This window comes from Coloeus monedula (assembly GCF_965178545.1).
Source record: "Coloeus monedula genome assembly, chromosome: 13".
Taxonomy (NCBI): Eukaryota; Metazoa; Chordata; class Aves; order Passeriformes; family Corvidae; genus Coloeus; species Coloeus monedula.
In genome coordinates, this window is record NC_138793.1 from 5,063,365 (window position 1) to 5,135,453 (window position 72,089).

Genomic DNA, 72,089 nt, shown 5'->3' on the forward strand with positions numbered 1-72,089 from the left:
ACCCATGGCTATCTCCTGGGGATTTCGAGGAGGAGGCTCTCTGGAGCCCAGAATCCCCTCTATGCAAGAACATGATGTATGGCTTACATCCCATCAATTACATTAATCCCTAATTAATGTTGGTGACAAACTCCCCCAAGCCCTCTTTAGACCAGTCCTACACATGGGCAGTTTTATCTCGAGCTCTGCACATCCTGCAACTCCTGTCACAAGAGTCACACATCAAGACATCCTACTGCACTTACAGCCCTTGAAATGTGCTTCTTCACTCCCAAAGAATGCACCTTTCTGTTCATTAAAAACACTTAACTTGAGCTACAGTGTGGAAACAAGCAGGTCCCTCTTGGTTAAAGCATTTAATACATGCATTTATTATCTACCTATATATAAAATACACTTAATAAATAAAGACATAAATAATATTTAAATGGATATACTGCCTCAGTGTACTGACCTTACTGGAGTTAACATGCACTGGGTGATGACTGGTAAAAATCATGGCTGATACCTTTAGCTTCTAACAAAGGAAGCCCAGCGAGCTGTTAAAACACAAAGGTGATTCCAAAAGTCAGTGCTATACACAATATAATGAGCTTGAGAAGCCAAAACTTCCTCATGAAAAATATTTTGCTTTCCTCCATATGAACTGAAACAGAGCTGATTCCCTAGCCAGGTCTTTCTCAACCCATCCCAACATAAAAACAAGCAAAAAAAGAGACTCTCAAATTACACAATTTATTTAGTATACAATAGTCATTACATCTCTTTACAACAACATATTATAAAATAACTATGTTAGATCCCACCAGCAGAACACTGAAACAAGAAATGAAAATACACTTATGGATCTCAAAGGCTTTTCTCCCCTAAAAATGTTCTGGCTCCTCGATAGCATTTTTTTCTCTGCAGTCTAAAAAAAAGTAATTTATACCACAATCCCACTGATCACATGCAGCACGAAAGTCCTTGTGGACACCAAGAAAGACACAGGAGCAGTCCTGCCCCTCCCATTCCCACTGCTGGTTATCAGTAAGAGTTGGTACCTCGGGAATGGGAGGTGCAGCCCTTCTGCCCCAGCCCTTCCGAGCTGTCCCTGCCCTCCCAGGCCTTGTCTCAAACAGGGCCAGGGAGGAGCTGCTCCCTCTGAGCTGGGAACTGCTTTTGGCCCTTGGCACTTGGATTTACTGTTTTAAGCAGGTTGGTGTCTGAATGCTGCATTACAGTCCCTTGAATATCCCTTAGTGTTAAACCTTTCTGATAATCTTTCATAGTACATCTTTCTGTTTAAAAAAACCCGAACAAACCAGTTTGCACTTGGTAGTTTCTACGAAAATGTTAAATTTCTCCTTTGGCAATATTAGAGACTGCATTTTTGAAACAAGTCTGTTTAAAAATAATTATTGTTCCAGTCAGGATTTCTTAGTCTCAACTGTTACCTACAAGTAAAGTCTGTAGACAACAGGGTATCACAGGGCCTGGGAACCCCTCCCCCCCACCAAAGGAAAGTTACTACACCTTTCCAGAAAGATCCAATTGCATTCTAGAACAAGCCATACAGCCCAGACATACTTTACCTTTTGTGTGCTTGTTTTCAATTACTGAAGGCACTCACTGAGGGATTCACTGACCCAGGCTTGCAGCAAGAACAACCATGCATCATTACAGCCCTAATTAAAGTTTTAATACTGATTAAAATGTTTTATTATTGTATTATGTTAAACTGCAGTGGTCTCCAACCTCATTAAAGGATACAGGCTAGGAATTACTCAGGAGTTTCAGCTGTTCAGTGTAACAAGCCAGCTCCTGTCAGTGTGTGATTTAACACAGCCTGGCTACAGCACAGCCTTCTGTGCCAAAGAGAAAGGCAGAACGATGTTGAACATTGTTTAATGAGTATTTACTGAATATAAAATTGTTTGAGCATGTGACATAACCAGCTCCATCTCTTCGGTAATTTACCTTGGTACAACTGAAAGGGAAAACACTTAAATCATTTGGAATTGGAGCCCAGCTCAGTTGTGACAGCTAATCTCATTACACATCTTGATTAAATTAAATGTGGAGTTTGCTATATGTAGCACTTTAAGTTTCCCATCATTAGAAATTAATTGCAATGGTAATTACTATAACTGAGTTATTTGCACAGGCCACAAACACTCTTAGAGGTGTTCACATGTTAATTCAACCTGGGCCTAGAGGCACTTGATTATTACAGTTCTGTTTTTCGTAAGAAACAAATGAGCCTAGTGGATGTCTAATTCAAGATGGAGAGTACTGTGAGACTTCCAAATCTGATTTCTAATTTCAATCTAAAACCAAAGCAGTGCTAAAAACACAGCAAAAGCCATGTGGTACCTTCATAACATTTAGAAATCCAATACAATTCACAAAGTTCTGGCTGGTAAAAAGACAAAGGGTACACACAAATCACAAAATTCTCAGCATTGAGGTCTGGCTTCACTTAATCTTCCACGTCATTTTAAAATACTGGTAGTCTCTGTTTTAGGCTAAAGAACAAGGAAACAATGATTTTGTGCTAAAATACAGAGCTCCATGTCTGAAAAAATACAAAACAAAGCTCTACTATCTAAATGTATTTGAAATACTGGTTTCTTGCTGATGTAGAGATGAGTTTTTCTTTTGTTCAATTTTGCTATCCTAGTGGCATTCACATGAGGAGAAAAAATATCCCCTCTAGTTCAGAAAGTATATACAGAAAAGTGTTGTGAGAATCCAAACTCAGAAATTTGGGTTCTTGTTCTGAGCATTTTATGAGGATACAAACATGCAACATGTATCAAGCATGCCCCAGCCTTTTTTCTCACTAGAAACACCTAACACTCCATCACTAAACACTCAATGTTATAAACCAGTTTGCTTCTGATCACTAAAAATGCTGGACCAAAGATTGAAGTTTTTCTTCAAAATTGTTTGCTTAATCTGCATTCACTGATTCTGCAATCATACTCACAAGATTGGAAACTCATATCCGCACACATTCCCAAAGAATTCAAAAAAGAGGCACTGAAAGAGCACAAGGATCTGTCAAAAAGGATCAGACTGTAAGACAAAACTTCATTTTAAGGATTCACAAAGGCAATGCTTACTCAGGACAGGAGTAGCATGGGCTGCTTTCACTTAATTTCTATCATTTAAGAGGAAAAAATCTGAATTGCTGAGCAGATTTCACAGGCTGGCACTCAGTAGTGCTCCCACAGGCTGCTACCTTTGTCTGTCTCCCTATCAGTTACAACTGGAAAACAATTATAACCTAAGTATTCAGAGGGTCAGAATTTAAAATCAGAATGGTCCCTGCTAGCATTTATTTATGAGTCTATGAAAATTTTGGCAACATCAATAATGCTATCAAAACTAAATTGTCTAAAAAAAAACCCAAAAAACCACAGTAATTAAACAAGAAACCATACATGTAAAATGTCTTACAGATGTAACCTGTTTGTAAACTTCATCTGCATTTCCTAATGTGGGTCCTAGCCGTAAAATACTGAACTTGAAGCCATAGTTAGAAAGATTATTTATGCTTGGCAAGTTTGTAAACATGGAACGTTTTGTTTTGAAACACCCTGGTGAAGTGCATGGTGTAAGAAGGAAGGTTTTTTTTGATTTCCTCACAGAAGCGAGGATACAACGAAGGTTTCAAATCAGGTTCGTTGTCTCCCAAGCCATCCATGATCTGCAATGAAATGGAACATGAAATATCTTTAGCCAATTCACAGTTACAGGCAATAACGAGTTCATAACAACCTCAACAACACATTCACTGGGTCAGGCTGGCCAGGTTTGGTCACAGTATGAAACAAGTGGGAGGAAGAAAACAGCTTTAAACCAGTAAGATTTATAGTACTGTGTCTAAATGGATAAAGCTGCTTTGTCAGAGGTCCTTATCTGCTTGGGCTTGTGCAGTCTGCTCTGGCTTCACCTCAGCCCCAGAAATGACTGAGAACTCCCCTGACACAGAGCAGTAACAGAACCACGCTGAGGAAACTGAAGCTCTGAAGTGACTTACACCTGGGAGGGAACTCTGCTTGTGTGCTGCTAACCTGGAGCTCATCAGAAAGTGATTACTTATCCTGCCCAGGCTGAATTCCCCTTTTTTTATTCTCAAATACCCTTAAATGCAAGCAGTGTTAATTTGGCCATTTTGAGAATGTCTAAAGGCTCCAGTAGATTCTCCTTCCCACAGTGCAAATATGCTGAGCTACCTCATATCATAACTGGGTTTCAGAGCAAAGTCAAGCAAAATGTGTTTTGTTCTTCGATCTTGTCTTAACACTCACATGGCCATTGGCTACATCCAGCAGGTCCCGCAGGCGGCAGCCCCTGCTGTGCCTCCTCTCATAGCAAATGCTGTCCTCCAGGATCACGTAGTCTGTGCCAAAGGACCGCAGGATTCCGTACACGTCACTGGGAGATCGCTTGGCATAGATCTGGTAAATCTGGAGAACAAGGAAACTAAGCTCCAACATACACCACATCACCACTGCTTTGTTTGCTCTGTCATGACTCCTCTCTCTTGAGCCAGACCAAGAGCTGAGACTGAGAAACCATGGGAATGCAGTACTATAGAAACAATCTATAAACGCTTTATTCAGGAGCCACACAGAGTTGTGTGTTATGGCGAGGATGCTGCTGGCTACACAACACCGGATGGTGCTGTCAGGCTTTGGGAATGTCTCCAGTACAGAAAAGGGTAGGTTATAAAAACCAGTCTCCCCAGCTCCCTGTGCAGTTTCTCAGGGTGGTTTCTAGATCCAATGCTGTGTGCTGGTCTGCGAACTGAAAGGAGTATCAGGGAATGCTCCATGTGGTTTTAACAGCCCAAGTGGGCACCAGGATCTACTGATGCCCCAAATAGCCAAGCCAGTGCCCTTGGGACTAGCTGGGTACCCAGGCACAGAGCTGTTCAGACGCACACCAGACGCCAGAAGTGAGTCAGGAGATCCCAAAGCAGTTAAATCCTGGGCCTGTGTCTGACCACAAGTGACCTCCATGAGTAAAGCATGTCATTCCTTTTGCAGTGTACTATTAGAGAGGACATTTGTTTTCTGGAGTGGAACTGCGGACATGGGCAAGAATTACTTTAAACAATCAGAAATCTCTTACCTGCTTTGTTCTCTCCCTCAGATTCTTATCCTCATAGTGGGGATGGTTGGTTAAGGTCCGTCCAGTGCATAGTTTGACTCCTGCTAACAGCTGCATGCTCCCAGCAAACACTGCTGTGTTTGGAGTGTTTGACCTAAACAAAGTTGATAAGTCTAAGGAAGTCTCTGCAGGGGCATTTTTGCAATGCTTGTGACAGATCAGAAGGAAAAAAAAGACTGCAAAAGTATTTTTCTGCCTCTCTTCAATTCAGGGAGCAAACTGTTCAAGCAACTGTGTTTTCTTCAAATGCCAAGTGGATAAATTATGAGAATACTCAACTGCAAATAAAAAATTTACTAAGCACTATGAGGAAATTTAAGGAAAACATGATCCTGACAATTTCAAACTATTTCTATATTTCATATATTTCTCAGGTTCATAAAGCCTCTTAATATTTACAGGTTTCCATATTCTAATTCTTTTAATATTTCAAGAAACTTATTGTGGCTTAGGTTTGTGTACTTCATATAAAATGAATTATTTAATCTGAATGGTAAAACTTTTTATTCCTGTCCTGGCATTCACCATTCACTTGGAATGAAAACTTTGTTCCATGAGACATTAATCTTCCTATTCTGACAACTGTGGGAGAGAAACTATGAAAAAAGACAAGCCAGTTGCAAAAAGAAAGAGGAAAAATGCCAGGCAATGGATACTCCTATAATCAAAGCTAATTAAAACTGGCCATAGTATACTGAAGTGTTTTCTAGTGCTTACTAGGCACATAACCATCGAAGGGTCTACTAAGATTAAAACAAGAGAAAGCAGCACACATTAAATCAACTGAAATGAAATTAGAATGTGAATAGAATGTGACTAACATCCCCATGCATACACTGAAGTACTCCAGTAACTGTGACACTTCGGGGTGCACTTTAGGGAGCCTTTGGAAACTCCAGCTACACAGTCAGTCATCTTAAAGCTCCATGATCAGCTTGAAAATGTTGAGAGACTAGTACTAAATTTTACTATCACTTTTCAAGAGATTATGCTTAGTAAATGAATTAATAATTACAAATTCTTCCTAAAAAATCTTGCACTGGTACATTAATCTCATCTAGGAAGGCCAGAGATATTATTTTTAATAGGCCAGTTTAACTTTACTGATAGACTAGTTCTTCAGCACTTTATAAAACCAGTTTAATTTTAAAGTCTAAGAATATTTAATTTCTTAAGAAATTATTTATTACTTAAAATATTTAATGCCACAAGTGTCATGAAGTACATGTTCCATTAAAAGAAATTAATTCTGGTTAGAATTTAGTACTATGCAAATGGGATGGCCCTGACAGGCTGTCAGCCAGAACTCATCCCTGGATCTGTGGGAAAGCACAAATCTGTAGGACTAAGCTGCAAACTTAGCACTTGGGCTGGACTCACAGAGGGACTGGGGAGCACTTAGACACCCAAATAAAAATGATGACTCTATTAAAGCATCTTCAACATGTTTCTGTATTTATGCCTGGGCCAGGCAACTTCTAATGTGACAAGTAGGTTTCTGTGCTTGTTCAAGATTAGTTCAAATTTTAAAACCTGACTGGCCTTACCAAGGCAACCCTGCTCTTCTGATTGCAGATTTGCATTATAATGGGCTCTGTAGCAGACTCAAACTTTCTTAAACCCACTCACACAGCCCCTCCCAACAAGTACCAAAGGCAAAACCGTAAGAAAAAAACCAAACAAAAAAGCCAAACCAGCCTGCAGCCGCTTTAAAATGAAAGTTAAAGGAAATTGTGATAGTGCCCTTTATCAGCAAACTACTGGTAAAATGCTTGTCAAAGAAGTAGAATCACAAAATATGCTGAGTTGGAAGGGACCCACAGGGCTCATGCAGTCCAGCTCCTGTCCCTGCACACACACCCCACCAATCCCACCCTGGGCATCCCTGGGCAGTGCCCAGCACCCTCTGGGGGAAGAACCTTTCCCTGATACCCAGCCTAACCCTGCACTGGTCCCAGGGAGCAGAGATTGGAGCTGCAGCCCCCAGTGAATCTCCCTTCAGAAAATGGATCATGCAGTAGATTCAGGGTTCCATTTCTCCCCTTTCCAAAAGCATTGACTCCTACCCAGAAGCAATGAAATATAGCTGAGTGCATTCTTTACCAGATAGAAGGAGTTTTGCCAGCACTTCCTCCTCTCCCTATCCCTTGAAGACAATCTAGTGACCCTTGCTTTTCAAACAATGGCCTTAAGTGCTTTGGTCCTGGGTGGAGTTTAAAATCCAGTGTTGCAGGAAAAGGCAGATGTTTCCCCGAGATTGAGATTTACATGTTTGAAGTCCTAGGAAATGATCACTGTCCATATTTTACTGGGCCAGCTCAGATGTTCCCAGACCAGCAGGAGCTACTGGAAGCCCTTTTTCCCTGTGCTGTACTGGCAGTGCCAGGAGCACAAGCGCTGGATTTCAGTGCCCTGGGCAGAGAGCTGGGAGGTGACACCAGGAAGTGACACAGAGCCCCAAGCAGTGTCTGCCCTCTCCAATTCCATCCCCAAGAGCTCTTGTGGGTGGCCACTGCTGAGTGCTGGAGACACACGAGCACCAAGGAGCATTTCCAGGGCCAGGATGATTTCTGCATCCCAGGGACGCTCCTGCCCATGCCCTGCCTGAGCCAGGCACTACCCGCAGTGCTCTGCAGCCAGGGCACCTCTTGTGCTGCAAACCACTGAATGACACTTCTCTATTACACAGAAATGAAGCAATTTTTACAACTGTCTGAGCAAATGATGTATAAAATGAAAGGATAATTTGTTTTTATAGCTCTCTGCCAAGCTCCATACCACACTGCCCAACCTGCAAACAATTTATTCTCTAGGAAATGTCACTAAATAATGACAAGGACTTACAGGTCAAACTGATTTACATTATATAATTTAAATGCCATTCCAAGCAGACCTGATGGCATTTTGAACAAATAATCTCATTTATTTTTGAAGCTCTAAGCTTTCATCACGTTAATTACAGCTGAGCTAATGGGTAAACTAAGCACTATATTACAGAGTAGGAACCTTTTCTTTACCTTACACTTAAGAATTAGAGAATTATATAAACACTTAAGAATAACTCATTAAAAAATAAAAGGGTTTTACAGGAAGTACTTGCACAGACTCTGAAAGTGGTAGTAATTCTTTCTCTTAAACTGCTAAAGAATTATTGTGAGCTGGTTTTAAGAAACACTAAGGAAGAAATGGCCAACACTGCAATTACAGGTTACATCATTAGAAATAAAATGGCTATTTCTAATAAAAGTCCTCCAGAGCTGAACCCCATAGGTGGCTTCCAAAGCCATAAAATCTGCCAAGTCTCTGATTATTCCTTTACTAGTGCCTGAGTATGGTATGAATCTACAAAGCAAAAGGATTTGAGAAAAAGAGATTCTGAGGAATATGCCATGATAGATTTTTTTTTTCTTTAAAAGAAAATCTTTTTATTTGCAGAATGCAGTATTAAAATATCACAGGTTTAGCTGCAGATGATAGGCAGTAAAGCATATTCAGTCACACTGTCATGGTTCTTTTTTTTCCCTCTGGTTTGGAAAGACTGAAAATTGCAAAATGGAAAATGACAGCCACAAAGAAAGAGCAACAAGATGCATTTTTGTTAGTGCCAGCCTCAATTTTATGCATGCAGATTTTGCTCACATAAAGGAGTGCACCTACACAGTTGCTATAAACCTACTTCTCAGGCACTCTCAAGTTCATGCCTGAAATTTACTGACAAGTCTGTCTGACAAAAGCCCAAGAATTTAAGAACAATAATTAAAAAAAAAAAAGTGTAATAGTGCCTTTAAAGTCTGGAATGTGTTGATTTCAGTGTGATTACCCTTGAAAATCAGGAATGTAAGTAACAGAGAAGAGTTAAATGTTAAAACTGGATTGAAATTAAAATGTAGCCATTAATATAAATTATTATAAATGACTAAATGAAAGAACCACCATTGAAACATGGGTGTTTCATGTGCATAACCTCAGGAGCTTTTTGGAAATTTGTGGGTTTTCCACTAATATACAAATTTGCCTGCTTGTCCCCACATCTGGTTCAGGTACAGTTGACATCCAACAATGCTCTGCCGAATCTCAGTCTCAGTTAACTTTTCCACTGTTTTGGCTGTTGCCCAAGATTTCTAAGAACTTTTTCTGCGAGTTTTGGCAACTGCTATTGAAATATTCCACAATTCTAGACAGATTTCCCCTTTAAAGGCAGAAGACATTGCTTCTTTAACACTTACCAGAAGTAAACAGAGTAGGGAAGTTCACGCTATTGATTTGCTCATTCTACTGATATTCTTCCCCATCTCACAAATGAGCATGTTGTTCCTGCTGTCTTAGGGAGAAAGACCAAAACTAAGAATTTTAATGTACCTCCCAGCTGGGAACAGAGCTGTGAACTATCCCTGGAGCACTGGCTTCTTGACTTTTGTTTAAAAAAAGCTAAGAAAATGAGGTGGTGAGTAGGAAAAAAGAAGATGACTGGGATATGCAAGATCATTATGTAAAAAATTGTGCTCTGCAATTGTATAGATAGAAACCAGTAGATCTTCCTGAAAATGCTGTGGCAATTTTAGTGAGGGGCAGAGTAAGAAATGCATCTGCAGACACTTCACAGGGGACAGCTGGCCATTATTCAGATTATATATTTGGACAAGATAATATGCATTTAGAGCTAAGCAGACAGAAGGGTTTTCTTGTTGGGGAGAGATTGCAAGACAGACGAGTTATTCCTAATTCACTGCTACACATGACAAATTAGAGCTTTTCATACTGAGTTTTAATAATGAATGATTAGTTCCTGACACCAGCCTTGACAGGTCATTAACTACAGCACAACTATCAAGTGTTAGTATAGTAGAAGAGTTCTCTTATATATCAAACTTTAGAAAATCTGTCCCACTTTGAGAAACTTACCATAAATTTTGTTGACTGGTATTTAAAGCATAGATAATTAACTCTTCTTTACAGGAATAATATTTCTAAATACAATAAATTCTAAGTAAAAAAATGCCCCTCTGTAATTGTCTGTCATGACTTGGAATGAAGAGATGACAAGCACCAGTTTAGCATTCTCAGCACTAAGAACACATGAAAAATTATTCTCATTGGAGCTAGTCAAATCCAGCTCACGGCTGGGAATAACTCCACATGCATATTTGATGTATAAATCTATATATAACTCTATATATTGTACACAGGAGACCTGAACTATCAGACATTTACCATCTTTTAATAAAACAGTAGTGCTAAATGGAACTGGCTGGTAAACATTAGTCACAAAAACATGTCAATAAGGCTGCAAAGATTCTAAATGATGGAAAAAATCATGGCCTGCTTTCAAAATAAGTCAGTGAAGGCTTGTAATATATTTTACTTCTAAATTACTCCTTCTAGTTTATGGGTTAAAGAAATACAACATTATGGAGTGTAAATATGTTGCTATGGGGAGAACAGGCTGGGTGACTGGTTTCACTGAAGTTCATTGCATATGAAGGAAATACTCCAAGGAAATACTTCAAACAGTTCAATATTTAATGTTGTATATTCAGATTTACTTTCAGAATGTTTTCCTCCATAACATGAAACCAATTTTCTTTTTCTAAAATCATTGCTAGAGTTGCAAATAAATACAGGTCCCAGGAATCTCCCTGTTCAGAACTTAACCTGAAAGTTTTTAGTGGTTACTCTATGCGAATAGAGAACATACCCCTTAAGTTCACAGCCCTCCAGAGAACATCCTACCTGGCCTTTTTCCTCAGCATCTTCTACATGCAGTATTCCAAACTGTTTCCACCTGAAAAATACCTTCCTATGCTCTGTGAGAAAGCAGAAGTGATGAGGTGGGGTTGGAATGATTAACTCACACTCCTGAAAAACTTTGCACCTGTGCTAAGATGTGACAGGTTCAAGTTCAATTAAAAATATTTTGCTTACAGTTTGGAACACATGTTGTGATTAATTCTGATAAGCATGAACGACTTCGATTGTTTTAAAGTCCAAGAAACAGACTGCAGAGTACAAATTTTCCAGCACTACATCCAAGCTTTTTTACATTACAGAGTTGAGAAGGACATTGTGGGGGGGGAGAAATAAAATGATTTCACTGCAAAGGTCTATTAATGTAAAGAGGTAACTATAATATGATGAGAGAAACTTAACACCTCCAGATTTACCTCTTTTGGTTGTGAAAACTGGGTCCTTATGGGAGCAAAGGGATCAGCTGGTTCCCTGATGCACGTGGAACACAGCAGTGATACTGAACCAGAGCATGGAGCTGCTCTCCACAGCGCCTCACATCCAACCTCCTGATAACCCACTCATCCTAACTATCCCCACGGGTCACCAGAGTTCACTGATGAGCTGTGACAAATAAGGAGAACACTGTAACTAAGAACATTAGATCTACACAAATAGCATTTAACTTAAATAGAGAAAAAATCCTCTTACTTAATCCAGTTCATCAGCTCCACAGTGTCTGGGTCATAGAATTCTCTCAGCTCTGATAGTTCATCCATTATTCCTGGCCAGAACTAAAACGGAAACAAAATAGAACAACCTGAAGACAGAATGAACAAAGCAAGTTTTGGATGGTGGAATTTGGATTCCTCTTAGCTGGCAACTAATCTTGTCCAGCTCATGGGTAAATTGCAAGACACAAGTGTATCTACTCTTCCTAGGAGGGAGGTGGCTGTCACTGCAGGATGAACGCACAGTTTCAGAGTTTGAGATCTGCAGCTCCTGCCAGATGACCAGCAGGACCACAACTGCCCACTGTAAATGATGACAAGAGAAGAAAATGCCCCAGGAATTAATATTAAGTTCAGAAAGGAAACATAAAACTAAATTAAAAAAAGGCAGGAAATCTGTATCAGAAGTAAAGATCATTAGATGTGCTGTGGATGCCATTAATGGTATTTCAGAAGTCTGAATTAAAAGAGAACCACTGAAGGCAAAAATAAAAGTATGACAGAATGGAAACAACCAGTAGACCATCGGGGGAAAGCATTTCAAAATTTACTGCAGGCAAAGAATACATAAATCAAATCTGGAGGAGAGAAAGGAGCATTGAAACTGATTCTGAAAAGCTTAACCCTTCCCCCCAAAAAGCTACGGGAACAATGATTTGTTTAAGGGTTAACTGTTTAAGCCAGTAATATTCTAGGGCAGAAGGAAGCAATTAAGGAAGATAATGACAATGCTAATGACAGATTGCTGTGCACCAGTCTTTGCTACAGAGGATGTTACCTGAAACCTATTCCAAACCTGCTTTCTTTAGATAATAAGGACTGCTGGTTTGAAAACTGAAATGCTACAGGAAAAAGTCTAAGCAAACCCACATGATAATCTAAAAAGCCATAAATCATCCCATTTATATAATGCTCATCCAAAACTTCAGAAGGAATTTGAATGTGGTGCTGCTGAGCCCCTCAGCAAACCCAAGCATTCTTTCACTTAAACTGTAATTACGTGGCAGGACTGGGGCAGGAGATATAACTGGGCCAACTGAGATACTCACTAGTTTAACTGCTTACTTGGTACACTTGTTCAAGCACCCCTGGCATCTCCCAGGTGGAGCCATGGCAGCATCACAACCCTGCAGAAGCTTCGGGAAGTACTGCAGTACAACAGATGTATTTCTGCTCTTCAGAAGCTCTCTCAGAGATTAGTAAATTCAGCTGTTGTGAAATGAGACTGTGAAGTCTCATAATGACTCAGAATTTCCTCTCTTCGTTACTTACTGCCCTGAATAGCTAAACATTCTGAGAGCTTGGAGTCCTTCAGGGTGGAGACAGAAGGAATGGGCTCTGCTTTGCTTTTCAGTCAGTGCAACCTGCCCTGTAACCTCCTGAGGATCCAGGGACACAGCTCCCTGCTGGGTGCTGGGGCTATTCCATGGCATTCACCCTGTAGAGGTTTTTAAAGTCACAATGTCACAGTACTGCAAGTTTTGAGTGAGTACAAGTAGCTTCCACTGGAGGAAAATTTTGGTAATGGGGTTTGCTATTACTGAATTGAAAAATTTCCAGGTAGCACTACATTTGATTAGTAGAACCAAGAGAAAACTAAGGTACTTCGGGAGTTCCAAATACAAGAGAATGACAAATAAAAAGTAAAGCATATGAAAATATAGGAAATAACACTGACAGAACTTTGTCTTGTAAATCAAATATATGTCAGATTGAGAAGACATGTCTGGTGATACCAGGAGAGGATAAAAAGAACAGATGGTGCATATCAGGAACGTAACAAACTGCTCAGAAAAATGAAGGAAATGCAAAAGAGATTTCCACCTTGTAAAAGTGCTTCTCTGGGGTCAAAGTCTTCAGGAAAAGAAACAGTTGTCAAGTGTCTTAAATTAGCCCTGAACTGTAGCTGTTCAGATAGCCAAAGACTGCTCAGATCATGGGTATATGTGGCAATATGTGCTGCAATAGATGTCCATGTTTGGAGCAAAAGGACTTGGCCATGATGAAGATAAAAATGCAGCTGGAGAAATAATAGGAATGGATAGTTTACTAGCAGAGAGAAATCAAGATTATTTGGCAAATCCAGGAATTAGAATACTCAAGCTTGGGAGCTCACCTTAGTTACCAACAATTTATTCAGGAATTATTGACATGCAAACACAAATTGATGGGCATTATTGTGAAGTTAAAATACAACGAACACAGATAAAGGTGAAGTCTACCTACAAAGTGTAAGAATCGAAACATAAATAATACTTGGTACTGTATTATGTATGTGTTGTGCTATCTGCAGCATAGCTGAAGTACGCATGGAAATACTTCTGCATTTTCACTTTGTCTGAAAGATGTTTCCACTATAATAGTGGAGAACAAATGTAAACAGAAATACAGATGTCTAACAGGTCTCAAAACATCCTGTACCTGAAATCTGAAAGAAAGCTAGCACTGTAGCTGCATCTGCATCTCAATAAATTATTGTTCAGGTGATGCACTTGGGGCTGTAGTAACCACATGCCTCAAAAGAGGCTTTCATTAGCTTATTCAGGATTAGGTTAATAATCCCATAAAAGTCCTATTTTGAGGAACTGCACTGAAGAATAGTTCTTCTGACAAATGCAACAGATAGAAACACCAAACTGCCCTCCTACAAATTCAAAAAAACTAGCCCTGATGACCAGTTAACTTTGTGGTGTACAGAGAAACTGCCCCTGCAATCTGAGCAGTCAGTGACTGAATACATAAATTCCTGTCTGGAAAAGAGATTAAGTCCATGTTCCAAAAATCTCCTTCCACTGTCTGTTTATAAGGTTTTAGAGAGAGAATATAAAAACACATTCTCACAGAAGCAGTGGGTACTTTCTGGATCTCTCTTTAAGAATTCTTGTCTGACCACTGTCAGGGCACCTGGGACAAGAGCCTCGTGGGTCCCTTCCAGCTCAGAATATTCAGTGATTCTCTCAGGCTTCTCATCAACTCTTTCGGCTTTGCAGAAAAGACCCACAGAGAGATCCACTCTTCTGGTAGCTCAACTGCAAGAACTGACTCAGGACAAAAAAACACTGAGAGGTGATGAATTTCTCATTCCCACAGAGAAATTTGAAAAATAGTATTTTTAATGTCAATAAAAATTATTTCCTCTCTTTAGAAGAAAGATGAAAATTATGCTTTTCAAGCAGAGTGAGCACAACTAATGACTGCTCTAAAGCCCATGACATCAGTTGTTTCTGTTGACTTCAGAACTGAATCTGACAGGATTTAGGAACTTTACATCTGCTCATGAAGAGTGGGAGGAAAATTATTCCTAGTGATCTGTCACATTAGACTATCAGAATGTCATGCTCTTAGTATCCCCCATGTCAAAAGAAATGGCATTGTTTCTGTCATATTCGGAGATGATGAAAATGGTAAATGACTTAAATGACTTCCTAACCAGCATATCAGTGGACAAAAAAAGTCCTCTAACAGCACAATAAGACAATTTAAGTGAAAAGCAGTTATTTTTTGACTTTTTGTTTCAGTTTTGGAGAGAGGAACACACTACTGGAGTGAACTCTATTAGCAGCTTTCTTAACTGCTTCGCTACTGCCTTTTTAACTGTAACAATGAAATTGATCTTGTGTTTCTCTGAAGGGAATTATTTAACAGACATATTTTCATGTCAGACTAGTTACTGCAGAAACAACTTCTCCATCAAAGTAGACTCTGAGTTTTTTGTCTTCGTGACTACAGATTAAAAGAATGGTTTGCCCATTAAATCAGTGTTCTAAATCTCCCTGCTATGACAGATTGATAATCTTGTACATGTTATTGATTTAAGTATGCTTTATGCATTTACATATAAATGTTTGACAATAATAATATTCTGTTTCTGCAACAGACAGAAGACAAAACAGGTACTTGACCATTTAATAATTCTCTACTTTAAAACATATGTGGCACAGCAGTAGAGATTATGATTATTTCTGCTCCTACAATAAATCATTAAAAATGTGACAATCTGCATTATTATCCACAACTTCGTTAAAACCAAAAGAGACAACTCCCATTTCCATAAAATTATTCATTCAAATAACACTGGCTACTTACACATGCAATCAGACAAATATTTGTATCTATCAACAACTACCTGGGATCAAATGAGCCCAACTGATCCTTCACAGACAATTTCATAGGCACAAAGGTCCTTGCACTTCAGCTATACCCATTTTTAAAATTAAGTTACAAATGTTGTATGTAGTTATTAATGAAAAAACACCCTTCTGTGAGAAAATTCCATACAACTAAAAAATGCCAAAACATTGAGAAAAAAATTTCTTACCTTAAATGAAATGTACAGTAATGTAATTATGGGTATAGAATACTTAATCACCTGTGTCTAAGACAAATTGAAAAAAAATTGGTTATTTTCATGATACATTTAATAGACTTAAGTTTGCATGTATTGATATCTGAAATATTTAACATGTAGCAGAATTTAGAGATTGAATTTCAAGACCATATTCTGATACTGTTTTCAAGTAAAGCCCTAATTACAGACCCATCACAAAAGATGGATTTATATCTTTAAATCTATATTCTACAAGGTGGAAAACACTGCCATTCAATATAATTGACTGCAAAGGTCTTCTCAGGCTGCTGCTGATTTCTTAATATGGAGACTTTTTTAGTAAAATTGTGGTTATTTTTCATAGCTACATCTATATTGCCATCTAGTGTATTCCAATGGAATTGTTTAATATAGAAACCACTAGAAAATACATTTTTCTTACTAAATTTATACAAATGTACAGCAGAGATACCTGGTTTAAGAGAACTACAAACAAAATCCAACCCTGAGCCTTGACTTGGATAGATATGGTCCAAAACCCAGTGGATGAAATGCTGTGAGTACAGTGCTCACCCTCTGGGATGTGTAGAGATGGAGACACTTCAGGATAAGTTTCCAAACCTCTGTACTGCACAGGCCAAAGGATGCAAATACACACATGTGGGATGTCCAGAGATACTTCATTCTGGAAGAACACAAGCTTTTCATGAATATTTGGAGCTCTGCAAAGCTGCTTGGAGAGCAGTTAATGTCTAGAGAAATTCTGAACACAGTTTTCTTGGACTTTCAGGCCTCTGAAATAACTGAATACAGGACTGACACCGCACTTTGTTACGTGCTCTTGAGAACATCTCTGTTCCCAAACTTCCATTCTTTACGGCAGAATTTTGGGAAATGTCTCACTCTACAAGTAGAAACACACCAGGAAGAGAAACAAGGTTCATGACCCTATCAGTTTGTGGCCAACATATTTTACACTCTTATAAAAATATACTCAATCATCTAAACAAGCCCTTAGTAGAATTAAAAAAAATATACCTCATTGTGCTTAATGCCAGACATCCAAAAAGAACTGTGTGAACTAAGCTGTAGGCAGCATCAGGCTTCAGTGTCACTGTGTATTCTTCCATTTTTTCCTTTAACTGGACTTGATTTGAACCACTAATTGAAGAAATAACACAAACAGTGTTATATTAAGTTCTGTAACATATTTCATATAGTTATCTGCATTTTAAAAAGCACTGAATCCTTCTGAGGCTGGAATGCAGTACCATTGCTATCAGTCCACAATCTTCTATTGTATCTATGATATAATTAAGCATGATGCCACCAATTTGATGCAGCATCAGGTAATTTCATGTGTAGGTTTCTGGAAATGCAATGGGTTTAAATGGGCTGGATTAAAATGAGAGAATTGTTTACAGCAAGGCAAGCGTGGTTGCTTGCCTGAAGCAGCAACTCCCATGTTCAGAGGGGCCTCTAATGAGAATGAAGAATTTAACTGGGATTTGTGGGGTTGTGCTGGTCTATCTGGATGCTACTAAAGCCATAGATTGGAAGTAGATTTAGAAAAAATGAGCCCTGGAAGAAGTGGTTATTGCTTGAGGTGTCTAGTCTTGTGAATATATGTGGAGGGCCTTTCAAAAAAAAAGAAGCTGCTTCAGTGTGTGGGGTTCTCCTGTTTTTTTTCAGAGCAGGGTTAAGTGAGATAAATGCATTAATAATAAGGGACACGTTTGGGATTACATTTAGGGTTGCTGAAAATAAGAGCTGCAGAATCTTTTCTTTATTTTTAAAACTGACTGATGCAGTAAGATTTTCAAGAAACTGGTTGAGCAGTACCAAGATGATTTACAGATAATTGACATTTGACAATTACTATTGTAATATCTAATTGTCATAACACAGTTTTAGAATGTCTTGGATACTCTCTCGCTTTTCCTTTTATCCAGTCTTCCCTAAAATCTATGGTAGTAGCACTAGTCAGGTGACACTTCTTGAACTTTTGCTTAATCAAGTTTTGTATCATCCCTTCTACTTTTTGCCCAGGTTTTACATGTAAAAATGAGAGGTCTATTGTTGGAGTAAAAGCTTCTCTGGACCCAGGCCCATAGGGAAGCCAAAGCACAGGCATTGAATTAAAACCTTTAGATAAGCAGAGATACATGAATTCTCACCAAAGTGAAATAGAAATATAGATTTTTAACTTTTATAATAAGTGCCTTAAACACTGAAAAGCTGCAGCAAAGAAACCTTAAAACACAGTTCTTACTGCAGCAGTGTTACCTTTTCACTGAATTCTTTACTTTAGACAAAATATAGATAGAATTATACTGTTCCCATTTTTTAGATGGAGTGTTCACATGAACAGTAGGAGCTGATAGAAACTGTACACACAAATCTGTGTAATACCTGTGTAACACTTGTGTAAGGCATATGACTGTTAGAATTAGACCAGGATGGGTTAAGGAAAGGAAAACTAGAATAGTGTGTTAATTTCATTGGTCAATTAATAAATATAATCCACACTTCTGTAAGAAAAAAATTAATTAGAAGAAACTAGAATTAGAAGAAGCAGCTGTTTTCTGCCTGCTGTTGCTGCCATTGCTGCTTGGCTTTATCATGTAACCCCCTTGAACTCTGCCTTCAAGAAAGCTGTGAGACTACGAAATAAAGAACTCAGCAGAACAGCAGCCTCCTCTGCTCTCTTACCCTGCTCTGAGAAGGAAGGGTATCCAACAGTCTATAATGAACAAATTTTTTTTAACAGCAGTTCTGTCTGATTTTCTTCTGTGTTCTGTAGGTACCTCAGAATCCCACAGATTAGCTCTGGGAACTGCCAGCAGTGATGCACACTTACAGGTCCTGCTCCTTCACACAGATTACAAAGTTCAGCACAGACTATTCCAGCTCATTTCTGGGCAGTTTGCAGGTAACACCTGGGAAATCTGTGATTTAGAGTGCTTTGCACAGGGAAAACAGGACGAACTAAAGAAACTAACATTTTCTATAGAGATCCTTCCCCTGCTTTCCCTCATCTCAAAAAACCCCAACCAACATTACACAAACTGCAAAACTTCAACTGCAAAGAGCCTGACTGAATCTAAGGATGTTCCTTTGTTTACATTTTTAGCTTCAATAGGAAGTTACTTATTCTGCCTGATTTCTCTATCACACACCCTACTCCTCAGCAGCTGTGCAAAGCAATCCTGTATATGCTGCTGCATTCACCTGTCAGTTCCTCAGCCAGCTGAAGACAAGAAAATTGATAAAAATGTCAACTATCTTAAAACTGTATTTACCTGAGATTCCGAAAGGCAACAATTACAGCTGCTACTGTCAGAAGGAAGAGAACAAATCCGTAGGCGTAAAAAAGCAATGTACTGGAGAGTCTTGAAAAAGTATTTAGAGGTAGTAATCCAAAGGCTTCTTCACAAAGATACAGGTTAGCATCAAAATCTCTAAAAAAAATAATTAAAAATCCTTGTCCATGATGTAATTCATTAATTGATGTCAAAAAGATCCAAGTTTCTTTTTTCCCCAAGAAATTATAAAGTCATAGTTGTGCAGATTATTCTTAGGGCAAGTATGACAAACATGAAGTAAAACTCAGTGATTTATTATACACATTTGAAATAAGAACAACGTGAAGGCTTCAATTAAGGAAGTCAAACAAAAAGCAAAACTGCAGCTAAATAGTACCTTGTTGCTCCAAATCCAAATTTTGCTTTCAGGAATTTGAATATATGCTCATCTGACTCAAGATTAAGAATTTTCTACAAAGTGGGGAAAGAGAAAGGAAATTGTATTTTAAATATCAAAAATGTCACACAGTAAATAGCATTTTTCGTCATATAAACGAGACTGTAAAGCAACACGGGCTTACTAAGACGAGTGCTTTGCAATCAAAGAAACAGTCAGTTTTAACTCCAGTCATTGTAAAGAAAATTCAATTAAAAACTTTGCAAATTCTCAGCAGTACAGATCTACAGCTATTATAAAATTACCAACTATCTGGTGTTAATTTATGAAGTTTTCAAATCCATATATCAAAGATTAGCAAAACGATCTTTAATTTATAAAATACAGTTTCTGAGGTGCAGAGAAATCTCACTGCAGTTTTTATTTAATGATATTACTGTAGACAGCTAACAAATAGCTTTTAACATAATACAACTTTTAACTTTTTATATTAAAAATTATTTGCCTACCTTAATGAATTTATTTATTAGGAGAGTCAAGCACAAGACTAGTAGAACATGGAGGATAAGTTTCCCAAGCCTATTAAGCAAGCCACCCTTTTTTAGGTTTTTCTACAAAGAAGAAAACATTAGTATTTCAGTCTTTTTTTAATATATTTAGAACAAAAGCATCATAAGCTATTTGAAACAGCTGATCTGCTAGTCCCGAGCAGCACCAAATTTGTTCTAAGGTCATATAAGCAAAAATAGATACAGAGCCAAGTACCCAGAATAAAGATACATTTCTTGCACAAAACTGAAGGAACAAAGTCATAACTGTGATCTGGCAGAGTTTTGGAAGCAGCCAAACAGCCTTCCCTTGGCAGTGGCCCTATTGTACTTATAGAACTTATTCTCCTAATTTCCATAATACTGTGTGCCTTTTGAAATACCTACTCATTACACCTTCCACCTAAACATGGCAAAGGTATCTTCTGGCTCTGTCAGCTGATAGGATTTTGAGCACTTTTCCATGTACAAGCTCCAGATCCAGATGAGCTGCTCACAGGCAAATGGGAATAGGTGCAGACAACAGGAATGGCCCTGCAAATTCCTTTATTGTAGTCAGAGGCTGTCACCAGTGCCAGAATCAGAAAAAAGAGAACTGTAACTACAGCAAAAAACCCCTAATCTTTGAAAGGAACAATGGATTTCAGGAAGCTGAACTTGACACGAGCCTAGTTGTCCTAGTTGTTGCTGGTTATTTTGTTGGAGGCAGATCCATAAATTCAAGGCAAGTCCTGCTGAAACAGTGTAAAGTCCATTTACGCAATTTTTTTTTCAGGATCCAAACTGCAGCTTGCACAATAATTAATGTTAATAGCAATCATGGAATTATGATGTCTGATGTGCTTGGTAAAGCTGCAGTTAGGGTAATGGAATTCATTATTTGATCAGGCAATGTTTGAGTTGCTGAATGCTACAGTAATTCCTCTAATTAGTATTAGTAAATGAAAATTATAATGCATTTAAATTACTTATTTACACACACAAATATATATAAATACTCTATTTAGTACTACATAAATATTTTGATACCTACCTGGATTGTTCTTGCTATTAAGACAGAAACATTGAAACTTATCAGTAATGATCCAAGAATCATAGAATTGAAGAACTGTAGGACACAGACCAGCAGTAATCCAGAAATCTGAATGATATAAAGCCATGTAACCTGTAACAATAATGAGTTTTTTATGTCTAGAAAACTCTACAGTCATAGCTGCTTTTCTCTGAATATGCTTTATAATTTATTTCAACATCAATTATTTTTGCAAAGAACATATCATCTTGCAGTAAATCATTAAAGGCATTACTATATCCTTTTTCTATTTATGACCTGAACTATACTTAGGTTAATATTTTATGCCCATTTTATACCCAAAGAAGCCTGATCCTACAGTCAAGCAGATAAAGTAAATTACTGCAGTTGGAGGAAAATATTAATTACTTAATATTTGAAAGATATTTTTATTTTCTTTAGTCCAGCAAGTGTTTCTGTAGCCTCTGAGATGTCGTTATGACTAATGAGTTATTGCTCAGTGCAGTTCAGCAATCCAACATCACCTGCCTTCTTAAACTTTTCAGTAATAGTTCAGTATAATCCCTTTCAGGTTATGCTAAACTATTATCAGTGTTCAGCTCAATGTAAACACTAAAGCCCAGCTGATTTTCTGATACATTGGTACCAAAACATACATTTCACCTCACACAAACATCCCGAGTAGCCTTGTCTTACTGCAGTGGTGTAAATCAATACCAAAGAGCCCAAAAAACTCCAGCACTTCTAAGTGGAGCTCTTTTGAAAATCAGTACAGACTAAGAGTGGCGTGGTAAGTCTGTTTCGGTACAACTCAGGATGAAGCTGGTAATTTGCTGACTTAAGGTAGCTGACCAGTCACATTAAATGTTGACTTGAGCTTGCAGTTACAGATATAATGAAGAGTTCAGAAACTTAAGTAAGCCACATTTATCTCTACATGCAGCCACCATACTCATTTCAGTTAAATTAATACAATCAATAAAGTTCAAGTCTGCTTCAAATTTAAAATGAATTTACATGAATTACTCTTCATCCTCCTGTAACCTTTTCTAAAGTTAAAACCTTTTTCAACCATTGCAAGCTTTTGCCATGCCTGAAATGATCTTGGTAGAATTTCACAGCAATGTTAATGTCAAAGACAGTGTTTTTTATCTTCTGCAGTACATTTCTGTTTTGTAAGATTGACTGTCAATGATCCTTGACCTTCTTAGTGAGACTTGTTTTATTTTTTGGCTTATCCAGCTCAGCAACGCAGCAGGGGCAATGCCGTTATTTTGTGGTGAATGTCAATGTAGGCAAGACAATTGCTGCTCCCCAGCAAACTGGTGTTCTGCTTCCCCCTCCTTGTGGTACTGAGCTTGCCCCTGACTGGCAAACAAGGATGCACAATGCTTGAGGCAAAATTCATACACTGCTATGACTTCAGCTTACACAAAGATTTCTTGTGGTACTTTTTTCTTCTGGCAACTTCAGGAGGCCACACTAAAGCTGTGGTATCAGATCAACTGTTAGGATGATGTTTAGAAGTGTCAAATAGTGTCTGAGAAAAAGTAGACAAAAATAAAATAGACATGGACTACATAAAGTGGGAAAAAAATCAGAAATGGTGTTTTGATCCTTCATTTTTACACTTGCAGGATTCAAAGCACAAGGCACACTGTACAATCTGTATTACTCTGGGCATCAAGGCCACTGGTTAGGAAAATACCTTCAAGACTTTTGGTTTTATGAAGGCAAAAAGCCAAAAGCAGGTTATTTCCAAACAGAAAGTTACCTTTGCTGTGGGAAGCATGTCCAAGCAGTCCAGTATGAATAATGCCAATGCTTGTATTAGCATCATAAACTGGTTGAATTGCCAAGTCAGGCTAAAGAGAAATGTTGCTATGAATACAGCCGTAAGTGTAAGTCTCTGGAAGGAGGGAACAAAGTTTTATTTAACTTTATAATTTCCTTCATTGAAACACAAACATCAAGCAAAAAGAACCCCCAACAAACCCAACCAAAACCCACCTTAATTTGGTTTTATTTTAAAACCACTTTTAAAACAGTGAGTTTTCTAACTGCAGTAACAACTTGGAGGATAACAAATTTTTTTTTGACTTAGAAATTCTTGACTTATGCCTATGGTTTATCACTGTAGTACCACAGTGCGATCTCAGGTAGTTTCAGCCCCCAGATTAAAATGCAATACGTGGTTTACTGTGGTATAAACAGCAGTTACTCGATCAAATGGAGGACCAGTAACTTAAGAACTGTTGGTCAAAGAAACTGTTATCATCCATTTGCTTTAATTCTTGCAGATCAGGACAGTTTTCTGTTACTAATTTTATTGAGTCATACTTGTCAGAAATACTCACTTCTTGAACAGGCTGTAAATGAGTTCTGAGTAGGTATGTGATGGCTGCTATCTGAACAGCAAAGAATGGCAGTGCCCAGTTCTCTCTTAAAGGAATGGTGAATTCTACCCTTGTAGTATCTACTCTGTACAAAACAAAGAGTTTCACAAATTTCAAATCAAGAAAAAGCTTGGTGAGAGAGCTTGCAATGACAGGCATCTTTGTGCTATTTTAACTCCTTATTTATAAAAATGGAGGCTCTACACTCCAGTTCCTTCAACACGACTGGCTCTGAAAATAAATCACTATGAAGGTTCTGCAAGTTATCCACTGTTTCTGCATCTCAAATGATGTACTTAATCTTTACTAACTGTAAAAAAATATTCTATGGATTACATCTTACTTATGAAGCACATCTTGGGTAATTTAGAAATGAAAAAACAAACCCCAAACTAAAAGCACTCCCAAAATCCAGCATGTGCATTTCCCCACCACAGGTCATTTTACTTCATTTTTTGGTTTACAAATGTACATATAAGAATATAAACAGAATATAATCTTCACTGTGATCCCAATGCTCTGAGTAGTTTGAACACAGCTCAATTGGTTACAAGCTTCTGGTCATTTTTTGAAGCTTTTGAACATCAGAAATACACGATGGAAGAATTCCCTAAAGAATGGTCATCTGCAAAACCTGAATTAAAAGTTAAAAACAAAAAATAATTCTCTTTTTCCTGGTGTAGAGAAAATATTTGCTAAAAAGGAACGTAAGCAACGTATCTGAGACGTGCTTAGCTGGACGAAAAAAGTGTCTAAATGGAGTTACTCAGTAGCCTCAGATGTACTTCATCGGGACAGAAAGTCTTTATCCAAATCCATTCCATGCACTTATTCTATTGCATAAAGGAGAACAAGCTCTCATTGTTCACCAATTATTAGAAAGATGGACAAATTTGCTCTAAAAATTCTGTAAATGGAGAAGATGACTTCATAAAAGAAACGTGTGAAATACTGTACATTGCACATGGCTTTTAATTACTTTTGTATTTGGAGGAAGAAACATCTTGCCTCCATACACGTATAATTATTCTGTAGTGGATGTGCTTGCAGATAAATTCCTTTAGAGCTGCTCATTAACATATCAAACATTTCTAGTAGAACCAAGACTGTACTTTTATCTTCTTGATTAATTTACAGGTAACAGCCTATGTCACCAGTCTTAGCTTCATGCCAGCAGCTTATTTCTGGCATAAAGCCAGTTCTTAGGTTTTTATCTCCAAATTGATAATTCTTCAAGTGATAAAGCATTAGAACAGCTCAATTACCATCTTTTTTTTTCTCTGAGTGTTAGTGCAGATGTTGACAGGAATAAGGGGAGAGAGAAGCTGAACTTCTGATGAGCTGAGGTTGTGGAAGGAACCCCTGGAGGCTGGGTGTGAGGCAGTGAGGAGACACCTGAAGGGCTTACATGCAGATGTCTTTAACACCTAAGTGATCCTAGGCTGGAGAAGACAGGGTACATCACCTGGAGCTCCAGACACATCTGAAAGATTTAGACCACTTTCAGAGACCAATTTAAGACAAAATTTTCTACTCAAACTTCCTGAAACTTTAAAAGCCCAGTTTGATATGTCAGCTCATTTCTGATTATTTTCTAATTATTTTGTGTTATTTCAACATTTTTTCCATTTCCTGGCTAACTGGAGAGAGGCCTTATAGTTTCATGTTTTGCCCAATTAGTCATGTAGTTAAAGCTTTAATGCCTTACCTTTGAAACTAGGTACAATTTTAGAAAGATTGAATGTTTAATCTCACTTACCTGTTTGTAATATACCAGCATGCTGCCAACAACCCTGAAAGCCATGTTCCACTAAGAAGCCAGCTTGTTACATACAGAGCAATGACATAAACTGCCTGAAGTCCAAACAAAGTGTAGATATAAAAATAAACAGGCTCTAGGTATTGCTGTAAAACACAAGAATACTGATGTTGACATTAAAACACGCACGGGGCGGGGATTATACTTAGTATGAATTAGGTTTTGCTTTTACAAATTAAAAAGGTATCAGGAATATTTCTAATTAGAAAATATCTACAAAGGGGAGCTATGATTCACTCCGCAATCTTCATAATGCACTTACAATCTAAAGCCATAAATAAATGCCTACCTGAATTGGAAGAATCCTATACAGAATGCTGAGAAACACCTCCTGGTAAACATTCATTCTTTCAAGTATGTTAATTGTCCTCACAGATTCAGTTTTATTGTCATATACTAAACCATGTAAACCTTAATGATAAAGAGAAATTGAAATAGGAGATTGTCATTTTCCCCCTCCATCTTCATTTGAACAGTGAATAACTTTTTCAAAGGTATTTTAGGATCTCTCATCAGAAACTGCAAACTTTGAGTCAACGATTCAGAACACATTACCTCTGAATCAACATGACCTTCTGAGGTCTTCAGTCTCCCTGCTTCAAATGTGACTCACAGTGCTAATTCAAGTACCATATATTTAGTAGTGTATAAAACATTTATTTTTATACTTCCATCCCCAGCACAGAATCTGTGGTACATTCTGGATCTTGAGAACTGTTCTTGGCACTACTCTGATCACAGGTGAAGTTAATATTGAAAAACATGTAGGATAAGTAAAATTTCTAGGGAGAAACAGCTAAATATCTAGAAAACATGAGACTGTCACAGAAAGCCTGATCACTGTATATGATTTCCTTGAAAGCTGCTCCTTGTGTCACTTACTGTCCAGGAATACAGCAAAAAACATTGCCCCTTTCCCACAAATAGCTCATAGTTCAAATTCAACAACAGAAGAAAGAAATGGAAGTAATAAACTGAATAAACCAGCAAGCTGGAACCTCAACAGATATGAAAGTTGTCTCTCAAAGTGATTGCCTTCATCAGCTCATGAAGGTGTGGCACAGAAACCGATGCATTATTGTGAAATTTATTATGTCCATAACTTAGTGGCTCCCTGACATATGAACAGAATAAATCTGTCTTCAGTACAACTGTTACGCTATCTTTCATAGTTATGGTATGCCTTGTTCTCAATTATATTTGAAAAAAAGCCCCAACCAAACCTAAAAATAGCTGCAAAACTTACTTTACAGTTTACAATACCTTGCTGTATGGAAGCAGCCTGAATCATCTGTTTGTAGTAGGAATAATAAAGTCCACACTCAGTTCTGAATGAAATTTCTCTTTCAACCTCCTGCAAGTAAAGTTCAATAGTAAATTCACTTTCCATTTCCTTTTCACCATCATCCAAAGCTGCCTTCAACTCAAATTCTTGCTGCACCAGGGAAACCAACCTCCAGAGAGGCTTCAGTCTTTGGGTTTCTTATTCTACACAGCTTACTTCAACTAAAGGTAAAAATACATGGACAAATTAGGGTGAGAGGCAAATGGCTGGGGTGTAAATGACTCTTTTAACTGGAGAAATGTACGTGCTTTTTGTGATTCTGATATGTTGCTTGGAAATATTTTGGCTATTTCACTACTTTTTTGTAATATGACAAGCTTAGATGGGCGCAGAGGCCCACAGCTGGACTGTAAAGCTGCATACCCTTGCTTTGTGCATTTAACCTTTTCTTCCAGAAGTAGTTATCCCATTGGGTTCCACGGCTTTGCCAGCTTAAGGCTCAATTAATTCAGTGTGCTATATGGGGGTTGCACCATAATGCCAGGGATATTTCAGCTGGCAGGGGATGCTGCTGCCCACTTGTTCAACACTGCTTCTTGCAGGAAGCCAGCTGTCATCGCTCTCACTCTTAAATTACAGGTGAAAAGAAAAGGGACTCTTTACTTGGCTTTAGTGCTAGGTGAACTTCTTATTTTTAATTTTAAAATGTTCAAATTATTTAAACGAGGTGCACTTCAAACCAGGTACATTCCAAACTATGCCCTTTTCTTGGCTGATATTGCAGCAGATGGAGTCTAGTGAGATCTGAAAGCTCTTTGCTTTGGAATGCACTTCCTTTTGTTACCTCATTAGTTGTGAAGACCTAATGAAATTTAACAAATCCACAATGCTGGGCAACCACACTTAAACAAGACTGCATGAACAACCAGTCTGAAGAGAACTAACAGACATCTTATACAGAATTATTCTATTATTAGTGATCTTTTTAGTAGTTTGTATAATAACATCCCAGCAAATGCATCTCCTAAGCAGTAAGTTATAAAAGGTCTCTACCCACTTAAAGGAAGTTTATACTGAGATTTGAAAATCCAGTGAAATCCCTGTATATGGTATATGCAAGTCACAAAAAAATTTATGTGATTTCTAAAAATAACCTTGTGAATTCATCTTTCTTTACAAAAGAATGTTACTGAAACATCAGAATATTACTTTTTCAGAAACTCTTATGAATGCCATTCTGGTTAATGCAACCTTGCACAGAACCCCAAGACTTTCACCTTTCTCATACAGTCCCAACTCTTTTGCTGGAGCAGAATCAATTCTATGTCAGACCTAACATAAAGCTAGATAAAAAAATCATGTTCTTCTTTTCTGTACTGCCCATTATAGGTTCTTATCTCAAAGCATGTGTTTTATTGAAGTCAACTGTTGACAAACCAATATTAGTTCTGGTCTGAGAAAAGTCAATAGATAAAAGCACAAGTGATTCAATCTAAGTTCACCATTAAACTCTCCAGCTGCCCTATGACATATAAACCATCATTATACCAAAAGTCACAGACTTGGCAAAATGAGTCCTGGATTTTGAACAAGCTCTGGTTTCAAATTCACCACTACTGAGAAGTTTTCTAATGCCAAAAAGTGGCTGACTCTTAAATGCTCATAAAGTAAAAAAAAAAAAAAAAAACAGAGAATGCTAACATTTGGAATTTATTAAGGGGGAGAGAGGAGTCACAGAGGGGGATCTAATTAGCAAAAATGCATTCAAACATGATTAATTTGTAATCCTGGCACCAGCTGTATTCAACCAAATGCTATACTTTATGAGACAAACACTAGTGAGTTTTACATCTGTTTCACGCTAAGATAACATCTGTTTTATTCACTCAAAATACTTTTCCAGTTCTACAGCAATTTATACTTTTCCTGGCATTCCATGTCAATAAAAACACACAGACTTATGGGTAAACATTGTAAGAACACATGCTTATCTGTCTGTATATTCACTTTGTGAGGTTTTAACAAAGAAGTTACCACTATTCCAAGGGAAAAATAAAGAACACTGTCCTCTGGGATACACAGAGAGCTGTATATTATTTCAATTTATGCAATTGTATCCTAATAATATTCACAACCAAGGACTTTCTCTCAAGGGCAGTGCAAAATTCTAGAGCTTAGGATTCCTCAAACTCCTTAAGCAACTCCTTCAGAATGCTGAGCAAGCAGCCGAAGTCTGAATTTGAGTTTTTCTATAAATATTGAGCATAAATAAAGCTCCAATTACTTTTCTTTTTTTGACATAGCTAAAACAAAATTTGTGTAATTGAAACTATTTATTAGCTTTTCAATTTAAGACCAGGAAGATTTGAAAATCTTCTTAAGTGTACAAGTAGAAACTCAACACACAGCTGCTGCCAACGTTCCCAGTTGAGAACATGCCTTCAGCAAATGTATTTAATCCTTGGACATCTCTCCTGGCTGGTTAACCTCAAGCCCATCTGTTTGAATGGCACGTTCCAGATCAGACTTCTGATCCACAGTAAAAGTACCCCTAACACCTCAACAGGCACTTCTGTGGAGAAGTACTACCAAAGTCCCGGACTGCCCTCCTTCCCTTCATGCCTGAGCACTCCCTTTGTACAGTTCTCATGACCCGTTTCCCCGCCTTTCTTCATCGAATCATTCAATGTTTGGGGTTGGAAGGGACCTTAAAGCCCATCCAGTGCCACGCCCTGCACTATCCCAGGTTTCTCCAAGCCTGTCCAACCTGGCCTTGGACACCTCCAGGAATGGGGCAGACACAGCTTCTCTGGGCAAAAATCTTTGTTTCGTATTCAAAATGTGAAGAGGGAAAATACGAGCATATCACAAACTAAATCCTGGCATTTTTATCCTGAAGCACTTACAATCTTATATTTTTATTCCTGACTTCCTGCAAGCAGCAATTTTATTAAAGGAAAAATCAATAACAGTATCTAAATGCTTACTCAGAAGGGGAGAAGAAGAAATGAATGCTCGGAAGTTTATCTGTTTTTCTTACAGTACTAATTTGCTATGTGGCCTTGGCTCATTCCTGTTCAAAGTTTCTTCAGAATTTGCAGTTGAACAAGCAATGCAATGGCTGACAGGAGAGGTGGCCCCCCATTTTGTTATTTTCATAGCAGATTCTGTTCCTAAAAGATGCTACACTGGAGGGGCAGCCACTAAACTGCTACTGAAAACCACTGAAAATAGACAAGCCATTTCAGATGTGTTATGCCAGAACATTTACAGAAAACTGAGAAAGGATTTTTGGATAACAAATCTGTTTTGACTTTCACCATCACAAACAGAAATGTTTGCTGGTTTAATGTATATGAGAAGGGATTCAAAATTTTTTCTTCAAAATTATTTGATCAAGATAAGTGTTTATAACCTGTGATCCCTGCTGGAAGGGGACACAAACACAGCTTCTGACTAGGTGACACCGTTTGCTGAATCTTTTCTGTTTCCTTTTTTTTTGGTCATTCTTTCAGGAAGTTTTTTTAAAAAAAAAAAAAGGAGCAATTGTGTACCTCTTTCATTGCATAAACCACTTTCAAGACGTGCTTTTTTCAGTTTTTCTGGTAAGAAAACAATTGTACATCTTTTTCCTGTGACCATGGCAAATTGATAATAGCAGGCACATTTACCAGCAAAGAAGAACAAGACTCACACACAGAGCAGCAGCTGAAATCAATGCACTGTTGAAAGCCATATTCAAAATACAGCAAAACAGTTTAACAACGACCAGACAGTTTTTCTAGTTGGGTGAACCATTGCTGGAAGACACCCAGAACAGAATTGGCTTTCGATGAATTGCAATTGAAATTACAGAAAGGCAATCACTGCAAGTGTGTGTGCAAGTTCTGACTCCAATTATTTAGGAGTTAGGAATCATGACTTTGCATAATGAACTCTTTTTACTTCCAATTTTTAGGGTTGAGTACAACTGCATACTTTTTAAATATGCAGTCACGGTGTTCATGTATCATTAGGGTCTTCAGACAAAAAATTCCATCTTTTGCACCTAAAAGGTGCAGGTACAAACATCTGCCTGGTGCAAAAGTGTCAGAAAAACACTGCAGACCTTCTGCTGCTGCTGTACAATTAGAAGAGCACCTTCATGTAAAAGAAAAGATGACAAAACAAGTCTCCCATTAAATCTCTAATTACTTAGTTGCTACACAGACCCTTCTGAGCATGAATTCTTATGATGTGACCAATAGTAGCTTATTGGATGAAAGGAATAAAGTTCAGGGGGATAATAAATTGTTATATAGTTTTTGTATCAGATTTCAGGAACATAAATCCACAAATCTGCCCCATTTGCAGCCAGTTTAGGGTGACTGAAGTTAGTAGTTCAAAATATATGGAAATAGAATTGATTTAGAATTTTTCTTTTCTATGCTGCAGAGCAGTGGTGATGTACTATGGTATTCCACAGGCATGGGGGTTAATAAAGCATTGGATGTGCATTTGTAGTACATCCATTTATTCTATATATTATGTTTAATAAAAATAGAATGAAATCACCTTTGCATTTCACTAAGCAAGGCAATTGTGAAATTCTGGGGCAAAGATTATACTACAGTCTTCCCTTCTGAGAATCTGGGCAGGAGTATGAACTAAAATAAAACTTACTCTTTTCAAACTTTTTGAAAGTTCAGTTAATATTTGCAAAAATATATGCTTTGGCCAAACTATAAAATGTTAGAGAAAAAAGCAAACTTTCCACTTATTTTCCATGTAATTCCTTAGGGTTTTATCTTTCTTAGTATATACTGTGTGCTGTAATGACAAGATTAGCCAATTCAGAAGTGCTGAAAAACACGTATATACCCCTAGAGACCACACTCCTACACACAGGCACAGAGACATCTGTGTATTGTTTTACAGATATTGGGATGAGCCTGCCTGCCTCAGCTTTGCAGGAAATTTCAGACTCCTCACACAGTCTTCTCCTCCCATACTACTCCTAAAGCAGTATTTTGCTTAAAATTAGCACTGTAGCCCCATGCATTCTCTGGTGGAGATCACATCCCACTGAATAAGGGACACTGTGAGACCAGAGAGTATCTGCAGCTCTTTCTCCTTTAACCTGCTGGTAGATGAACTTAATGCTTTTTAAAATCTTTCCATCAAATTGGCTGAAATTGCTCTTGTTCCAGTGTTACTAGCTATCAATCACCTCTGTGGGATGAAATAAGAGCTACAGAGACAACAGAATCCAGACTACAAAAAACAAAGGGGGTTTATTTCAGTTTTGATATCTAGTGGCATTCTATTATACTTAAAATGAAAACAATCATTATCAAATGAATCAAGTGTTTCATCCATTGAGGGGATAACTTAATTACAAATACAGAATTGCTTATCTCAGTGAACTCTGTGCTCCTCTGGGTCAGTCTGACAGAATAAAAAAGCTGTATCCATTATGTTCATACATTGCCACAAGCCCATGCCTGCTTGTACTTCAGTATATACAACACCTTGAAATTATTCACTGCTTGCTTTTGGAAGGAAAAGGCAAACCCAAGGCATACCTTCAATATACTGTGTACAATCTATCTGTATCATCAAGGGAAGATCGTGGTGGGTATGACACAGTACTGCATGTATAATACAACAGCAGTTGTTTCAGTAAATGCAAATTATTTGTATTAGGGGAATATAAATGTCTCTGCGACACAAAAAGTGTGTAGCATAGAAAAGACATATTGCAAGGCAACTATTCCAGTTAAATATATGTACTCTTTGAATAACACAATACACAGACCTAGCAGAATGAATTTTAGGCATTTGAAAGGGAAATGACTCACCTGTTCTTTTCTCTGGTTAAATTTAGCTATGGGTACAGCTGCATTATTTTCTCTGCAGTGATTCTAGGAAAAAACTAGTCAGTCCTGGGTCTTGGGAATGGTTGGGTTTACATCAGCGAATGGCTGAAATGTGTTTTGAGGTTTGCACATTTAGGATGACATTATATAAAATTAGTATTGAATACCAAGAGACTGTCCCTAAACTGTATTACAGTATCACAGTATAAATACAACTGAAGAATTGTGTGCCAGGATTTCGCATATTGTTTCTTCTAACTGTTGGTTCTTATTTTAATTTTAGATTGCTTTGGATAAAAGTAAGATGATTCTAGAAAAACATATAGTAAAATGTTGAAATTCTGTTGTAGATAAAGATCAACATTTGGAAGAACCATTGCTACAACTCAGACAGGAGCTCTTCAGCAATATTTTTAGAGAAAAAATTGGGGACAGGTATTTATAGAACTGAGGAAGTACGGTGGGAAGGGAAGCACAGCTTCTTTTAAATTGAATTTTTAGAAAAGAAATATTCTGGTTTTGAGCAAGACAAATACATAAACAAATGAAATTTCATTTAATGCTCATATTAATGCTCCACAAAAGCACTGATGGAACTAGGAAAATGACTGTTACCTTGATATTGGAAAACCACAGGTCATTTTCATGCAGTGTAGCCACATAAACAGAAGTTACAAGTCCAAGAGAGATGGCAAAAATTCCACCAACAGTTATTGAGAGTATGTTCCACAGCTTTCCACCTGTAGGATCTTGGAAGAAAAATATTTCAGTCTGTAATTGGGAAACACATAACTGAACCTATAGGGATTTTGGAAAGCCTTTTATACATTGCCTATGCTAGTACAGTTCACACTCTCCAGGTAACAGGACACCTGGTTTTAACACATCTTTATGGAGATGTGTTTTTTATTTTCTATATAGGAAAATCAGAGTATTTTATTTACATACAAAGTGAAATAAAGTGTGCCTCAATTGGTATACTTTAAATTTAAGACCACCACGATCCTACACAATTTTAGCTCAATGCCATAACTAATTTGTATATCTGATTTGGAATATCTTCCAGAACTTTTTAAATTCAATCAATACAGGATGACTGATCACAAAGCAAGAAAATCCTGTCTCCTTCACAGGTCTAAAAATGGCTTCCTTTTTTGGGTGGTTTGCTCGGTTTTTGTAAAAAACAACAGTGAAGGTTCAGAAGCCTCACTAAATACCCACAAAGAGACTGAGCAGCAGCCAAAGCAGCCTTTGGTAATGGTGTCATGCTTTGAATTGCAGACGGCCTCCTGCTGACATCGGAGCAAGATCAGGGATGGGATGATGGGAAAGAAAGGATGTGTTTCTAGGTACCTCCAGCCCTTCACTGTACACTTACATTCCTGGGGCTTGAGTTTGTTGGGGTTTTTGTTTGTTTTTATAAAGCTGATGTAAGGTTTAATATGGATTAGTGATCTGGAATTGTGTCTTTGAAATGGCTGTTTTATACTGTGTGTGACATCTGCTTAAGGGTTCCAACCATGCCAGTCCATGGAACTGAGGCCTGGGCTGCAGAACTATGATCACTTTCCCTTTTTGTATATAGCCTAAGTGTATTTGTGCAGAAACAACCATGTAACTTTCCTTTCACCTGCCCAAATGCAGAGAAACATTAAGAATTTAGATCAAAACATCCCTTAGAAAAAGTTAATCTAAAGATCTCCCCAAAACCAATGAACTTTGTCAGCTCTAAAGCTATAATTCCATACAAAAATGTTTTCAGAATTTCATTACTTAAACAGATCCTGGAATTAAGACACTTAATGTCTCTCTTTTAAATTTACCGAACTAGTGTCCTGTAAATTAAAAAGCAAAAGTTTGCAGTTAAATTCAGATTTTATAAGCAACTTGCCTATTTTTAAGTACACCTCATCAGCTGTCTTCAAATCCTTTTACATTACCAATGATTTGGACTGGGATTCTTTCAAGAACTTTGGATGGCTGCATACAATTTGATAGTGTGTCACTGATAATAAATTGAAAAAGAATTGTTCTCACCAATTTAAATCAGGATTTTAAAATAGAGACAAGACTGACATGCAGCAATCTACATGAAACCCTCTGTGTCATCCAAATAATTTTGTGATATTAAAGTATGGAAATGCATTTGGTACATACCTAGTTCTGACCTGTGCTTAGGACAGATCAAAAGCTAAACACTACTAAACAGCCATAACATCACTTTTCATTACCCACCAGACAGAATTTTTCCATCAGGCTTCACATTTGTCTCCTCTGAAGGCTGATCTTCAGCTGCTTCTGTGCCTTTTCCAACCCTTCTCTGTCTTATGGTTGTCATGATGCCAGTCACTTTAATTCATTATTCTTCAGCCTGACTCCTAAATGGACACACATGAGCAATGCATCTTCCTACCCAAACAGTCACTTGATACTGTATGAAATATGTGAAAATAGAACCACATCTTACTGACATCGCAGACTTTGACTTATAGAACTCTACTATACCTAAAGTCTCTTACCAAAATGCAAGGTTTTTCTTTAAATCTGTACCACTCAGAGAGCAAGTGAAAGTATAGAAAGCATTATCCTAAGTTTATAAAGACTTATGTTCACTATTTTACATACTCTTGAACAGGTTTTCAGAATGGTACATTATTTTGACTGCCCCCACTATTTTAGCTCTTGATTCAAAATGCATACCAGGTTCCCCCTTTTTAAAAAGTCTGAGCCCTTCAAAGAAAAATTAGTCTTTTCAGCATATTTTAGTTGGGTGCCTAAAATATTAAGGCAATCATTTAAACTCTGGCTTTCAGGAAATCCCCAATAAAGGGGGCCAAAACATGCAAAAACGATGCCAGAGAACACGTGTTATAAAAAACTAGAGATAACATTAAAAAAAAAAAAAAAGCTTGATGTTTTATATACCATAGAATTTGAGAACATCACAAGACAAGACGCTCAGCCAGCCTTTGCCCTATCAACTGCCAGGTGCGCTCAGCTCTCTGAGCACGGTCCATACACAGAACTGCTCTCGCCCCGCCACTCTGCAATCAATGCCATCCCACCCCGAAGGCACAAATCCGCTCCATCCCCAGCGAGCAACAGCTGCTCCTTGCGCTGCCACCGGTGTAACTGGCTGCTGCTGGCAGCGCTGCAGGGAACACGCCTCAACCACGTAACTTTGTTTAATGCTTCTACAGCGGATTAGCTTCGCCTCCTCCTCACACACCTGGGAAAACACATGGGCAACTACGCGAGCTTACGGTTTGGAAGAGCTGGTTTGTAGCACACCTGACAATTAATTAGCAAAGGCAAGATGCTCATCCCCTCGCCGCTCGCTGTGCGCGGTGCCAGCGCTCCTCACACGGCGCTGCCGCAGGGCTCGGTGCCGCCGGGGCGGACAGGGACCCCCCCGGCCCCGCAGCCACGGAGCCCCGGGCCCGGGGCAGGGACAGGGCCGGGCCCGGGGCTCCCCGCGGCCTGCGCGGCCCCGCGGCGGCTCCCCCCGCCCGCTTCCCCCGGCCCCGCGCCCCGGTACCTGCGGGCGCTCCGCGGGCCGCGGCCGCTGCTGCCGGCGCTGCTGCGGGAGCCGCCCGGGCCCCGCCGCGGGTAGGGACAGGGGAAGGGAAGGGAAAGGGGAAGGGAAAGGGGAAGGGGCGGGCGCGGCGCCGGGTGCTCGGCCCTGCTGGGCGGAGACCGAGAGCCGGGGCGGGCATAGCCGCCCGTCACAGGCCCGGCCCCCCCGCCCCGACTGCCTTTCCATCGCTGGTTTGAATTCCCCAGGGCGGGCGTGCGGCGGAAATCCGGCACATCGAGAGACGGTGAGGGTTTAGATTGATGCATCCCTTGTTGGGAACGGGGCTGTGGGGCCCGCGAGCGGGGCCCGCTCCCCCCGAGGGTCGCGCTGTCCCGCCGGGCTTCAGCCGGCGGGGAGGATGCTGTGCTAAAATAGTGCCCTAGAATTTATTTGTAGTGTTTTTAATGTATTTCTCACCGCCCTCCCCCGCCCCATCCGCCCTCCCGATACAGTACCATATATGTGTGATTTAAAAACTGAAATTAGAGCTGCGTCTTCTGTTCAACTCATTATAAGGTCCACTGTATTTCTTGCTTAACTGCACCATAAACGTTTAAAGGGGGAAAAGACTTTTTGTAGCTGGAAGATAACGGCAATACCAGACTTTGTTCTACTTAATGGCTACAACCTACCCCTGCAGTAACTCTTTATTGTAAGTTTTATTTGCACTGTCTTTAGTTATAGTAGAAAAAACTATGCCCCATGAAGCCATAACCAACAAACCGACTCCAGGTCCTATCACAGAAAGCTGATTCTACTTATCCACTATTTATAAAGAGGCCAATGTAAAGTAAATTCTACAAGAACAAGAGGTTACAGAAATGGTTTAGAAAACATAATCGGTTAAGAGCTTTAAAAATCCCTGAGAATGCGGGGGTTTACTTAATTCTCCTGTGTTTTATGACACCGTGCATGGATGTAATGGATTTGTATGTGATAAGTCACTATGCTCAGCTAAGTTTTCCATTTTGTGGGAACGATTGCACAGGAGCAGCAGTACAAATCTCACTAACATTCCTGAAGTATTAACACAACCTACATTGCAGAACAGTGTTATTAGAACTAAAAAGTTTGTGTAATATACAAACCTACACAGCTTTACAAAGTTGTTAATGTAAATGTATATATAATTGTTATAATTGTTAATGTATCTAAATGTTCAGCTGTCACCTTCCTTTTGAAATACTAACACCTATTGTTCGAGTTTTACATAGCAGAAGATTAGATAGGGGAAATAAAAAATGCATTTTTCCTCAATTCTGTATATTTTAATAAGTCATTTCCTGTTGCAATAAATGTTTAAGTACAGCACTAGGAAAAAAAATGGAGTTATTATTTAACATATTCTCACTGAAGCAATTTATTATTTAGGCAAAATGTCTGTTGATAGAAATTTAATGTTTCAAGTTATGAGAATACAGAAAAACTAAAGAGCTTCCAGATTGATATTAATATCTGAAAATTGTAAATTAAAATTCACCAGACTGTGGCTTGCAATCAGTAATACTGATTATTGTATCATTACTGTATTGTTACAATACTGTTGCAATGCTGGCTTTTTACTTGCCAAAATAACAAAAGGATATTTAACAATATTCTGTTTGCTCATTCTGTTCCAACTAGATCGAGTAGCGAAGTCTTCGTGTTAGTACCCAGCTATCCATAATCCCAGCAAATGCCAGACATGTACAAACCACTGCGCACAGGAAATGGTTGGAAGAAACTTGAGATTGAATTTATTTGCATTTTCTCTTGGATTGCCACATTCAGTACTGTAGAAAGAGCCACCATGAACTAGAACAGCAAGAGAACTCAAGTTCTGCCCCAGTAAATTTTAAGTCTAAACCCGCAGTATTTTGAGTTGCCATTGAGCAGCCGTGTGTGTGGTGTGTGGCAAATGCCAAATTTCTGGCTTCTGTCTTTTCTCAACTTTCAAAGTTTGTCTGGGTCCTGAGGTTTTTGCTTTTGGGCAAAAGAATCTTAGTTTTACCCATTGTGAATTTCGTTACCCAGCTAATCTTGGGTCAGATCAGTTCTAATGGTGTCTCCCTTCATGAGTGGCTCAGTGTGACAGCTCTTTTCCAAACATGCCTAGAAGGGATACAAAACAAAAGCACAGTGGGGTGCATCAGCTTTCTGCAGCAATTCCAACCCTACACACTTGCCAAAGATCTAGGACAGAGTGATTAAATCCCACTGATGTGTGGCACGGCTCTTGCTCCTTTTCTCCCAGTTCCCAGGGGTGTTACAGTCATCACAGGACCCAGCCAGCCCGGGTCCAGTCCTAGCTGTGATCACACACAACCAGGGTATTTATGGGGGGGCAGAAACTTCTGATGAGGGTCTTGTGCTTTATTCAGCTGAAGTGAGGGAGGTGTTTAGCCCAGTGAACAGGATCATACCTGAATGCCACATCCTACTAGAGAGAGCTTTTTTCCCAGGTTTTGCATTAGAGGAAATGTGAAAAAGCTGCATGACACAGCATTCTGTAGTGTTGCATCTGAACCCGTTTTAGTTCCAGCTTTTATTTCAACATAGTTGGCCCGGGGCCCTAATAATAACAAGAAAATGGCGAAAGATTGCTTGTTTATGTAACTGTAAACCATGCTGATACCAGCAGTGGGTATTCTGGCCATACTATCTCTTTTCTCCCCAGCAACACCAACTATTTTTTTCCTGAGAAAGATGGGAAGAAAAGCTCCACCAAAGCCAAGAAATATGCTGTATATTTGAAAATAGGTTTCAAGATATATTTTAGCTTATGTGATGGAAAAGGAAAAGTCAATCACCTGAAAAAAAGCTGTTTAAGGCTTTCACTCTTATTTAAATAAGGGGAAAAATTCCCACTAGTTTCATTATCAATTTGCAGTTCTTTCCTCCAGCATGGTGCCACCCGAACTGCCTGCAGGCTTAGAAATATTTTGACTTAATAGTTTCATGTTTCTTCTTTGCTTCGATAAAACTTGTATTAGCAGTATTAAAGCTAATAATAACAACTAATACTAATATTTCATACAAGAATAAGAAATGGCAGTAAAGTATTTCAAATACTTTTTGGTTTCCCTATCTCTAAACACTGGTTCAGTGTTTGGATTTTCCATATTCATATTTCATAGAGGCCAAATAAAAGTGACTAAGGCATTTAACAAAAAAAGTTTATTACCAAAATACAATATTAAAGTCAATACGTGACAAACTCCTGTAAAGCAAAATAAATTATTCTACCATTGTACAGTATTCCAGAAGGTAGTTAAAGTAGTACTACAGACTTTGCTTCATAGTTCCAAAGAGTTGCCTATCAGGAACACAATCCTAGAGAGAGCTTAAGGCATGCAGCTTAATGTGCTGGATAACTTTATAAAACAAAACTCATCCTATTTCATAAGATACAGTATCAGAATTAACTGCAGTCTTTACATGTCAGTTTTCTAAATTTTTTTATACTTTGGCTATAAAAGCAGTGCCATAGTGTTACAATACCTTTCTTAAAAAAATACATGTACCCATGTCCATGAATATCAAATGCAAATGTAAATTTCTATTAAATATATCTTAACAAATGTTACTTTGAGCACCAACTGTACATTTCTTCAAATGATTAAATAAGTGCTTATGAAAGAGGAAAATACAATAACTGACTGAATCCCACTCTTATTTTTCCAGGCCAAGCATTAATCAGGAAGATGAAATATGCACCTATTTTTCAGTACAGCCAAGTATGAATGAAGTTTGCTCTTTAGTGGAAGTATAGGCATTGCAAAAAAAGCTGCAAGTTACAGTTTGTATCACAGAATAAAATCTAATTTAAACAAACAGCACGTGAATAGCTGATCACCGATAGTGCTGTGACTGAAGAGACAAAATAGTTTAAAAACTTAAAGAAAAGGGAAATTTGCAGTGTTAGTGACTTTGAAATGTGCTTAAAACCCCTTACAGAACATGCAACCAAGCCAACCATACACTTTTGAAAGCAGATAACCTGAGAAACAATTTGCTTTCAGAAAAACTGTATGTCTGTAATTATTTCACATGCAGAACTTCTGACAAAGTCCATGGGAATTGTGAGTGGGTAACTAATTGCAAGCAGCATGGAGACAGCTAAAAAAAGTAAATCTCTGTGCATATGGGAAAGAATTCTTTGTTGGCATTTGTTAGGATTGATAATGGTCTTTAGAGGCAAGTAGCTTTCTACTGTTTTACAGAAACACATGGTCAAAAAGAACAAAGCAACAGGATGGCAAAGAACAACTGTGAATAGACAGACACATCCTGCTTAGTAATCCCATGACACTGATTCGTGGTGCACTGCACAGTGCTGCAAGTGTGGCTTCCACATACACCAGAGCTGTTCGTTTCCATTCAAGGTTACTGGCTTTTTAAGTCTTGGTTCACTGCCATCTCCTTCTTAGCTTATGAATAAAAGTTTTTCATTTTTTATCTTTCACTAGCTGAGCAACTTTTACATAATTACACAAAAATAACAGTGTGGTAAATATTGTTTCTGTGAATACTGACTGGTAGTTTAGCATTACTAGGGATCTCACTGTCCTTTAATTTTTCCAACAAGTGGGATTTCTGAATGAGGAAGTTGAGATATATTCCAGATAATGCAGTATTTTCACATTAATTCTATGCTGAAGGTAAAATAGCAGTGTCAGTAAGACAGCATGAATATCCCATTAAAAGTTCATTATCTCCACTTGAATTTGGGATCATGTAAATAAATAATGTGTTTTTCAAATGTAAAATCCATCTGTAGGAATATGAAAAATAACTATTAACTGAAAATAATGTATAATTAACTTCACATATGTATTTAAAGTATCTCAAAAATTCAACACAAAAATGCTTTGACCTTACATCCTGACCAATTCTTCAAGTCAAATGTGTACTTTCTGCTATCTAATTTAAAAACAAAATAATATCTATTTAACCCAAAAGAAGAAGTCAAACTGAGGAATCTCTTGAAAACAAATATCAAATGTACTTCAAGTCTGAGTGCTTTTACCCTGGCCTCTACGTTTTGTGCTGCTTCATGAAGCTGTGACTTCTGTTACTGTTTTCTTTTCCTGGTTGCCACTTCCAGGCAGTGCTAGCACAATACAGACACTCCATGTGCCAGCCTCTCACATTTACAGCTGCAGCTGATTTCTGCTGGCAGAAAGGTGTAAATAAAGGAACAGAAACCACTGTTTTCCTAAGAGTAAGGAACTTTGTAAGTACTGAGCTACTAAAAACCAGGTCACTGCATCCCTGTTTCAGCACTAGGCAAGCTGCTGTGCATCTGCCATTCACTAAAAGCAGGAATACATGCCTGAACTACAAAGTTTAAATCTGGCTGCTAAAGGGCTTCTTTGGAAGTGCTATTACCTCCCTTGATGAAACTTTCAAAAAATTAAGTAGCCAACCTTATAGCCTTAACAAAGTTGTCAGTTAATTAGCCAGTATAATAATATTCCACACTGATACACAGATGAGTATCTACTACTACCAACTGCTGTAACTGTAAAAACAACAACAAACCAAAAAAAGCCCCACACTGTAATTTCAGAAGCTAAAGGTTTTATAAGGGTGAGATTTCTATGTGTTCCTTAGACAACAAAGTAATCCTTAATTCCCTTTATCAATCTCCACTATAGGCACTAGTAAAATTTATTCAATAAGTGACTGGATACAGCTTTGGCTTAGGACGTTGTTTGCCATGTCTTTTTTTAAATATGATTTTCTACACAAAAATTATCTTTCAGCTCATTATTTCTACAGTTACAGCTCTGGCAGACAAGTGGGAAATTTGGCCAGCCAGTGGCATTTCAAAGATTGCCAAAGCACGTAGGCGTTTCTCAAAATCTCAATTTGTGCTCACCTACATCTTTTGGAATCTACATAGATTTAATCTGCATCACTTTGTGGCAATTATTGTTAATATCTTGTTGTCATTAAAAACACTGCTCATCCATACAGCAAAATAATCACCAAAAAAAGGAAGTGACATAATAAGCTTTTCTCTTTTAAAATAATTCAGCTGAATGTGTCAAGAAAAGCATGAAGAAACAACAAGGTTATTGTTATAAAAAATAATCTGTTACACACTATGAGTTGAAAAGACAGCAGTTTTGTAGTTAGGATCCAATCAAACAAACACTTATTAACAAAATGCTTCTAGGCCCTTCACCTCCTGCTGCTCTAAATCGATGGAAAGGATGGCAGTCTTTGCTGAAAAATGACTTGGGAGTTTGTAAGGACCTAAAAATAGGCTGGGAAAAATGGAACTCCTGTGTGTGCATGCAACACACACATGCCCTGGCCCACCTCCCCTCGCCCCACCTTCCAGAATCCAGGCAGGGAGGTTGACAAGATCATATTGTAACATTTTTATCTGATCTGTTGCCAGATCATCTTTCAAAAAAGAGGGTAAAAAAATTCTTTGCTGAATTACTTGGAAAACAACAAAGAGGGAGGAAGAAAAAAGCTTTTCAAGTGATTCAAAGCTTTCACACCTTTGGGTTTTAAAGTACTGTGCTGATGCATTATTACTGACTAGTACCTGACAGGAAAAGAAAAAAAACCAACAATCCTACATTCTTGGCACCATATAAAGAAGTAACAGGTTAAAATGGATCGTTCTATTCTCCACACCTTGTATTTATCTCTTAAATGATTCATCGGGCCCTGGTTAAAACACTGTACTCCTACTGAAACGAACTCAGGATGGGGAATCAAGTTTTGCTTGCAATTCTTCTCTTTAACAAGTTTCTCAGGCAAAAATTAGCAAAGAAAAAATATTCACTGTAGGAAATCCTCTCAACTTACTGCTTCACCTAGTTTGTATTCTGAGCCGTGCTGTGGTCCTTGTTTAGAATGATGTTTATGATTTCACCCTCATGTTCTTTCATATGATCCAGCAGATTTTCTTTGTTGGTAGACTCAAAACCACAAATGCAGCAGCAGAAGAGAAGAACACAGTATTCTGTGCCAAGATGGGGTAGACTGGAGTTCTTTTCTAAATTGCATGAGGTATTCATCAAGTTAGGTTTTTCATTTTCATCAGAACCTGAAATTTCATTTGTAGTCTGGTTAACTGACTCTGTAAAAGACACCAAGTTGTCTGAACTTCCTAGTATAGGTACTGTACTTTCATCTGTGCCTTCTAATAAGGTTTTGTCAGTGAGCTGTCCTTGAAGTCTGAAATAATAATAAAAACAAGTATTAAAATTTACAGCTGTTACTTTTTAATAGGAACTTTATTTTGGATCAGGGTTGGTCTTTTGAAAGATAACAGGGCTTGACAGTAAATCAGACATACCTACTGCTTTGTGAAATTGCATCATTAATAGCCTTGTTCACTTGTTCATAGTTATAATTTTGGTCACTTGCATGTTTCCACATGTGGGACTTCAAGGATGGAGGATGGCTACATACATATCCACAGAGAGAACATCTGGGGGAAAAAATGGAGAAGGAAAAAGAGAAACATTTAGAAGTTAAATTTTATTAGTTTAGTAATGATTTAGTTTTTCCAAAAGGATGAGTAAGCAGAGAGATCCATGTGAACCTTCTTGGTCCCCTTTTTCAGTTTCATAATTCAGTCATGTTACTTTGCAAAGTTTCATCCTGAAACTTAAGACTATTTTTAGGGTCTGAGAATTTTTAAGTCTAATTTTTTTTATTTCCTAAACAACTGAATTAAAATCTTATCTGTTTGGCCTGTTCAAACTGTTTAAGCTCTTCAAAAATGCAGTATTTCTGATGAGTGCAGAAACATCTGGCAGGGAGGTAGTGAGCTCTCTGCCATTGCTCTGAACCAAGCAGGAGCTGTGTAATTAGCACTAATTATGTCAACTGAACTAATAAAGTCTTTCCTGCTGTAGCAGGTAGTAGTTTATTAACAGAGCTGTTGAAGTTGGAAGGGGCCTCGTGAGGTTGCCTAGTCCAATCCAGCCCCTCAAGCAGGATCAGCTACAGCAGGTTGCTGAGGACAGGTCAGGTTCTGAATATATTCACATATCAAGATGCAGACAAGTCATCATTTTCCCCATAGAGTTTTCCATCAGCTCCGGTACCACAACACTATATCTTCTATTTGCCTGTAAAACACCATCTTATGCAGTAAAGAACAAAATCTTGAAGAAAAAATCCTATTTACAGAGAGAGTAGTGTGTATTTATGGACAAAAAAACCCCAAGACTGATCAAGTCCTGTATAACCCTTTTCATGCACAGATATACATCAGAGGAGGCTTTTCTCTGTGTTTTCTAAGATGATAAATTAGTCACCTCAGCATGAAGAGGATGAGTGATACTGCATGACATCACTTCAGAGCAGGATCTGTCTTTTGGACAAAAAAGCTACTTTGCTCAGCTACCTGCTGCTTTGGAAGGATTCAGTTCCCCAAATCCCATGGAAAAGATCAGAATCAATCAAAGGTGACCTTGTTCTAATAAATTGTAACTAGGAATGCATCTCTGCTCAAGCAATGTGATCCCAGTGTGTTACTATGATGAATCATCATCATCATGAATTAAAATGACCACAATACGATTTTTTTAAGTTTTTAAGCCCTTTTCAGAAATATAACCTGAAAACCCAGGAAGGCCTACGTGAAACCACATTGTACACTAAATTCAGTAAGGTTTTACGACTTTTCTTAATGACAGTAGGGTATAGTCCTTAAATGCCCTGCAAATAATCACATACAGGAAACTGTTTCTGCTCAACAGAAGACTATGGAGAACAGCAAAAATCTCCCAAGTTAAGTGAAAGCACTGTACATTACCTTGCTTATGTAGCAAGAGAATTCTGTCCTGCTGGGGAACAAAAGGCATGTCCTTCTAGCTCACTTTTCTCTACTGCTCGATTTGGAATGTAGGATCCTATTTGTCCCTTTTCCTTCTAATTAGGACCCTTACAAAGAAAACGGATGCTTTCAAAGATAGGTGGGTGCATTCTCAGATTGGGAATCTTAATAGCTCTAATAAGGCTGTTACAAAATATATCATTACATAAAAGGCAGACCTTATAGTTAATTTATAGATAAAATTAGGCCAAAATAATTTGTTTAAAACACAAAGATCAACAAATAATCTTAATTCCATTTAATGTGCCCGCTAGTCTTACCATACATATGATTCTTCTGTGTCACTAACACTGCTTGGTCAGTGGTTTGGGAACACAGTCAATGAAGCCACAGGCCAGTGTCCATTTTTATCCCCTTTTAAATACTCTCATTTTTTGAAGCTCATTAATTTACTCAGGTGATTTACTAATAAAATTTACTTTGCTGAGAACAGTATCTTGTGAGCCAAATACTGCTGACTATTTCAGCATACAGTTCAAATCAGACAGAAACTCCAACAGCTTTTAGCATGCTGCACTACAGTTAATGATCATATACTTACAGTGTAGTTACAGTATATGCAACACTTTCTCAGAGAAACAAAATTATTTACCATGGAGTTTAGTAGTGTAAGGCTTTCAATTCCATAGCATGACCTGCCCTACTGGTTGACTTGTGCTGAATTAAACTTTACTGTTCAGGTGTATTCTAAATTGACACACTGAGGAAACAATTATCTTGCAGCTTTGGATAGATAATTCCTTGGGGATCAGGGACCAAAGTGTGGAGGTTTTCAGTAATCTCTGGTAATATGAAGAGCACTCAGCAATAGTGTGGGAAGTATGACAGCTGAGCAAATAGAACTTAATATTTCTAGGAACATTTTGGGGAAGAATGCAGTGGAAGCACGTTTAAGTTGTGGAAGCAGCTTTTCTTGAGAAGAAATCTTTATGTGAGTGTATTTTATCTGGATTCTTCATATTGCCTTTGAAATCTTCCACTACGAAATATTCAGAATATTCACAATTTTCTTTCCTTTCCCAGCTTCATTTTTTTGTTGCATATTAGTAGTAGACAATTACACATTTATGCCAACCTTCTCACATATATATACACCACTCATATCTATGGACAGACTATAAGGGACACTCATCACTTAATGACTATTCATACTAATTCTTAACTAGGCAATGCCCACCTGGATTCCAACTGACACGTACATCCAAAGACTGTGCCTAGACTGGGATATTAAACAAAGCCAGGGAACATTCCCGGATACTGGAATTTACCCATCTATAACGTTAAATGTTAGAAGTGCCACAGCATGGTTTTGGCACATACAATTTCCCAAATAATTCCAGGCATGCTTAGGTAATTAACATGGCCCAGAAACTACTTGCTCTAGGCAGTTTGTGTGCAACCACCACATTCTGGAAAGCAAAAGCTGAATACTCTCCCAGAGGGAAGTCATAGACATGTTTAATCAGCCAGCAGAAGCATCACCTGGGAATGCCATGGCAAACGTCTCTCAAAAAAACCCAAACAACCCCAAACAACCATGTGGAACAAAGAATGACTCTAGGAGGGAAGGTAATAGAATCTGAACACTGCTTTAACATAACAAAATCCCCGCTGTCAGAGCTTTTTGCCACATGAGCCCCGTTACATACTTGTACTGTTCCAAGAGCTGCACTGCCTGATGCTCCTGGGGGTGCCGCCTCATGTGGCACTTCAAGCTATTCATATTTGTGGTGGCGAAGTCACACACGCGACATCTGAAGAGACAACAACAAGTGAACTAATCTGACAATTCACTGCTGACACTGTTCCAAACCCAAATCTACAAGAATGCAAAGGCACCTAGAAAGACTACAGCTGAGGACTAACAATATTTACACAAGTCCAAGCAATGACTGACCTGCAGTTGTTGGGCAGTGAGAATCTTTTGCAGCCCAAAAAAGCCTCCACCTTTCAGCAAGCATCACTAGGCATATAGATTATGTTTCTTCCTGAAATCTCTCTCGTACACCTCTGCTGATGCGGGTAAGCATCACTGAGTACAAGGGAGGTGCGGATGCAGGTGACTGGGTGCAGCCCTACCAAAGGCACAATGTGACCCTAAGAGCTGCAGGAGATGGAGTGTATTTAGACAAGAGCTTTGCTCTTCAAGAATGTGTGTTCTACTTAATGCAACAGCAATGTTCTCATTGTAAAAGCCAAACTAGTAATAAAACATCTAAGTTTCAGGGCTTTATTGCTGAAAAAGAAGTCAGTGACAAGATGAACATATTCAGGTTTAAGTGCCCTAAGTGTGTCACATCACGCCATTTAAATTTTTCTTTTCTGTTTTTATTTCTGTCACAGTGTCTTTGTATAAAACCAATACATAAAACAGTCTGGATCTAAATTTGGATCCATGGATTTAGATCCCAAAGTATTACACAAATCCCATGTTATTAAGAAATATCAGTATACTACCACACAACCCTCCTGTATCTACCATATTAAAACAGAAACCATAAAGCTCAGCTAAAATTCTTATATGTATTTGTTAAAACTTCAGATGTTCTTTTTTGAAATGATAAAATGTCCAGTTATAAAGTCTGATCTATAGTGTGAAACAGTTTGAGACTGCAGGATACTTAGCCTGAGAATACTCACTATATTTTTGAAAGGATTTAATTGTGCAATATTAAAATCCAAAACGTATCAAATCTACCAAAACATATCATTTAAGGCTGTACACCTTAGTTTCCAGCACATTTTGTCAAACAAATAATAAAACGTTTACAGCTCTCAGAATGGCAGCAATATAGTAGGTTGCTGTTTGATACTATGGAAGGCTTGAGGAATTCACGTTTCAGGAAAAATACCATAAATACTGGATCATTATGGTTTTCAGATTGTGGCTTAAGTATCCTGCCAGGTTTTCAGATTTGTCTAAGGGGTTTATGAAAAAATAGTAAGAGAAGCAAGGCAGATGGGTAGGTTTGTATTTAGTATGCAGCAGTCTGTATCGCCAGTGGAAAATTTCCAAGGGTTCCTAAATCAAAACAGGCTGCTAACACCAATTTGAAAACTACCATGTACAAGACACTCTACAGTATCTGCTGCTCCAACCTCACTAAGTAATAAATAATGGTAATAGCGAAGGTTCTGAGGAGAAAAACAATCTATTTGTATTCCGCACTTGCTCTCTGAGTACACATCTTGTGAATTTTTGCCGGTGTTATGGGGTGTCATTATAATGCACAAATCAAAATACAACACATCTTCTGGGTCTGTTTATCCAAAAGAGAAAGTCCCTGGCTTAGCTCAGCATTTCAAGGTGTTGAGTTTCCAGAATTTACATTAAAGATAGAGATGTATCGCTGAGAAAGTCTATTGACTCAGATCTATTTTCTAGCCACTAGAGAGGGACAGAGATCCACACTGAATTAGCACAGATTGAATTTGCAGGAATTTATGCAGCAACCAATAGGAAAATGCAGGATTTTTTTTTTTTTTTTGCTGGGGACCTCAGCTGTAGTATTACAAGTGATTTTAGATACCCAAGTTTCTCTCTAAATCCATATGGTACCCTTGTAGAAAACTTACAAAATATGATCCTAAGTGAGGATGTTACTATTGTTTGAAAAAGATGAGGCAGCTGGTGACAAGACAAGGGCAGAATTTTGCCACACTCTGTAGCAGCTGATGTGTAAAGCAATAATATGACAATGGAGAACATTTTGCAACAAAGCAAATCCAAAACGAACTTAGGTGTGCAAGGACTCTTGAGAAATATATTATTACTGTTGGCCGAAGTTCAATATTATAATTATTTTCCTCTCCACATGTGAATGCTTCAAACTTAAGACAACTAGTAGACTGCCACAGCAAAAGATGCACTCTGGAAAAATTGGCAAATCTTAATTACATAGTTTGACTCAACCAGCAAGTGTGGTTCCTTCAAATTAGCAGTAAAATAATGCAATTGCAGTTCTTTACCACCACCTTTCCCAACTGTATGAGCAGTTCAGCAACCCTGTCAGAGGTAAGGCAGGCCCTGCATCAGCCAGCAGTGGCTGGCACTCACCTGTATGGCTTATCAGAGTTATGAATCCGCCGGTGATTCCGGACACCAACGTAGGTTGTGCTTGTGTAGTCACAGACATCACACCTGAACAGCTTCTGAACTGAAGACTTGTTTCCTATTGAAACAAAATCCATTATTTTAGAGAGCTGCGCTCAGCATCGTAAGGAATTCTCGGATTATAATTTCATCACAACTGAATTAAGAAACACGAATTAACATTTTAAAGTAATAGTTTTGAATGTCAATAAAGATTAATACTTTTAAAGTATTAAACAGGCAATAAACACAGAGATAATAAAAGTATGGTTTATTTTACCATGCTGTTCTGCATTTGCCCTGACATTTACTGGAATTATTAAAATTTTAGGAAAACGCATTCTTTCTCTCTAGGTGGACACTTCCCTTCTCCCTGCAGTTGGGTAAAATCCTGTGTTACAGCAAAAGGTGATAAAATGTGGAACTGCTGAACCCAGCAGTTTCACAGCTTTGCAGAATGCATCAAATCAAAGGAAAAGATGGAGATTGAGAATGTATGAGTTTCAAACTGGCAAACAGAGAAAAGAAAAACAAAAGACCTCCCACAGCCTCTAAATCCTCTTTATCATCCAACATACACTCACACTTTCTGAAAGATATGAGAGAATAAAAAAAAGAGATATTGACCAGATGTCTTAATAATTTGGAACTTGTCCAAATTCCTAAAAAGCAATTGTGACAAAAGTATTTTTTTTTCCTTCCAGAATGAAAACAACTCTTGAAAAATTACTGGTTGCAGAGACAAAGGCTAATGACTCCTTAAACATAGGAAAATGTGTGCCCATGAGTGCACAGTTGGAATACTTTGAGATGTGTGTACACTTTAACAGCCCTGTTCCTGCTCCCTCACTGAATAACAGAACTGATTTGGGTTAAGATACTAACACTTGGGAAGAGGGATGGCATTTTTTATGCAGGTAATTTTCCCATTCCAGCCTATCATGCTGCACCTCATGCATTTTTTTTCCTTAGACTGAATTTTCTCATTATCAAAACAATTAAGAGTCATTATAGTAAAACTTTTTTAAGGAGACATTTCTTTTCCCACAGGCAGGCACTGAATTATGCCAGAAAGGGTTCTAGATATATTATTCTGATGGATACAGTCACAAAGGTAACTTAAAGAGTAAGGGAAAATTACAACTAATTAAACTTTCACTCTAAAATTTAGTACTTTTGGTTCAAGATGCAAAGTAATTAGGTAAGGCTGATAATCCCCAGAGGGTTACTGTGAAGAATATATAGCGTATCATATAAAGTAATATAGTATATTATATAAAATTGCAGTCTGAATGCAAAGACAGTCTGAAATGAAATCGGAGTATTTCTGTGTGTACCAAGATAACTGAAAATATATTTCCTATATTTCATTTTAAAACATGACACAGTGCTCACTCTTTAGCATTCTTATAAGAAATAATATGGAAGTAATATACAACAGCCACTCTTTGCAAGTCAACCTTAAAGCAAAATATATTGGAATTTTTCCTACAATATGGTCATAGAGTAAAATATATTAGTTTTGTTTTTCCTTTACAGTAAATTACCAAAACAATCCTCATTATTTACTTGAGGACTTTGGAATTTATATTTCTACATTATTCTTTTATGAAAGCACATTCATGTAGGAGACCTCAACTGTATCAAGGACACTCACTGGGCTGCCCATCCATGGGAGAGCAGGGGCTGTGCTCTGCTTGAAGGGGTTTTTCATCTTAAATTCTGCAGCTTTAGAATAAACTACTTCCAAATGTATTTTCTGTTATGAATTTGGTATTTCAGTGGGCAGGCAGTTTAAAACCAACAGTATCTAATGAGATTTTTAAAGCATTATGCAAACATATTAGCTCCAGCATAGTTCTAAGAGGCTCACACCCAGCAGCACACACTTCGGAGCAATTATTTATACCAATCACTACTTTATATTTATTCCTTCCACAAAATGCACATAAATTATAATACATCACATAATCTCTTGCTGTTACAAAATAGCACTAGTGTCCCTCACCCCATCCACTGGCTTATTTCTTGTGGGTTTGGGGCCTGTTTTGTTTTCTGGATGGAGAATATCAGGTCTACAAGTGAATATGGAAATGACAGATCTTTGTTGCAGCAGCAGTAACAGGTGCTCCTGTAATGCTGCTTATTACCCTATTCCTTCATTATTAGGCATTTACAATCCGGTCATATCCAGTCTCATAATGCTCCTTTTAATTTATTGTAAAACCATGATGAATAAAGAGACTTTTAGGACTAACTATTTCATAAACAAGAAGTGAAACTGTTCCAGCTCAGGCATCTTTCACATAAACAGATGCTATGCCATAAACTTCTTTGTTTTGTGTCGCTTTATAGGGATGACATCTGTTTGACAAGAGATTGCTGTACTGCAGTGGTGCTGCAATTTGATTATAAATTGGTTCTGAAATAATTTAAGCATTCCACAGTATGAGTTAATAAAAGTTTAAAAGGAGAACTATTTTCATTCAAGCCACATTACTAAATTTCATGTGGGGTAAACAATCAATTAAAGTGCATGGCTGTAACACTTGTATAAGATAATAATGAGAAAAAATATTTATAAAAACATCTCTAAATTAATTGAGAGCAGGCAGATTTCTTGAACAGTGGCTTCCCTTTCATGGAAGTTAAATTACAAGATCAGGATATAAACTGTGCAACAATCTCATGAAACATACTGATTTTAGAAGCAAATAGGACTCCTGATTACATTACCAGTCACATTACCAGGACTTTAGCTCAAAAGTACAGTATTTCCCCAAACCTGACATGTTTCAGGCACTGCAAGGTAGTTATGCCTGTGTCACAACATCTTTAAAAACATGGCTTACAGCAAACAAAACACTGTCAGAAGTAATAGTCCAAGCTGTGCTTGTAGATAATTGTAACCTGCTGAACTAGTAATGTTTTATTTCCTATCACTTCCATCAAAATATTTATGCTATTGATTCTGAAGAAAACCCCCACTATTTAATAGGAAACATTCCCACTCCCAGCAGACCCTCTGGCCATTTCCCTGTCTCGCTCTAGGTTTTGGATGGCTCTCTCAGGCTTAGGTCATGAGGATGTACTGAGCACTACAGATCAATTTCCTGAATTTAAATGCCTTCTGCATTGATGAGAGCAAAAAGGAGGTAGGAAGGGTCATTCTACCCGAGGCTGATAAGGTAATTAGCTTTTAACTTGTATACTGAAAGCCAGAAAAGGAGGCAGCATGAGCTAAGAGAGCAGAAGGCAAAGCTGGGAACTCATTCTGTTGTGACGTACCAAGTTCATCCACCCTGGCTCCTGCTGGTCAGTACCTTTTCTCACAAGGAACTGCATCCATTTCAACAACTTTTGCACTCACTGAGCAGCTGTAGAGGAGAGAGTAGAACCCAGAAATTTCCACTGCAACCTAAGTAACTAATAATAATACTCTGATAGTAATTAGAGTGCAAATTTTGCTGTCTAAACAAATGAGAGAGCACAGTTAGGACAGAAAAGAGCTTTGTGCACAAAATGGAAATACTTCAGATCGCAGTTGTTCAGAGACTATCTAATTACTAGTATTTATCCATAATGCTCTAAAATTGCAAAATACTAATAATTACAGTGTTGCCTTCAAAATAAAAATGCTGTAAATATTTTCAGTAGCTGTAACTCACCAGAGAAGAGGATGCATTCACACTGCAATAATACATAGTGGCTCTCCAGTACATAGAAGGGATTTTAAGGCCATTTTCTCCTAAACTTCAGAATTTGGTTATTTTTTCCCCTATTTGATTAGCTTAATGCATTGAGGGTTTGTTTGGTTTGTTTTTGTTCTGTTCTTTTGCTGCTGTTTATGTTTTGAAAACAAACACTATTAAATTAGAAGCAGATACTCAATTAAACAAACATGAGGCTCCAAGCAACCTGGTCTAGTGGCAGTGCTTGGAAAGAGATGAGCTTTTAAGTCCCTTCCAGCCCAAACCATTCTCTGTCTCTGTGAAAATGCATACTTACTGTTACCCTGGCAACTATTACAGATACAGGTTGCATATTCAGAATGTCTTACATTTGCCTCACTAGGGCTAAAATAAATTACTCATTTTGGACATTACCATAATTAAACAGAAATTTCTAAACTCAGAAGGGATGGCATTGTATGCATATGCTGACAGCAAACTACATTACCACGGTGACTTAAAAAAACAGGCTTTCTTTTGTTTAGTTCATTTGGAAAATACTGTAGCTGCTAAGGAAGGAAAAAAATATTTTCGTCTTAAAAATCTAGAATAATATTGCATATCAGTTGTTTTTCACAAGAAGAAGTGCAGTGTTTAATTACTGGGGCTAAAAATATATTACCTAACAATAAATGCCACCTCAAGATTGACCATGGTAAATTTTGCCCTCTGAAAAGAACATACATTTAAGGTTATGAACAGGCACGAAAGCATTTCAGCATGAGAGTTCTTAAAACCAGTTACACAAATACAGCAAACAAGTGATGTTATGGGTGACTTTTTGTAATTTCAGGTGTAAATATAAACAGTACCTTCTCTGTCATCTGCTTCGTTGGAAACTATTAGTTTGTTAGCTGTAGCTGTAGAGAAGATATCTGGAAGACTGTGTTGTTCTCTTTCATGATTTCGCAGCTGGCTCTGAAAAAACAGTTTCTAATGTTTAAATATACACTGCAAGCATACAGTGATCACTTGGAATACTGCAATCACCTGTGACACTGTTACTTAAGCTTTAATGACAACTGATATGAAATGTATATTAACATACATACAGATTATCCCTTAGGTAGTTTTACTACAAATAAAGTAAATATCATGAAGTAGTAACATAAAGGATTGATGAGAGTGACTGAGAGGATTCTATGATTTGTGTTTATTTAGAAAATACATTTTGTTCTTTCTTCATTCCCCCAGACAAGTGGCCAGAGTACTTCCTCCAAAATCATACTCCAAAAGCAGTATTAGATTAGTGGCTTGTGTGAAAATTAACTCAATTTTCATATTGCTTACTGACTTAAGAACACACCAGTCCTGTTTCTACTTGCTTGGGGAGGAGAAAGAAGAGAGAGCCTTTTGCTACCCTACCCGTATATTTTTTTCAAACCAGGACTAAATGGCAATAAATATGGCAAAATTTGTACTATCACTGCGTCCAAGAGATTCAGCTGTACAGCTAGATACTGATGCAATCTTTTCTGTATTCCTGAGTACTGAGTTGAGTACATAGGAACTCACTAATGCTTAAAATAGCAATTAGGAAAATGGCAGAAGTGTATTATTCTACTCTGGTATGTAATCTTTCAAATATAAGTTCTACAGAATATCCAGAGCAACACAACAGTGGAGAAAAGAAAATTATTTCTGCTTTGATGTGGCTCATGTCACCCCCAACAGCCATTATTGTATTTGCACACTCCCAACAGGAAGGCATGTTTGAGCATTCTTTTAAAGTTTCAGGTATTAAGTTCTTTAATGTTTCCGTTTCTTCCTGCAGTTGCTATGTGTGGGCAGAAAAACAACATGGTATTATTACGTCCATAAGATAATTCTCAAGAAAAAAGCTTACGTGAGGAAGCAAGTTTATTTCAGTGGGTAAACCAGAGTATGAACTGTATATTCAGCAAGGTCTGCTGGTAATAATCCCTACTTGTAATTACAACAAAGCCAGGATGTCAGACTGAATTAAATTAGAAAGAGGGATCACCAGTTACTACAAAAGTAGCAAACCAGGTTTTTTAGCTACTCTAGACAGGCACGGGGAAGAGCTCTACCTTATAGTGGAAGGACTCCTCGCACTGCTTGCACTGGTACATGCGTGCTTTGCAGTGGTTGATCATGTGGCTCTCCAGGCCCTTGCTGTCGCCGGCGATGTGCTCGCAGATGGGGCACTGGTAGGGCTGCCGCTGGCGGTGCACCCGCAGGTGCTGCTTGATGTAGCCCTTGTTGCCGCTGCTGTAGTGGCACAGCCGGCAGCGGTACGGCCGCTCGGCGCTGGGGATGAACTCCACCAGGTTACTCCCAGCGATGGTTGCATCGCTGGCGTTTTGGCATTGGGCATTGTCTTGTAATTCTTTCAGGATGTCATCATCAGAAGCGTTCTGGTCTGTCCTCTCCTTCAGTTTTTCAATGACAGTGAGCAGTGACATACTGATGCCCATTTTAATTGGTGCTTCTGACAACTCCGGTCTCTCTTTCTTTATCTCAACTATTGCACACTCACTTTGGTTTAAGCCACTGAATTCCTCTGAAGGATCCTTAAGTGAGGACACCACTTTAGAATGAGCCATGCGTGGGCCATCAGCTCCTCCCTGTCCTGCACCTGCATCCACAGCATCTTCTCCAGTCAGAGCCCTGAGGCTGGACCGTGTCAGCTCTGCAGCTCTGATTGGCATTGTAACAAGAGCTTCTGCTGCTAAGGAGTGCAGTCGTAAAGACTCTGAATTTGTCCTCCGTCGTGCAGGAGGCACATTTTCATCAGCTGTTACATTTTTATTAGCGCTTAATTCATTATCTTTCTTCTCGTTGTTATTCCATTCTATTATTACTTCTTGAATTGCATCTGAATGATAAACTTCATCAGGTTCTTCGCAGGTAACAGAGTACTCCTCTGAGATCAATTTTTTCTCCATTTCAATGTCAGTGTTCATTAAGAATGGCTTTTGTAAGACATTTTCTTCAGCACCTGGCAAACGCTCTACTATGACATTAACATGACCCTTTTTATTTGGACTACAACTGATAATTTTCTGTGCTGATGACAGCAGGCTGTCAGTTATCAAATTGTCTGGTTCTGTATCTGATACAGTCTCCTCTACAACCTCTGTAGTAGGAGAATGCACCACAGACTCACTTAATACCTCTTCCTCTTTTACATTTGTTCCTACAGGCGATTTACACGACAGTTGCTCAGAATTGCAAATCTGAAGCTGAAGAGAAGGCTCACTATGGATATCAAGTTCATTGTTTTCCAAAGAAAGGACAACTGTATCTACACTGTGAGGTGTGTGAGTTACAACTGTCTCTGACAAGCTGGTGGTTTCATTTTCTTCCTCAAAGATGGGGTAGGAGCAATCAACCTCCCCTGCATGTTTCCAAGCATGTGTTTTCAACATTCTCTGCTGACCACAGGTGTACCTGCAAATTAAACACCTGTACATGCCATACTGCTCGTAGGTGTACCATTTCCTCCTACCCACTTCAGGCACAGGAGCAGACTGAGTTGTATCCTTACATTCCAGATTTCCTGTCTGATCAGTCCCTGATTTGACACTTCCTTCCACTGGCCCTTGCAGAAATGAACTTGTGACATTGACACACTGCTGCACTTTTGTCTGGATGCTGTTTTTACCACCATTCTCGTGGTGATTTTGGAAGTGGGATTCAAGTTCTTCTTGGCTTTTGGAGGCAAAATGACATTCTGAGCACATTAATATCACTTCATTTTTCTGCCCATGTTGTTTTACATGTTCTTGTAGAGCTAAGAGCGAAGGTGATAGAAACTTACAGAGACCACATTGGTAACATGTCACCTTTTTTTTGCTTTGTGGAAGACATTCAGTCACAAAATAATCTGCTTGCAACTCTTCAGTCTTTTTAGTAGCAATCACTGAGAGCTCAATTGCTTTAGCCGGAATTTCACAAAGATCCTCTGCGTCCAAGGACTGCACAGAAGCATCAGCATGGGAACGTTTCTTCCCTATTAAAAGGCATCTTTGTGACTTCTCACTTTCAACTATTTTGCTCAGCTTCTGGATAACGTGGATCAAGGGATCAGTTTTACATTTTCTCTGATCTTCGCTGCTCTGCAGTGTTGGGCCAATGACTGTTTCAGAAATCAGCACAGCCTCCTGCTCCCCAATATTTGGCATCAATACTGCAATGCTGCTTCCTTCTTCCATAATACCTAAGCGAGAGGGAAGGTTATAAAAAATAAGGATTTATACATGCACAATAATGAAAATACAATCCAGTACTATTTACATTTCTCTCTCTGCTAAACATGGAAGCCTAATTCCACTAATCCAATAAAATTTTTCAGGACTGCTATAGAAATAGCCGAAGGTATTGGGGACATTTAGTGGGTACTGTGAATGCTATTCAATACAGCTGGAGAAAATAATTCCAAGAGAGCCTCCAACAGGCTGCCTCCAAGTTGTACAAGGGCAAGATAAATATTTTCAAGTGTAAGCTGAAGAACAGTGTTCTAGCTATTCTCTTTTTCTTTACAAGCACTACACATTTGAATGCTAAACATTAAAATACCAATTGACTGTAAGTGGCATATTGATGTTTAAAAGCACGGTATGATATGAAAATATATTCCTAACATACTTTGATACACCAATGCTCCTAATGCAAATGACAATTTGCAACAATATAATTTACAAAAACAAGCAATTTTTTCCTTGAAACGTTAGGAGAAAAAAGTAGTACTGGCATTTACTTGCATTAGTCATTTTGGTATGACTACTTTAAAGACCACTCAAATGTCCAATCACATTTCTCATTATACATGTAATTTTCTAGAAAACCTACTAATTGTAGCTGTTTCTACAATTTCTTAATTGTAGGGAAATCACTTGGTACTATAGTTATAAAGAGCAATTCTCTTCTGTTTTGAGGGAAAGCTAAAGGCAGTTACTATTTCCAACTACTCTCCTTTAAAAATATCAAACCATAAACCACAGGCAATAATGTGGTAGTGTTGGAGGTCAAATTAGAAGCCAATGTACAAAAATTTACATGAAAACATACCTTGTGATGTGGGCAGAGCTGTGGGGTGGGGGGTGAAGGAGCTGGACAAAAGGTCTTACAGTTAAATTTATTTCTGAAAAAATGTCTAGAAATAACCTATTCAAGTGCCACTACATATACATACATATATTTTATACAAAGTCCTTACATACTCTGTATAAAATTGAAAACATAAAGACATGAGGGACATTTATCAGGCATCTTTGAAAAATTACATCAAGTTAATGCATGTGGATTTTTAACTTTTGGTTTTTTGCAAGAAAGGTACAGAGGCCAAAACAAGAATTTCCAGAACTGGTCCTAAAACCCCATGAAATCCACTCATTTCTACTTATGGATTTATTATACAGCCTTATAATGCACAGACACACCTGAGCAGGTTCTGTGGTGCCCCTTTCCCACTACAGAAAAATTCTGGGTAGAACTAAGCAAATTACCTTCATCTGCCATTCAATTTACAATTCAGGTAATCATCAGAACTATAAATATAAGCACTGTTAATTTCTTAGTATCATCTGCAGCTCATGTTAAATACTTCAAGTTGAAAACTAGTATTTGAAATCCACCCTAATTCAGTTATATATAGAAGGAACCCACTTGGCTGTTTGTTTCATACTGTCTGTAACATGTTTAGAAACCATTATGAAAAACGAACACATTAGCTTTTTCCCCTGAAAGCAGATTTAAGGGTTAATGTCAACTTGAAATATTTCCAACTTGAAAATGAGTTAAGAAAAATTGGTGCTACTTTAAATGACACTTGGTACTTTTAAAACTTTTTAAGTAATGCTAAACAGGCAAATATTTTCCCTACCTGAAAACACCTGAAAGCAGCATAAAAACTAAGAAGAAAAATCCTTGACAAACTTCATAAAAGAAATATGCTGCCATATACTGTTGCTACGTCAAAAATGCAGAGAGAGAGAGAGAGCACCTTCACGTGTATTGATTTGGGATGCTTGGGGCTGATCCCCGTTATCAGATGCGTAACTATGGTACATACGAGCTATGTCGTTCTTTGTTTAGAGTTTCAGGCTTTCTGTTGCAGACTTTGGTTTTTAAAGGGATGGTGAAAACTGTACAAAAATTATCACAGAATAAGTTGGAAAGAACCCACAAGGACCATCGGAGCCTGTTCCTGTCCTTGCACAGGACCATCCCCAAGAGTCACACGTGCCCGAGAGCACGTGTCCAAACGACCTACACAGTAATTAAAATATAGCGTCTGGGCAGGTCAAAAGGACCCGGAGGGGAAGATGCAAACCCGAGAAAAACGCCTCCGAGTTGCCCACTGCACCCTGCCCAACACCCGCCGGACCCGCGCGGCGAGGCAGGGCGAAACGCCTCCAGGGCTAGGAAAAGCCAACCACGCCTGACTCGGAGAGAGCGGTGCGATCGTATCGCGGCTCCTGAGGGCAGGGAAACTGCCCCGGCCGGACACCCTCGTACGGGACGGCCCGAGCCCCGCTCCCCGCCCCGCGGGGCCCCGCTCCGAGCCGCAGGTGCCGCCGGCGCGGCTCCAGCAGCGCTCCGGGCGCGGGGCAGCGGCGCCGCTGCACCCGAGAGGAGCGAGGAGCTGGCCCGCCGGGGCGGCAAGGCGGTGAGGAGGAGAGGGAAGGGGAGGGAAGGGGAGGGAATGGAGGCAGCCCCGGGAAGGCTCCGCCGGCAGCCGCTGCCGCCCGCGGCTCCGCACATGGGCTGCGGCGCGTCGCCCCGGGGCGGGCGGGCCGGCCTGCCACCGCCGCGCCTGGCGCCCTGCCTGGCACCCGGCCGCCCGCCCGCCGCCGTCGCTGCCGCCCGCTGGCCCCGGGCCGTCCCGCCCGGCTCTTTGCCGGGAATAACGGAGAAAAAGCCCGTTTATCCTCACCTCCGGCCACCGCTTCAAGATGGCGACGATGGAGCCCCTGTCACGTGTCCCGCGGGCTCGGGTCAGGTGACCAGCGGGGGGGCGCCGCCGCCGCGTCAGCGCCGCCTCCCGTTGCCATGGAGACGGGCAGTGACGCGGCGGGGCCGGGGCGGGGCCGGGGCACGGGCACAGTGCCGGAGTGGGTGACACTGGGGAATGGCACAGCCCTGGTGTGGCCCAGAGCCACTCAGGATGGTCCCGTGCAGCTGGGACTTCAGTCAGAGTCTCCAGGTGCTCCCCCTGCAGCTCCACTATTTATGGGATCCGGCTTCTGTCAGACCAGAACCCCTCAATATTCCCATATCCAGGGCCAAGCCTGGCAGCACGGTGCACTGCAAAGATTGTAGTCTCCCAAAAGGTGTTTTCTTTCAGCACGGTTTTCGATGGTAAACACCAGTAGTTAAAAACTCAAAAACATCCACATTTTGGGTCTAAAGCTGTCAAGGTTTAGCAGTTTTAAGTGGGCAGAAATTCAGAGTTTTATATGTACACTGCATGTCAGGGGTAACCTTGGGAGCTACATACCAGGAATGCGGCGAATTTGTGAGATATTTCATAGAGACTGAAAAATCGGGGGAATAATGAGCTTCAAAAGTGACTTCAAAAGTGGCTGTGTGATGGCAAATAAAATCCAATGTTCATTTCCAGAAAGGGTCTTGAAGTGTATGGATGTGGAGATTTGGATTTGGACGGATCTGGTAAAATTGTAGGAACTTTTTGCAAGGTCACTTCCTCCCACAGCTGATAGATTTGTTAATGATTGTAAATGGTTTCATAGATGTATGATCTTTTTGAAATATATGATGTTTTTGAAACATTGTCAAATCAGGTATTACTCAAGAGATGGATTTGACCATCATTTCAATAGGTATCTCTAATTTTGCCTTTTCTCTTTGACTCCTGGAATTATGAAGCTCTGTTTAATTACGTGAAGTTTTAAGACAATTCAAGTCCTATCCTACAATCACTGACTTGGTAAGATATATTTGGTAAGGCTTTGATAAGGTGTTTTAAAAAAATAAATTGCTGTCAGGAAAATGCAAGGATACAACCTATCTTCTTAACACCTATTAAATTCATTTAATTATAATAAAAAAAAATTTTAGCTGTATAGCATTCACAATGTCAAAGGTAGTAGTAATAATAATGGCAACTTGGTTCAGCTTTTTCTGCCATATTAAGTAGAGGATTTTAATAGAAAAGTGATTATTTTTCATGGACCCTGTTCCTTTAAAAGCTTTGTTTCCATGTCTATATATGTCATAGTTTAATTAACGAGTTACCTGAATTGAATTACTCTTGTAGGTACAAGACTCTCAGCCTTCTTTTTCCAATCAAAATATGCTAGGATCTGATAGGTCTGAATTAAAAATACTGGCTTGATAATGAGTAATCATCTCCATACACTGTTATTCTTTTCTGTTGTAATTAAACCTGGACTAAGTTGAAGATTTCATTCTCTGTGCAGGTATGATTGTACAAAAAGACAGATTTAGATTTTACACTTTTACATTAAGTTGAAAGGCTTCTTAATTCAGAAAGCTATTTTCCTATTTTTCATTTTCATTGCTTTCAAGTTGAAGGAGATGTGAAACCAAATGAAATCTGGATAAGGCACCTCTCCCTGAGCAGTAGAGATGAGACTCTTGTATTGACTATAATATGTTCAGAATGTTGATGTTTTGGTAAAAGTTTATACGAAATTGCTTCCTAAGTACTGTAAATATGTACAGAATGTCGGTGGCATGAGTTTTATGGTAAACATTATAAGTTTAATTTAAAAGAGTAACACATAGTCTAGAAACACGAAGTGAATTTCGAGCTACATCAGCAAAGATGCAATCTTGAAGTAAAACCACGCAAGCTGTGCACAGGCTTTTGTGTACCCTTTTAAAGTAACAGAAATCTACATGTAGTAACTTTCCTATATGGTGCCTGTTTTTTCTTTGTGGCCTCAGTATCAAACTCTTTTCAGTCATCAAATTGACAATTAGACTTGTTTTCATTGATGTCTTGTACCAGCAATAAGTTACAGAATTTTCAATGAAAAATCCAATTCAGCCCATGAGTTTTGTGCATTTGCATGCCTGGCAGTTCCCAAACCATTCCAAAAGCTTTATAATTTTCACATTAATTTAATGTATTATATAACTGGAGTCTCTGACTTTATTGAGTGGATGTTAAATAAACTGTTTTGTAGCTCTGTGTACAACAGAAGTGAATCTTGCATGGAGCCCAGGTTGGAAGGGAGGCTTTGGCTGGTTCATCCTTTCCTGGCTGAACAGTGCCATGAGTACTGTGTGAGCACTTGGAGTGGCATGAGAAGAAGTAGACTTTTTATTTGATATTTCACCTAAGTTTCAGGTCTTGATAGTCTGAAGTTGACCTTTATTGTGAGGTAGATCCACCATAAAAAGATGAAATTTGCAGTAGCATTGCAATACTATTGGCAAGTAGGGATTTTTCTGCTATCTTTATAAGCTAACTACGACACAGAAGCCTAGATTTGGTGGTTTTAATTGTTTTTGGCTGACAGAATGTGTTTCATATTGTCTGTATCTGCTCACAGCTGTCTTATTTCTGGGGAAAAAAAGTTTAGAGTGCATAAAATGCAGGTCACTATCACATGAAAAAAATGAAATGCTGGGTTCCTCAGAAAATGGCAGAAGAATTGGCACATATTTGCTTAGGTGTACAAGTATTGGCTACTTTGATTTATCAGACTGGCATCGTGGGAACCCTTATTATGAAATGGAGTCTTAGGGGACATTTTGAGCCTCTAAATACAGAAGTTTGCAAATGTGATGCATAATCTAGGAAAATGCAAAGAGTGAGAGAAGAGTGGTAAGAACACTGAATAGGAAAAATGATACGGTATTATTTATTTATGAATGTGCCGGTTTGGCCAAATTTAGAAATACCTCTGAGAGAAGGCACAACCACCCCTCCCCCACCAGGTTCGGGAAAAAATAAATTTTCCTCAAAGGAAAGTGAAAGAAATAAAAACTATTTATTTAACAAACACACGGGAAAAGGAAAATAAGGCTAAATAATAAAATCTCTCGCTGTGGAGAAAAACCTGGGAAAGTGTCAGAGTCCTCCCTTTGCTGGGGCTTGGCCCAGGGCCAGGCCCTCTGTGCCTGGAGGAAAGTCCTCCTGATGTGTTCTAATATTGAAGCAGTCCAGTGGAAAAGGGAGAAAATCTGAAATTCCAGGGAAGGGAAAAAAAAATTCAACTCTCAGTCTCTCTCTGGAGAAAAAGAAGCTGAACCACTGGCCAAAAGCTGACTGGAAAGCAGCAAGCCGGGTGCTTCCTCCTTCCCCTGCCACAGCTGGAAAAAAAAACGCTATCTCAGTGTGTCCTTGAACAAGCTGCAAACTGCTTTGAAAAAGTTTTGCTCAGTTTTTTTTCCTTCCCCCTCTCAGGCTCAGTTTAGAGGCATAGAAAGGCACAAAGTTAATTTCTGGGCATAGGGCAGCGACATGGGATACACATCATAAAGTCACCCCAAGACAATGAACTAGAGCTTCATAGTATTCTGAGAGAAAATACTACAGGTGGATTGAGAACTGTTTGGAGTACTGAGAAGTTATGCAGGGAAGAATGAACACTGTGTCTCCTCATTTAGGCAATACAATAGAACATGATAGACATGTATGGATAACAAATAGTATAAAGGAAATAGATTGCACTTTAAATATGCTTCTCCTACCATTAGATTAATTAGTTGTTCAGTGAAGTTGAATGGTTGCACTTTCAAAACAGGTACAGGAAATTTTAGATTTCTTTTTTTTTTTTTTTTTTTATATAAGTGTAATTAACCTCTGGAACTCATTGCTGCAAGATATTGTAGAAAAAAAACTTTGCAAGATTTAAAACCCAGTATTTTAAACCCCAAGTTTTTGTATCTATAGAGAGAACACATACAACTGCAGACAGAATCAGAGATGTATTAACTATATTAAATAGTGGCTTCAGTATTGAGGCCAGTGTTGATGGGAGTTAGGAAGAATCTTCCCTTGGGACAGGGGTGTGTGATGTTTTATGCCATAAGGTTTGGATTGCAGTGTCCTTTGGGGTGGTTGTGCTTCCCCACTGCCAGAACCCAAATCTCATGCACAACCCTTTTGTGTAGTTAAGAGTTAGTTATCTTTATTGTAACAGCCTCAGAGCTCTTTGTGCTTTGGCAGTGAGGCATTAAAGCTGAGCAGAATTTATATTACTTAGATGGTTTATTTTGCTTTACACAGCTTTTGCTGCTGGAGAATTAGGAAAGTTCTGTATTAAGTGATATTTCAGCTGCAACAATGACATCTAGGGGCTGATTTATATTAATTTAATTTAGATATGTATCTCCTATTTTTGAGAAGATGGTTACTAATATGTTTACTAAATCTAAATTATTGGTATTTGCTAAAAAGCTGTGAATCTGATATATGTCATATATTCAGAGAATAACCATGACATTTTTAACTTCTTATCTTTTTGTCTTTGGTTTCCCCTTGATCTGTCTTTTAATTATTGTAGTGCTGCTAACACTGCAAATCAGTGAATCTCTCATTACTTTAGACCTTGTATTTTTCCATGACACGTTATCAAATGATGAGGTTTTTTTCACTCTGTACTTTAGGTATACTTTTCTGTGAATTAAAGGGAAAACACTTTGCCTGTGCTTTCCTACATGACTTATTGTGTCTCCTAGAATCACATCTACTTGATTTTGTACAGGAAATGAGACCAAAAATCCCTGTGTTCAGTCCTCTGCTTCCCCTAGCTTTATGGGAGTGTAGACATAGGCTTGACTCCAGATTTAAACCCTGTGATTCAGGGCCACCTCTAAGCTCTACGTAAATCTAATTTTATGTGTGCAGGTAAGTGTATACGTAAAATACGTAATTGCAATTTAGAGATGATTTAACAGCATCTGTCCTATTATTTGCAAACTTACTTTCATTCCCTTGAACCTTAGTTATTTGACCATAAGTCACTTATTTGGAATTGCTTTTTATGGAAAAAAAAATTCTGTATTTCTTTCTCATCGGCTTCTTCACTTATATTTACAGCTTTTTCTCAGGAGTAAGGGAATATTTCCTTTCCAGAATTCTCCTCATGCCATTTTGTGGAACATTGTACTATCTTCAACATTCTCACTTCTTGTTGGTCTTGAGCAGAAGAGGCAACCAGGTGAGCTGAAAATAGTGAGGCATTATGGAAAGCTTCACAGCAGCTCAAATCAAGGTGCTCAAATGTTCTCTGCAGTAAATAAGGATATTTTTCTGATACAGCTATACCAACAGCAAAAGTTATATAACTTTTAATTTATACAGAAGTTACACTGGCACAGTAATGCTTTTCACAATTGCTCTGGCTGTTGGTTTCATGAAGTAAGTGAAAGCTTATTTCTGTCAATGATATTGGCAAAACATAATTAGAACTGCATTGTGTATTAAATCTTACATAAAAATGTCACCCAAAATCACACCTCTAACTGCTCTTAGTGTGTTAGGAGATGATTTTTGTAGACTTGGTCAAAGTACTGCAGTGGGCACATTTGTCTCCTGTTGGAAGTCTGCAGTGAGTGGAAAGCAGAATAAACCTGTAGCTGAGTGTGAGGGAGGAAGGACCTTACTGGAATAGTTTTCTTTTTTGGGGGGGAAATTATAAACTTGCACCCTTAAGAGATGTTTTGCCATCGTCTTCAAGTTTCAGGGCTTCTCACAGCCCTCAGACCAGGCAGTTTTCTTACACCTGGGTCAATGTACAGTGTGGTCTGTGTACATGTACTGAGGGCAGATCTGTTTTAAATTAGTAAAGTCATAAATTTTGGATGGGATTTTACTGCTGAATTGGCCATGGGGAAACTGCACTTAGAATAGGGACAAAACTTATTTAGCTATACAGAAAATATCAAGGCAGTCCACAGAGCCTTGCCACATGATGTACTATATTGTAATGTCCATTATTATTTTCCCTTTCTATTACTTGGCATAAATACTGATATTTTTGCCAGCTCTTACTCCAAACAGTGCTTTAGATCTGTAATCCAACTCAGGGAGTGCAGAATGTGATTTATTACTGTCAGTTGTAGCAAGGGGAGTCATATGCACAAAAGACTCCAACAGCAGTGACAGCAAAGTGCTACTGTTTTTATCTTGTTACAGTCAGTGAAAATACAGAAGTGCCTTTTGCATTCTTAAGAGGAATTATCTGTATGTGAAGTGTTGCGTTAGAGCAGGTACATACTGGTCCCAGTTGTTACATTTGCCATTCATAAATGCCCCAGTGGCTGTCCTTGGTGTGTATTTACATGTCCAGGAGAACTCATTTGTGAATGATAAGCTGCAGTAAGCCTGGAATCAGACTTGCATTACATAAATTAATACTTCACCTGTAAGAGGAGATCCCCTAAAAAGAATTTGACTCCCTGGAGTTCTAATATAGTTAATATTCCTGTATTTGATTTAATTGGTGATTTTTTTTCAGTTGTAGTTAAAAGGCATTACTTTTTCCTCCTTGTTAAATCACTCAGTGTGAACTAAAATACCCTAATTCCTGGTGCAAGCAAGAACCTCTAGAGTATGTACTACGTACTAGCTCCCAAAAGATAAAATAGCACAAAAAATTTGGAAATCCAGTCAGGTGTGAAACTCTGGTATATCAGTGACTTAATTGCAGTATCAATTACCAGTGTTGGCCAGAATAAAAGTATTAAAACTTCCTGCTCAGCATGGAAACTGGATAACTTAAATCAAGAAATAAGAAGTGCCTTTGGGTACTTCTCATATCATTAAAGGGAATCATGGACCAGTTTTCTGTCCTTCAGTGAGTGGTATTCGCTAGTCCTGGCAGCTTTCCTTGAATTCCATGGACTGATCTCCTGCAGACTTTTTTACTTGAATTGCAATCTGTTTTTTGCCAAATGGGATTAGAGTTGTTTAATCAAGCACAGAGGTGCTTGAGGTGGGTTTTAAGCACTAGATTGTAATTTTGGAGTGTGACGTTTTTCAGATAATTTCAGGGTAGCAGTCATGTTAACCTAACCATGATAAATTTTGCAAAATTTCTATAACTGCCCACATATTTGTCATGTGCATGGTGGTGTGAGGCTTTTGTGATGGTCCTGTAGAACTTTTAGGAGTACAAACTTACAGAGTTTCTGAGCATCCATACAAACACACAGCACTGCAGATATTTTATAGCAAAGACCTGATTCCAATTTTCTTCATTGAAATACTCATTTGCTCTGCAGAATCTTAAATAAGAAAATTTGCCAACTTTCCTATTTGATCTACAGAACTTACTGTGCACTTGTCCCCTCAAAATCTATATTAAGATACTAACATAAATGTGACAAACTGGAGTTGTTCGTCCTATCTTGATTTTTATCTGAACGCTTAAAAAAGCAACAAACAAACAAAAACCCTGGAAAGGTGATGGACTGAATTTTAAATTTCCTTTGCAGTTTTACTAAGTCAAATTCTTGTTCAGGAGTTTGTGTAAAATTAGAACTGCACGTTTTGGCTCACTTTATGAACATTCCTTGACATCCAGAGGTTTTTTTCTCTCACCCTCAGCATTGTGCTTGCCTGCAGATCTGCAGGTCCTGTGTCTGTCTGTCTGTGTCTGTACTTCCATATAAACAGAGGCAGAAAATCAGTTTTTCATTGCAAATATGCACATGGAATCTGCACACAGTGAGCATTGAACAACTTTATGAAAACAAGGGAGTTTCATTCTTAGTTACTGAATCTTCCTACTGTTTATTAGATAGGAGTAGACCAAAATGAACCATCACAGTTTTCTTTAGTGACCTTGAGGTGGCAGCAGCATTACATTCAATTCTGCCAGGCACCAAGTCCATTAAAGGTGAAAGTAAAATTTGCAATAAATCAAAATAATACTGATTGTTATAATTTTATTACCAGAGCATTAAGTCAATAAAACTTATCTGGAATGTCATTTGCATTGTATACAATTTTTACTAGTTATCAAGTATGTTTTAAAAGCATGTTTAAAGCAACCAAATGAAGAAATTGGTGATAAATTGTTGAAAATCTGGGACTTGGCTAATGATGTAGTAAAACTAAAGTCTGTTTTGATCTCTTGTATTGTAAAAGACTGCTTCTGAAAGCATTTGTTAGTACAATAATGTCTTGTGTTTTGACTAACTATATTTAATGTCCTAATGTCTGATTAAATATTTTTATGCAAGTTGTCAGGTCTTTTTTCATTCATGATTTTATGTGGGAAGGTCATCTAATTATATGACACCCTTTCAGTGAAGGAGAATGTGTTTGTTTCTTTTAATAATGAGGAATAATGAAACTTATTTATGTTGGAAGTCAGGGAAATTTATTGGAGAATTACAACATGAGAAACATGAAAATTAAAAAACCCCTTTTAATAGCATATTCATTACTGAGAAGCTTACAGGTAATGAAATAGTTGTATGAAAGCCAGGATGCTGGGTGATATAACACTGCTCACGTCAGTTTTCAGGCCATGGTTATTTTGCATTTCTATGCTGTCAATTACTGTAAGGTTACCAAATTATGATTAGGTAATTAGTCAAAATAGGAGGCACTGGAAGAAAAGGAATTTACAAACTTGTAAACCAGCTTTGGGCTAGGAAGGCAGCTGGGGAGTTGGGATGCTCCCAGCGCTCCTGCTGTGTAGGGCCATTGCTGCTCAGGAGCTGCTGCTCTGCAAGACCCACCCAGGCCTGCACTGGAATCCAAATCAGATTTCTGTTATCCAGTGTAATGATGGGGAAGCAGAAACACTTAAAAGCAGTTTCCCTAACAAATGCAGAAAAATAATGATAGTGGTATGTTTAAATCAGTTAAAAACTGGTGTGAAGGAATCCCTTTATGTAACAGATGCTAAAGGAGTCCCAATAACTGCTTATAGATAGCTTATGTGATAGTTAAAATAATTCAATGTAATTCAATGACAAGGTTAACTTTTTAAAGGTTTGAATTTATTCAGTCTTTAGTTTTATATTTATGCTAAAATATGACATTTAAACCTGTTTAACCTCATATTCACTTGTTTTGTTTTTGACAACTTCAACTAAGGAATAGAAGTATGAAATATAAACAAGTATAGAAGTATGTAAACAAAAATATAAGTTGAATTACAGTTCCAGAATAAGGTGTTATTAAGTTTAAAAAACAGAGAATCATGAACCACAAGCCAACAGAGATTACAACACAGAAATGCTGTTTGGGCTGTGCCAGTGGTTGCTGGAGCCAATACAAATACTATTATTCTCTAACACATAGATCTGGTCTTCTGATCTGTACTGTCGTTTTCTCTTTGTCACACTTCACTGTTTCTTGTACTAACTTCTATGATTCCAGTGCCTGAAAAAGATGGAGAGAGACTTTTTACAAGGGCAGGTAGTGATAGGACAAGGGGCAATGGTTTTAAACTGCCAGAGAGTAGGTTTAGATTGGATATTAGGAAGAAATTCTTCCCTGTCAGGGCGGTGAGGTCCTGGCACCAGAGAAACTGTGGCTGCCCCATCCCTGAAAGTGTCCAAGGCCAGGTTGGATGGGGCTTGGAGCAATCTGAGATAGTGGAAGGTATCCCTGTCCATGGCAGAGCGTGGAACAAGATGATCTTTAGGGTCCCTTCCAACCCACAACATTCTGGGATTGTGATTTTTCAAAATTTTCAAAGACATGAATGCAGTGAGTGACAAAAAAACAGAGTAACTGAGATAACAGCAGTATTCCTATGAGGAATGTAATTCACTGTGAGCTTATTTCTTCTTTCTTTCTGATTTTAACCTTATGGCTCTTTATCATCAAAATATATTTACCTCAGAAATAAAAGTAAGGCAGCAAATATATATGAGCAGAACATAGTTAACCTGGAAATGAAATGAGTAATTTCTTAGAACCATATAGAAATGATATTTAGACGGTACCCCTCATCTCTGTCAGTCAGGGACCTTGATTACCTGTATCCCAAAAGGGAGATGTGCTTTTTATTTGTCTTTAGAGCACCATAAACACATTTCATTGGAGAAATATAAAGATTATAATTGTCACAGTGAGGACTCTTTTTAAGTATACAAAGTCCAAATAAACTACCCTCAACTTCAGTGGGAGAACAATCTACTATAAATGTGGCAGGACATTCCAGAGGTTTTGACTTGGAACCAATATTTTAGGTTTTATTCAAATGTTAGTGTAGTATTTGCCTAGTGCTCTGTACTAATGTTAAGCAAGACCTTGTCCTGAAATCACAACATTGTTGCCTTAAAAGTACCATTGTTAAACTGAAATGGAGGGTACCTGGTATGATCCATCCCTTTGGTTAAACTGTGTAGTATCTGATAAAGGGTATTTTATTATTTTGTGGAGTAATTAGTATAGCAAAGAATAAATTGCAAACTGTTCAGCAAGCAATACTGCCATTCAGCAAAATCCCATTACCTAGAACATTAAAACAATCATTCTAAAACATGATTTATAATGATTTGAACATGTTTGTAAAAAATAGATGACCACTGTACATTTACAGTTGACACAGAGGTCCCTAATGTCAAGAAAGCACTCTTGACCTTGATGGGTAGTTGCAATTCCATTTAAATCAATTGCCAATACAAGTCAAATGAAGTTCTTATGGCTGTCTAGTGTGCACTTCACCGTTCTTCCGACATTATTGTTCTACTCCAAGTCATTCTTCAATCTTAACAGCTGAGAGGGACCTGCATTCTGCAGCTTTATGGGGAAAGAGCACTAGAGTTCTACTTCTCTGTGTTTTGAAAGCTTCTGCTCTATTTCAGTTTCCAAGCTAAGCAAACCACATCGTGTTCTACATAAAACAGAGTACTTGCTCTGCTGTTGGCAAAGCCAGGTATTTGCTACAGTGAATACAGAATGCATTTGCACTGCCTACCATCTTACTGGTCCTTGATTTAATTTGATAACCCTGAAAACTGGAGATTTTGTTAGTTTAGCTATATTAGAAACTTTCACTATATTAAACATTTAGAATATGATATGTTCTAAACATTTATGTTAAAAATGATGGTGATTACAGCTTTTGAGGTGGTTTGTGGTCTGGAAGAGAAAGAGGCACAATACCTCAGAAAAAAATAAGTTGAACACTTATCCTGTGTTTGCGCCTGTCTGGATACTTATTTTTTCAAAGGATTTTGTTAAAATTGGAGATGGATATATGAAAAGTGCTGTGAACTTGTTAAACATTTTGCTTAGGAGAGAAAATCCTTGGCTATCCAGAACTTTCTAAAAATACCTGGGTTGGTGTTATTAACTTACTTGTGATGTATTTATTCTTCTTAATGAATTCAAGTGTCTACCTTTTAACAAGTGGGAATGGTAAAGGATGACATCATGGCCCAGAGTTTACAAGACTTTAAAAACCCAAGTACAGATACTTTCTCTATGACAGATAATATAAACTGTGGCTAATCCTCTCCAGCCCCCACCCCCAACCTCTTTCATAAGTAGTCCAAGCTTTCAAAATCCCATATTAATGAGAATAATGGAAAAAACTCAACTGAACTCATATGTTGGCATTAGATACATACAACAGCTAATAAGAACTGATTATGAAAAAAGTGATTCTGGGTGCCAGTGAAACCTGGCTGGGATAGTATTACGAGTATGCTGCAATTAATGTAAAACTAATCACCAGTCTTCCATGGGGAAATGCAAATTGCAAGTTGTTAGAAGGCCTGTTTTGTTCCATAGGACTTGTATTGCAGCTAATCCACTTAGCAGCACACATGTTCCTCTGTTGAGGTGCTTTTTATGGAAGTGTTGAAGTATTATTCCTATTTTAGAGATTCTATAGATTTCTTTAGATTGTATATTTTGACTCTTCTGTTTTTTCTAAATATGTAAGTATGTTTCCCTGCTCTTACTTTGCCAGAGCCATGGGCTGAGGTCAAAGTAAGTGGCTCTATTTTGTTCATTTTCCTAAGCTCCTGGAAACTGTACTGTATTAAGCTACAGAAGTAACCACTTGGCATACAGTAAATGTGTTACATATTCGGATCCTGTCTGTGCAGTTGAAATTCTAGGATTCTTCTGTATCTGATGTTCTGTCCTTCTGGTGGTGAGCAGCTGTATAAACCCTGCATTTAGTTACCTGTCATTTTCAGGGTTGAACACAGCGTGAAACAAAATTTTGTGTTTTGTGTTTTGTTTAATTCATTCATTTAAAACTACTCATAGACACTCCTCCTTACAGTGCCTGGCAGCCATCAGGAAGAAATGTGTCAGCTACGGTTGGGCTGTTCCTCAGCACAGGAACTTGACCTCAAGCC

The 72,089-nt window shown here is 38.4% G+C and overlaps 2 protein-coding genes across 4 annotated transcripts; both read right to left on the reverse strand.

Moving 5' to 3' along the window:
• Nucleotides 1-854: 854 nt before the first annotated feature.
• DPY19L3 (dpy-19 like C-mannosyltransferase 3) lies at nt 855-36,216 on the reverse strand. Of its 2 annotated transcripts, none has more exons than XM_082289776.1 (19): nt 36,125-36,216; nt 34,822-34,964; nt 33,202-33,335; nt 26,707-26,797; nt 25,733-25,854; nt 25,384-25,529; nt 23,586-23,709; nt 23,003-23,137; nt 21,229-21,360; nt 20,157-20,258; nt 19,648-19,721; nt 19,248-19,406; nt 16,984-17,106; nt 16,519-16,630; nt 15,937-15,993; nt 11,599-11,681; nt 5,125-5,257; nt 4,299-4,457; nt 855-3,694 (listed from the first exon to the last, which is right to left on the reverse strand). In XM_082289776.1, exons 2-19 carry the CDS (start codon nt 34,922-34,924, stop codon nt 3,533-3,535), a joined length of 2,151 nt encoding a protein of 716 aa, XP_082145902.1. In that variant the 5' UTR covers nt 34,925-34,964; nt 36,125-36,216; the 3' UTR covers nt 855-3,532. The 2 variants fall into 2 exon arrangements, with proteins under 2 accessions (XP_082145902.1, XP_082145901.1); XM_082289775.1 differs by having other exon boundaries at nt 25,384-25,547.
• A 3,117-nt stretch (nt 36,217-39,333) lies between these two features.
• Nucleotides 39,334-59,781, reverse strand: ZNF507 (zinc finger protein 507). Of its 2 annotated transcripts, XM_082290034.1 has the most exons (7): nt 59,743-59,781; nt 54,893-57,024; nt 53,654-53,759; nt 49,075-49,189; nt 46,667-46,771; nt 43,467-43,601; nt 39,334-43,345 (listed from the first exon to the last, which is right to left on the reverse strand). In XM_082290034.1, exons 2-7 carry the CDS (start codon nt 57,017-57,019, stop codon nt 42,982-42,984), a joined length of 2,952 nt encoding a protein of 983 aa, XP_082146160.1. In that variant the 5' UTR covers nt 57,020-57,024; nt 59,743-59,781; the 3' UTR covers nt 39,334-42,981. The 2 variants fall into 2 exon arrangements, with proteins under 2 accessions (XP_082146160.1, XP_082146161.1); XM_082290035.1 differs by lacking the exon at nt 46,667-46,771.
• Between the last annotated feature and the right edge of the window lie 12,308 nt (nt 59,782-72,089).

What these genes read in the sequence shown, in the direction of transcription:
- DPY19L3 (XM_082289775.1), bottom strand. Translation starts at nt 34,924, where the DNA reads ATGACAACCATAAGACAGAGAAGGGTTGGAAAAGGCACAGAAGCAGCT. An exon ending in TACTGTACATTTCATTTAAG is followed by an intron (nt 11,682 to 15,936) that starts GTAAGAAATTTT and finishes TTTCCGTTTTAG; the next exon opens with TTCTGGCCAGGAATAATGGA. An exon ending in GAGCTGATGAACTGGATTAA is followed by an intron (nt 5,258 to 11,598) that starts GTAAGAGGATTT and finishes AACTTTGTTTAG; the next exon opens with GTCAAACACTCCAAACACAG.
- ZNF507 (XM_082290034.1), bottom strand. Translation starts at nt 57,019, where the DNA reads ATGGAAGAAGGAAGCAGCATTGCAGTATTGATGCCAAATATTGGGGAG. An exon ending in AGGAGTCCTTCCACTATAAG is followed by an intron (nt 53,760 to 54,892) that starts GTAGAGCTCTTC and finishes CTGTTTTTTCAG; the next exon opens with AGCCAGCTGCGAAATCATGA. An exon ending in CAGCTCTTGGAACAGTACAA is followed by an intron (nt 43,602 to 46,666) that starts GTATGTAACGGG and finishes TTTTTCCCCCAG; the next exon opens with ATGTTCTCTCTGTGGATATG.